This window comes from Heteronotia binoei, chromosome 13 (genome assembly GCF_032191835.1).
Source record: "Heteronotia binoei isolate CCM8104 ecotype False Entrance Well chromosome 13, APGP_CSIRO_Hbin_v1, whole genome shotgun sequence".
Lineage (NCBI taxonomy): Eukaryota > Metazoa > Chordata > Lepidosauria > Squamata > Gekkonidae > Heteronotia > Heteronotia binoei.
Window position 1 is genome coordinate 64949024 of NC_083235.1, and position 72089 is coordinate 65021112.

The following is a 72089-nucleotide window of genomic DNA, read 5'->3' on the forward strand; positions in this document are numbered from 1 at the left end:
GTATATGAACCGAGTCAGGCCACTGATCTCTTGCATAACAAAGTCTCCAAATAATAACCTGATAGAGTTGTCAAGCCCAGGATTCCTTGCAATCTTGGTTTGTGACATGCTAATTCGATTTAATATTTAAAACTCTGAGGCAATGGGGCAGGGTGGAGCAGCTCGTCTTCTCTCTCTGCTTTCTTTCTAGTCCATTGGCCTTCCCACCTCTTCAGCTTATTACACAAAACAAGCTTTTAGTTCTGCCTGTCAGCAGACTACAGAGGGGTCTGGTCTGCGCTAGGAATTCTCACCCTGCTTCTGCTTCAGCTGGGAAGAAGTTGAAAATTGTCATTTGGTCTCAGGAGCTGATAGCTGCTGCCTTTGGCTTGCTAGGGAAGTGCATTTCCCATGGGCTACTGCATCCCCAGAAAAGTAGTCGAGAAAACCAGATGAAGATTGGGTTAGTTTCTGTTCTTTTTTGCAGTGGTCCCCAACCTTCTTGGAACTGGAGACCAGCACCAGGGGCAGCCCGCCCACTGTGGCCCCAGGGCCGGCAGGGTGGGGGCACCGAATTCAGCTCCACCCCCTCCCCTGTGGCACTGTGCAACCTCACCGCCCCCGTGCCATGCAGCCTCGCCACCCGTCCCCCCTTGCGGCAACTCCTCCCCCTCCATTGTTACAATTTTAAGGGAAAGGGGCAGTGAAGCGCCACCTTCCCCGGCTCTTTAAAGGCTGACACCCCTTCCCCCCTTGGGAAACCACAGCAGCAGCAGCGGTGGGCAACTCACTGAAGAAGAGGCGCTGCCCTGCCTCGGCAGCGCTACTTCTTCAGCGGGTTGCCCACCGCTACTGCGGCAGTTTCCCCAGCTGGTCGACAGGGGGAAGAGGGGGGTTGGCCTTTAAAGAGTCCGGGGAAGGTGGTGCTTCACCACCCCTTTCCTGGCCTTAAAACTGTAACAGCGGAGGATGCAGACTGTGTAGCGCCGTGGAGGGGGTGTCGGTGCGGGTGCTAGCAGAGAGAGCTGTGTGATGTGCCCGACACTGAGCTCCAGGAAAGAAATCAGCCAGACACCTGCAGCTAGTGCCAAAGTAGTGTATTTACAGTATATACAACTCGTGCTCACTAGTGCAGTCCAATACATTGATCACAGGAACAAAATGCTTCGCCAGCAAGTCCACTCTCAAAGAGAGACCTGTGCATTACAGACACAGTCCACTTATAGTTCAGTCAGCCAATCCTGGCAGTCCACTCTCATGCTGACTCAGCAGGTTCCTTCTCTTGTCTTCAGCCGGCTCAAACCAGCCTGTTGATAAGGTCACTGTGACCTAGCATGCCAGCTAGATCACCAGCTGTCATTACAGAGCTGTCAAAGCTGGGTTAAGATAGATTCCTTAACTAACAGGGGGGGGGGGGGGCGGCCAGGCTTTGCGAACGGGCTGTTGCCCGGTTGCGAACAGGCTTCGTGGCTGTCAGGATCTCAATGTGCAGGCAGGCAGGAGTCCAAAGCCAGTCAAAGTCTAGGAAGTCAAGCAGGAGCCAAGTCATCAGTGCAGAATCACAAACCAGCGGGGGCATTGGTCAGGCCGAAGGGCATCACGAGATACTCATACTGGCCATAGCAGGTCCCGAAAACCATCTTCCATTCATCTCCTGCAAGGATCTGCACCAAGTTGTACGCACCGTGGAGGTCCAGCTTGGTATACACCTGGACCGCCTTAAGGTGATCCAGTAGTTCTGCAATCAGTGGCAAAGGGTAGCAGTCCCGGACAGTGATTTTGTTCAGGGCCCGGTAGTCATTGCAGGGCCGGAGCTCGCCGCCTTTCTTCTTGACAAAGAGAACAGGGGTGGACAGCGGGGACGTGGATGGCTGGATGAAACCCCGTTCCAGGTTTTTGGCGAGGAAGTCCCACAGGACTGCTAGCTTCGGTTCGGACTTGGAGTAGAGCCGCCCCATGGGCAGGGGTGCCCCTGGTACAAAACTGATGGGGCAGTCATAAGGCCAGTGTGGGGGGAGCTGGTCAGCCCCCTTTTCCTCTTTTTTTTTTTTCAACTAGGCAGGTTTTATTGAATATTTCATAATTCCATTTCATAATTCATATTGAACATTTCATAATTCCATTTACAGACAATTCAAAAAAAAACAAATCTGATCCCGCCACATCATCCCCCTCCACCCCCCACCCCCACCCCCAAGGAGCATCTAGGTAATATCTAAAACAGTTCTTATTTCTTTATCTAATTCATTTATCCATTGATATAACTTATTCCAAGTCTTTCTTGATTCTTGCAAATTGCCTCCTCTTAATCTAACAGTAAGGTTATCCATTTCTGCAGCCTCTAGCATTCTCTGTACAAATTCATTTCTGGTTGGTATTTGGGAGTTTTTCCAATATTTAGCGTAAAGAATTCTGGCGGTAGTGATTATATGTAGTAGAAGTTTTTTATCGGGTTTAGTTAGGTTCCCCTTACATACATTTAGTAGGTACAACTCAGGTGTATGACAAATGTTAATTTTTAATATTTTCTGTGTCCAGGTATTTACTAAAGCCCAATATTTTTTGGCTATTTCACAGTTCCACCAGATGTGATATAGAGATCCCTTCACCTTTTTACATTTCCAGCAAGCGTTAGAATAATTGGGATATATCTTACTTAGTCTTTCTGGTGTTAAATACCACCTATATGCCATCTTATAAATATTTTCTTTAAAGAGGGCCGATCTTGTCAACTTTAAGTTTTGAGTCCAGATTTTCTCCCAATATTCCAATTCAACACTATACCCAAAGTCTCGTAGCCACTTGATCCAACTTTCCTTTACGACTTCTCCCATTAATTTAATTTCTAATAGCCATTTATATAATTTAGAGATAAGCTTTTGTCTGCCCTCTATTATGTTGTCAAATTCCATATTTGTTTTAATAAAACCCTTTTCTTTATCTCGCCCAAATTTAGATTTAGTTTGATTTTCGAGCCACCAGTCCAGTTTAACATTTTCATTCAAAATCAGATTACAGTCCGCATCTAATAAATTTCTGTAATTGGAACTGACACCCCAGTCGTATAAATTTGGATGACAAGAGGCCTCTATTGGGGATAGCCATAAGGGTGTCCTAGGATAAATCATACTTTTAAGCTCCAACCAGACTTTATATAGTGATTTCCTGATTTCGTGTCTATGAAATATATTCTCTCTGGTGGGAGGGGAGTACCACAAATAATGATGCCAGCCTCTGCTTAGTCCAATGCCCTCTAATATCAACAATCTCTTATTTTCTAATGTAAACCAATCTACTATCCATATCAGGCAGCATGCCTTATAATATAAATTCCAATCGGGCAGAGCACACCCTCCCCTGGAGACGCTATCTTGCAGTATTTTTAGTTTTATTCTGGGCTTTTTATTTTGCCATATATATGCAGTGATGAGCTTATTCAGTTGGACGAAGAAGGATTGGGATAGAATAATCGGTATTGTTTGGAACAGGTATAGGACTTTTGGCAAGATGTTCATTTTAATCGTGGCTATTCTACCAAGCAATGAGATCTGTAGGTCTTTCCATCTATTTAAATCCGTTCTGATTTCTGTAAGAATCTTATCATAGTTATCCCTTTGGAGAGTTTTTAAGTCGTTAGAAAAGTGGATCCCCAGATATTTAATTTTCTTCTCATAACTAAATCCTGATTTCTTTTCCAACAATTCTATCTCTTCTTTGGTCATATTCTGTGCCAGGAATTTCGATTTCTGAAAATTAACTTTGAAGCCAGAGATTTTCCCGTATTCTTCCAAAACTTTCATCAGGTAATCAATTGAAGTCACTGGGTCTTCAAGTGTAAGGAGTAAATCATCTGCGTACGCCCGAACCTTGTATCTTTCTCCCTTGACATTGGCCCCTTGCACTCCATCTTCCTCTCTTTTTTTTGTTAGTAATAATTCCAGGGTAAGTATAAATAGTAAGGGGGACAGTGGGCATCCCTGCCTTGTCCCCCGTTCTATTTTGATCAGATCTGACAAGTTTCCATTGATATTGACTCTAGCACTTTGGTTGGAATAGATAGCTCGAATTAATTTGATAAAATTCAGACCACAACCGATGGTCTGGGCAGACTTTACGATAAAATTCCAATTAACATTGTCGAACGCTTTTTCAGCGTCGAGTGCAATTCCGGCAAACTGCTTCCCTGGGTGTAATCGGTAATATTCTAGTATGTCTATAAAAAATCTTGTGTTTTGCCGTATTGTTCTGTCAGGGACAAATCCCGTTTGATCTTCATTAATAACTGTGTGAACAATCTTCTTCAGCCTGTTAGCCAGGATTGTTGCGAAAATCTTATAGTCTGAATTCAGAAGTGAAATCGGTCTATAGTTACGTATATCCATAGGGTCCAAGTCTCTCTTATAAATTAATGATATCAAAGCCTCATTCCATGAGGGGGGAAGTTTGGCAGAATCCTGTATCTCCTCTATCAAGTATTTATAAGGAACGAGTAGAATCTCTTCAAAAGCTTTGAAAGCTTCAATGGGTAAGCCATCTGGCCCAGGGGCTTTTTTAGGTTTCTGCGTTTTCAATGCCTCAGTTATTTCATGCATTGTGATGTTACTTTCCAGGTCCTTACAATGATCTTCTGAGATACTCTTGGTTCGAAGCTTACTAATAAACTCTTCCTGGGTCTGAGGTGCGATCTCTTGGCTTTTATATAGGTTCTGATAAAATCTTTGAACAATTCCATTTATTTGAGATTTTTCAGTTATTTCTTCATTGTCTTCATTTCTAAGCACTCTTATGGCCTTCTTCTCTCTTTCTTTTCTTAGTTTGTATGCCAGCCATCTACTCGGTTTGTTGGCGTTCTCAAAGTAGTTTTGTCTGGCCCATGTTATTTTCTTCTCGAGTTCATCCATTAATAGCAAATTTATTTCATGTTGAGTCTTGTATATTTTAACTAATACTTCTTTAGAGCTTTTATTTTTTTGTTGTTTTTCCAAATTCCCCAATTCAGCCACTAAATCATTGTACGCTTTCATCCGTTCTTTTTTCCTTTTGGTTGTATAGCTGATCGCGATCCCTCTAAAGAAGGCCTTGAACGTGTCCCGAACTATTTGTACTGAGGTGTCCTTTTTTAAGTTGCAATCAAAAAACATCTTAATATCCTTTTTTGCTTTCTCTAAGAATGCTTCTTCTTTTAGGATTTGTGTATTAAGAGTCCAACGAGGCTTACTTGCTGAATCTTTCAAGATAATCTGTATAGGGTTATGGTCGGCATAGGATCTGGGATTGATGTTAGCTTCAATAACCGACCATCCTAGAGACGCAGACAGCCAACACATGTCTAGCCTGGACCAACTATTATGTACATGGGAAAAGTATGTAAAGTCAGTTGTTTGGGGATTTTTCATCCTCCATACATCAATCAGGTTGTACTCATCAGCAAGCTTAAAAAAGGATTTCGGAAGTTGAGTTCGGGTTTTTTTCCCCTTGGTATTCACATATTTCTTATCTTTGTCGATATCTAATATGGCGTTGTAGTCGCCCACAATACACAGATTCTGTAAATTACAGTTTATTAGTTTTTCATGGAGCTTAGCAAAGAATTGTTCTTGATTGTTGTTCGGGGCATAAATGTTAACCAAGATTATTTTTCGCCCATTTAGTTCCAATTCGATCATTATAATTCTACCAATTTCATCTTTAAATAACAATTTAGCTGGTATTGATTCTTTCACATAAATGGCTACGCCTCTTTTCTTCTTTGAGTCACATGAGTAATAGAGTTGGCCTAATTTTTTGTTCTGGAGATATTTTGTATCGCCATCTTTTATATGAGTTTCTTGTAAGCATATTATTTGAGCTCCGGTCTTCTGTAATTGTAAGAACAGTCTTTTTCTCTTCTTTGGTTCATTAAGGCCATTTATATTAACTGAAAAAATCTGGACTCCGGGTTTTGTCGTCATTTCGCCGCTGAATAGTCATCTACCGGTTTTTTCTGTCTTTTTTGGGTTTGTGATCTTGTCTTTATTCTTTCTTTTTTCTTCTCCCGCTGATCTCTTCCTTCCTGTCCTTTGTGCTCCTCTTCTTCTTCTTCTCTATCTTCCGTTGAGTCTGAGTCTTGGCATTGTCCTTCTATCTGTTTCCTCCAGAAGTCTTCCGCTTTTTCAACTGATGTTATGTTATATCTGTTGGATTGATACGTAAAGAAGAGTCCTTCTGGAATTAACCATTTGTATTGTATTGAGTGCTTCATAAGCCAACTAGTCAGTTTTTTATATCCAAATCTTCTTTTTCTTATGGACCAAGGGATATCTCTTAAAACTTTAATTTCTTTTTCTTCCCAAGTCAGGGGTTTTCTTTTGATTGAACTCAAAATGTTTTCACATATCGCAGTACGGATGAATTTAACTTGGATTTCTCTAGGAATGTTTAATTTCCTGGTGTACGCCGAAGACACTCTTCTGGCCCACTCAATTTCTGATGTACCTTGCTTCAAGAGTTCTTGTTCTTCTTCTGAGTTTAACAGATCGACAATCTTATTCTCTACATTCTCATCTTTTTCCTCCGGAAAGTTTTGGAATCTAAGAATATACGCAGATTTTTCCATTTCGAGTCTGGCAACCCTGTTTTCTAACTCGGACATACTGGCCTTATTTTCCTGTATATCTGCAGAGGTGATTTCTTCTTGATCTTGAAGATCCCTAACTTTAGCTGAGAGTTCATGCATTTGTTGGGTATTAACTAGTAGCTGTTTCTGAAATTCCACAACCTGCTCATTAGTTTTCTTGATTTCGGTTAACAATTGTGTCTTAACTTCTTCCAACGCTTCTTGATTCTGTTTGAATCCAGCCGTCATTATATTTTGGAGCTTTTCTATTGAATCTTGATTACCTATAGATGTTCCTACTTTACTCCCCCCAGGGGGAGTGGCTTGACCCAGTTTTTTAATTTTAGTTTCCATTTCTAGTCTCTCCCTCCTAATAGCTTTCCCAGTATCCTACTTTAGGCACAAATCTAAACAAAGCACCCAAGACCTCTAGATTAGTGTGGACTCTGTACTCTGCACACCTAATCTATAACCTACTAGGTTCTAGACGTCTGAGCTTGCCCTGGCACCATATACAGTAATCATTCCTCAAACTCAATTTCAAGCAGCTCAGTCAAGACAAATTGATATCAATGATATCAATCTCGGCAACAGTGATCAATAATCAATAATCAATAATCAGTAGAAATCAGTCTGAACATAAATCAATAAATCAATGAATCAATTAATTGGTTAATCAGGTTATTAATAAGTCAGTAAATTAATTTAGTCTAATTTAGTCTAATTAACCAACTACCAACCCCTAATCATTCAACCAATCAGTTCCTACAGCCTTATTGCTCAATATACACTCAGTATAGAATTTCCTTAAATAAACAGATTATATATTCTACAATGTATATCTTAATATAATAACCAGTAGCCAATAATCACCAATAGTCTAATTTTACAGTCCCTTTTCTTCTTTCTTCTTTCTTCTTTCTCCCTTGTCTTTCTTTCTTTCTTCTTTTACAAATCTTCTTTTCTTCTAATCTTCTTAAATCTTCCTCTTGTGTGAGTTGTCTTTAACCACTCTTCAGGGAAGAAGCAGCCGCTAAATACAGCTAAGAACTGTCTCTTCCCCCTTTACACCTTCTAAACTCTCCAGCGGGCCTTTTCCACAGGTTCTAGCCGTTTCTCTTACTTTCACGGACCATTAATCCAATTTTTTGTATTCCACTGTCTGCTGTGCCCTACCAAGTTTCTTCTTACACAGTTCTCTCTCTGCCGTCCGTCGCCATCTTAACTCTAAGAAAATGCCAGGAGGGGGGTTTCTCTACCATTCCAGTTTGTCGCACCAGAAGCCCAGTTGTCAGCCCACTTGTCAGCTTACAGTCTTCCTATTCTTTTGTTTTACAGTTTCTGACAGGCTTGAAAATATTATGAATGAGGTTCTGCTCTTGGCTTCATTTGTTAATCCCCCCTTCTTTTCTTAAAGTCCCTACCAAGCCCCGCGGCTTCCCAAGAAATGGCGAATCAAGAAGTTTTCTCCGAAACTTTCTGTTTCACTTCTCAAACATCCTCACAGTCCCCCGAGACAACCACCTTCGTTTCCAGCCCCCTCTTATCTGCTCAAACTTCTTTGCCAAAGTTATTAAAAAGTCTAGAACAAATAAGGGGGGTCCCCAGATCTCTCCCTTCTGTATCAAACGTACCAAGCCTCGCTGTCTCAGCCTCGGCGGCCGTCCGCTAGTGACACCCGGCTCTCTCACGCTTAGCAAGCCACGTCTCGGCTTTTCGCCTTCCGCTCGGACTCACCGCTGCACTTGAAGATTTTAAAATCCAGTTCAACGAAAAGGCTTAAGTTCCTGCTTCTTCAATATCTGCTTCGTTTATCCAGTTAGGCAAGAAAAAAAAAGTTGGAGTTCAAAGCCCTGTCTGCTCCTTCCCGGCGGCCCAGTTTGACGCACCGGCGTTGGAAGGTTCCTGTCAGCGGGAAAGGCTGAGCTCTCGGGGGAAGCCTCCGCTTCCCCCCAGATTCTCTGCCAGCTCCTCGGACTGAGAAGCGTCCCCAGACGCTTCTATTAGGGGGTATACAACAAGGTATCCCCCAGGGAGCCTACCAAAACAGAGTGTTCAACGGAGCTCCGTGAACAAACCCTGCTTCACAGCGCCATCTTGCCGGTCCTTCCAGCCCCCTTTTCCTCAAAGACATTGGCAAAATCTGTGTAGGCCGGGGGAAGCAGAGGACCAGCAACCAAGGAAGCAGCAGCCAGAGTGGCTGACCGGGCCTAGTGAGGACAAGGGTCCTTGAAGCTCCCTGCCCAGTCCACGAGGGGGTTGTGCTTGATGAGCCAAGGGAGTCCCAGAAAGAGGGGAAAGCGGAGCATGCGAGCAACATCAAATTGTACTTGCTCATGATGGTGTTGGATCTGGAGTGTGACCTGGTGGGTCTCCTGGGTCACCGGACCGGAGCAGAGGAGGTGCCCGTCGATGGCTTCGACCTGGGTCAGGGTGTCTTTGTCCTGCACCGGGATCTGGTGTTGCTTCACAAAGGCCATGTCGACAAAGCAGCGGGTAGCCCCGGAGTTGACTATGGCTTAGACGAACAGTCAGTGCCGGTCCGGCAAGCTGAGTGTGACCAGTACGAGGAACGGGCCTTGACAGGTAACGTAGGGTTCAGGGGACCCAGCTAGGTGCCCCAAGTTGGGGGGGTCCACTCAGACTTGGGGCTGGTCTTTTACTGGCGGCGGTGGCACAGTATTGGGCTGGGTGCACTTGGCGGGGCAGCCAGAGGAGAAGTGCCCCGCCCCTCCACAGTACAGATAGAGATGCTGTGAGCAGCCATGAAGCCCCGAATTGTATGGGCTTGGGGTCGTCAGTCTCGGGACTGGTGTGCATCGGGGTTCTCACTGTCGCTAGGTGGCGGGGTAGCTGAGAGGCGCTGCTTCACACTTGGTGGCAACTTTCCAAGCTGCCATCGATGCAGAAATACAGCGTGATTAGGCCTTGCAGCGTGCCCAGTCGGTCTACTCGTGCCAGCTCATCAAGGACTTTGTCAGCCAGCCCCTCCGCATACTGGTCCATGAGGGCAGATTCATTCCAGGACAGATCTTGGGCCAGAAGCTTGAACTCGGTGGAGTACTGGGAAACTGAGTCCGTACCCTGCTTCAGGGTCCGGATCTTCTAATTGGCAGTGGCTACTTGCTGGGAGTTAGCAAAAGCTAATGATCCAAGAAGACCTGGTAGTCAACCAGCAGGGGCGATGGGGCTAGAAGCAAGGGGGTAACCCATTTAGCTGCCTGCCCCTTTAAGAGGCTAAGAATGAAGCATACCTTGGTCTTTTCGTTGGGGAAGTCTCTGGCACGTAATTCAATATACAATTTGCACTGTGCCAGGAATGCAGGAAACTCCTCCACCTTCCCAGTGAACTTCTCTGGGGGAAGCACCAGGCACTTGAGTGGGGCAGCGACAGTGGCTTGCTGCTGCTGTTGCAGGTGAGCCACCATTTGAGTGAGGTGCTGTACCTGAGTGAGCAAGGCTGCTAGCTGCCCACTTGCCTCCTCATCGATCTTGTGGAGTGACTGTGTGTGATGGAAGCAATCTGTCACTTTCTCAGGGTGCAGGCAGGCAGGAGTTCAAAGCCAGTCCAAGGTCAAAGTCTAGGAAGTCAAGCAGGAGCCAAGTCATCAATGCAGAATCACAAACCGGAATCAGAAGTCAATGTCCAAAAGCCAAAAGGTCAGGGTTCCAAGGAAATCAAGCAGGTCAGGATCAGAAATCAGGAAGGAGCGTGGATGCAAGCCAGAGAATAGACTTGTTGCTTCCACAAGGTTACCAGGTCCTGGGTGGGAGCTATATGGGAGTCTCAGTCAGCCTGCTCCCTGGGTGGCAGTGACTCTGCTAGAACTCAGGGCTGAGAGATCTGAAGCATCGGCGTGCCTCATGTCTTCGCTCTGAAAGTTCTTTCCGGAACCTGCTTCGAACTCTTGAGATGGGAGGAGAGCTTGGAGGAGATTGATTGTCAACAGCTGACACTGGTGCCTGGAGAGTGATCGATGGGCTATCTGCTGTTTGTTCAGCTGAGGAACTGGCTGGCAACTCTTCCAGGTCTGTTAACCCTTCCAGCTCCTCATCAGGGCTCATGACAGTGGCCTTATAGCAGTCTGCGGCTCAGGGGTTGGGGACTTCTGCTTTATTGCATACTTCTCTATAGATGGCTTTAAAGGGGGAATCAGGCACATTCAAAGAAGACAGGTCCACCATGGTAACAATAAGGAACCTCCATGTTCAGAGTCAGTAAACATCTGAATGCCAGTGTTTGGAGATAGTATTGGGGAAGGTCTTGCCCTCCACACTAGTATTCTACTTGTAGGGAACTTTTAAAGGATAGTGGAACATTCAGAAATATGATCACAGCATGCACTCTCAAGCAGTATTATCCACTTTACTACCTCAGGATTGTATCCCCTTAAAATGCTACATGGGTAGGCCAGACCATTTGGGCTAGTAGGTAGGGTTGGCAGCTCTGAGTTGGGTAATACCTGGAGATTTGGGGGATGGAACCTGAGGAGGGTGGGTTTTGAGGAAGGGAGAGACTTCAATGGGGTATAACACCACAGAGTTCATCTTTCAAAGCAGCCATTTTCTCTAGGCGAACTGCCCTCTATCACCTGGAGATTAGTTGTAATCCCAAGAGGTGTCCAGCCACCACCTGAAGCTTGGCAATCTTAATAGCAGGGGAAATGACTGGCAGGGCAGGCGCTTTAGTAGCTTCATCTCCTTTCACTGCCTCATCCAAAAGACTCAAAGACCTGGCCATCTTAACATAGTCCAGGTTTCCGTCTCAATCAAGAGTACATTCAAGATGTCAGCAAAGAAGTGTCTTCTCTCTAACTGGCACAGGATAATAGCAGCAGAGCATTCAGCTTCTTCTTGCCCATTCTTTTCTCCTGCATGCTGTAGGACAAAATTATGAGTGTGTGGAGGCAATCCATGAAGAGGAGTAACTGCACTTTGCCTGTCACTGCCTGAGAACATTTAAAATAATAGGAATGATCTTCAGGTGATGACCTGGCAGCCTTGGCAGCTAAACCAACACCAGTGTCTTAAGCTGCTCTAGAATCGATTGGCCTTTGTAGGACAGGCTTCATCTCTGACTGTGTGTGGCTCATGGGTCCCTGCAGGGGCTACAAGCCCTGTTCGGTTTCTTCTCTTCCGCACACCTGCATGGTTGAGCTAGGAATCTTTTGTGAAATAGGTGTGAGGAAGAGCAGCTTGACAATTTGTCAGTTTCAAATGTGCACTTTCCAGTTTTGTCTGCATTTTATCTCTGCCTGGCTGATAATGTTTGCTGCTCCCTCATGTGGCGCATTAGAAAGCAACCCCCCTGCGTCTGTTACTTTCTGCACAGCTGGGCAATTTGATGCAGAGCATGTCAGAAAGGAAGAGCATCCTTGCTTGTCTGTTAATGGTTCCCTTGCTCCTCCAGACCTGAGAGAGCTGCCTTCAAATTTGCTACCCTAAGTACGCTGCAACTTCTTCGGATTTAGAAAGGCTCCTCGAACCCAGAGAAAGTACCTTGAACCAAGATGAAAGGTGGGTGGGACGTAAACATCTTAATTAATAAAGAAGCTGTCCTGTTTAATGAATTTGGGCACCTATATTGCCACAGACAGTACTGGGCTGGGCCATCACACTTTCAGTCTGTGTGCTTTTAAACAGTTTAAAGGCATTGGTTATTTATTGTATGCGTGCGTATTCTCCGGAAATGCATAGAAAGTGCAGAATGTAGCACTAGGCACACAAACCAACCGCCTGAGAAACTTAGGGGTTTTTATCCAAAGCAAATCTCGCGTCCTTATAGCTTTGCAGTTGTAACCTCGTGCTGAGAGTTTGTTTTTCTTTTCCTGTTGCAGAGATATACACTTGAGCATGACCAAAGGTACAAACCAAAGGACTCCTCCTGGACCTTTTCCTTTCACCCCTACCTTTGGATGAGCTAGCCATTGAATCCACACCTGGCTTGGGGGTTTATTTATACTGTGAGGTTTGGGGGGGTGTTTTTTTACTGCTATTACACCCTTTGGCTCTTTGGGGGAGAAACGTGGGGTACCAGTATTTGAATAAATTTCAGTGTGAGGATACTAACTGCTGAAATCACTGAAGCAAGAGGAGTATGCTTTCCAGTGTTTGGGGCCATGAGTTCAGTTCCCTCCATAGCTCATTACTGTTCTCCAGGGCTTTTTTTTTTTTTAAGCCGGAACTCCTTTGCATTTTAGGCCACACCTCCCTGATGTAGCCAACCCTTCAAGAGCTTACAGTAGGCCCTGTAAGAAGAGGCCTGTAAGCTCTTGGAGGATTGGCTACATCAGGGGTGTGTGGTCTAATATGCAAAAGAGTTCCTGCTACAAAAAAAAACAAAACCCTGCCCTTCACCATGACCAGTGGAATCAGAGTGCATTGTGTGAAGTATGGGGAAATACAAGGGAAATATTCGCATTTGAATCATTTTAGAAAGGTTGTAAAATTCTGTTTCGGCTGAAGCAGAATGTTGTTTCCCTGGGCGCAGAATTTTAACTTTTGTAATGTCAGCTATGGGCAGCCCTTTCTGATGACGATGACCACAATGACAGTATGTTATGCATCGCAGGGGCTGAAAGGGTGGGTGCTGGTGTACTAGTTCATATGACTAGCTTTTGATGGTTACACTTTTCGGCAGAGAGGGAGCCACAACCCCATCACTGTTCCGGCATCGCATGAACAAAGCCACTATCCTGCTCCAGGGAACGCACATCTTCACGGACATTTAAATGTATAATTCAAAGTTCTAAAAAACCCACTAGGTTAAAGGCCCTAATTATACTCTCGAGACGGCACTAGGCATAATATTTGCAATGAATAGAATTATTGAAGGGACTTAACCTCATCTTGTGGCTAAGTGAGTTTTTTAACCTTGCCACTCATTTTCCCAAAGAAGCCTGGGAGAATAGATTTAAACTGCATGCACAGGGGAAGTATAACAGCTGAGCACTATCCTGACTCCCTCATTTCTAATTTCAGAATTATCTTCCTACCATCCTGCGGCCTCCATTTGCAAATGTGCCCTGGAGAGCTAGCCTGGTTAAATTATGAAATAAACTCAGCCGTGTGGCAACATGCCTCTGCTCCTCCTGCAGAATTACCACACCATGCCCCCCAAGGCAGGCAGTTAACTATCCGCTGATGTCTATAAAATGCTAAAGACACTCTTGCTTCTCTTTGGTGAATTAGCAAGGGACAACAAGATGGCACAGCCCTGAAGCAACTACTCTAAGAAGTCCGTGTGCAGTGACCAGTGCTCCCTCTAAGCTGAGCTAGTGTGAGCTAGCTCACAGATTTTTAGCCTCCAGCTCACACATTTTTGTCTTCGCTCAGGAAGGATGACCCCAGAGCATAACAATGTATGCAGTAGCTCACAATTTTAATGCCAGTAGCTCACAAAGCAGAATGTTTGCTCACAAGACTCTGCAGCTTAGAGGGAACATTGGCAGTGACTACCCTGGAACATTTCTTGCAGATGTAGAATTGCCAGATCTGTGTTGGGAAATACCTAGAGACTTTGGGGGTGGATCTGGGAGTGGACAGGGTTTGGGGAAGGGCCTCAGCGTGCAGTGCCATGGAGCCCACCCTTCAAAGTAGCCATTTTCTCCAGGGGAGCTGATCTCTGCCAGCTGGAGATCCATTGTAAAAGCTAGAGATCTGCAAGCCCCACCTGGAGGCTGGCAACCCTATGGAGAAGTTTTGACTCCTGCCAGAACTTGGGACCTAGTTGCAGCATCCTTTGGACAAAGCTTGCTCTGCTCCTCGAGTAGCCAGCCAGAGATGCTTCCAGCCAGAGATGGAGCCTTCAGCTTGTCTCATCAGTCTGCCATGAAGGCAAAATATATACTGGGTCAAAAGAGAGAGAATGATGGTGTAAAGAAGGGCCAAAATCAATGAAAATAAACTGTGATCACAAAGCACTAATAAAGTACAATAGCACTTATGGGTAAATAACAAACAAAGCAGTCTGTCAAGCATGCGGGTTCAATGACGAGTCGAAGTTGATACAAAGACTGCGTTTATTGATAGACAGATACTTTGGTAACAGGTTCTTGAGAGTAATGCTGACCATACATTGATACAATACTTTTAAGGCCTACTTCAAAGGGATTCCAAGGGATGGGGTTGCGGGGTAGCATTCACACATAAACTATCATAACTGTCGACATTCCCAGTGTTATCAGGACTACGTAGTCAAAAAGTCAATTACCCCATACCATACCAAACCTTTAATGGCATAATAGATTCAGATAAAAATACACAGAATATAAAAATTTAAACATTGGAGATAAAATCAAGATAAAACCGAGCTTACAGATGCATTCAAACATGGTCAGAATTAAATTTAAGGATGTCAGCCAGAAATTTTGCCACAGCCTCACTAACCACCCCCTCAGTATCACTCAATAAATAATAACAGGGTGGCAGAATAGACAAATCTGGAGAAAAAGAAAGCTTGCCAAATAAATCTTTATGGAGGTTATGGTATAAAGAACAATCAAGCAATATATGCTGGATTGAGTCAGGGGTATTTGCTCCACAGGAGCAAAGTCTGTCGGCTAAAGGGACTCGCTGATATCTCCCTTGTAAAACTTTGGAGGGAAACGCGTTTAGTCTAGCCAACATAAATGCCCTGCGATGACTTGGAGTGGTTAGGTCTGATAGATAATTGGGCATTTTGCCACAAAAAGCATAAAGACCTAAGGAAGCTGGAGAGCAAATATAAGGGTCAGTTGGCCGTAATTTCGTATCCTCCGATTCCCATAGTCTCAGTTTAATACATCTGAAGATATATGACTCATCAGCAGTAGAAAAATCATCTACCTCTAACCCCAATTGATTGAGTTTAGACAGAAGCACTGCTGTCCAGGATGAAATATATGGGTCTCTTTTCATACAATCAAGAAGGCTGTTGGGATCTGTTCTAAAATGAATTTTGAGCCAGAATTTAAACACTACAATCCAGGCTTTTGTCTCCACCAAAGACTGACCCACTTCAGAGCAGAGAGCAAAGTAGGACACACATTTTGGCAAACCAAGAATTTGTCTAAAGAATGAGGCTTGAATGCCCTCCACTTTCCTGGTAAAAGCTGAGATCCAGATAGGGATACCATAGAGGATTTGGGCAAGCGTTTTGGCTTTGAACACTTTAATAGCTGCTGGAACTAATTGGTTGCCCCTTGCAAAGAAAAACTGTTTAATTTGAGCAGCTGAACATTTAGCCAAGTTGACGGTGTTGTTACGATGTGAAACCCAGCTTAACTTGTGGTTAAAAGTGATCCCCAAGTATTTAAAAATTTTTGTTTGCTCGATTGTTGAATTGCCAATAAACCATCTCTGTGGGCGCCAGCAGTTTGAAAAGACAACTACTTTAGATTTGGTGTAATTGATAGTAAGTGAATTACAATTACAGTAGTCATAAAAGGCATTCAAATACCTTTGCAGGCCCACTCTTGTACAAGAGAGGATGGTAGTGTCATCGGCATAAAGTAATAAGGGGACCGCTCGGCCTGCAAGTTTAGGCGGATGACCGTTGACAGGGTTCAAAAATTGTGCCAGGTCAGTTAAAAATAGATTAAAAAGATGCGGGGCCAGCACACAACCTTGTTTAACCCCCTTTAACCCTGGGATTTTACTAGTCAAGTCACCGCTAGAAGAAAATTTCACTTGGCAAAAGGTATTAGAATGAAGTTTCCTCAAGAGAAACAGCAGACGAGGGTCCATTCCCAGGTGACCTAGCTTGATCCATAGTTGGGCTCTATCTATTGAATCAAAAGCACCCTTCAAATCGATGAAGGCAGCGTATAATTTTTTTGACCCGGTATGCATATATTTTTCAGCAAGGAAGGCCAGAGTGCAGCAGTGATCCATAATAGATTTGCCTTTGGAGAAACCAATCTGTTCAGGACCTATGATGTTGCCTAGGCGCATCCAGTCAGTTAATCGGAGTTCTAAATGTTTTGCATACAGTTTGCCCACTATAGATAATAAACTAATGGGGTGGAAATTTTCTGGTAACTCCAACCCCCCCCCCCCCCCTTTTTGTATATTGGAATAATTATAGAGTCAAGCCAAGAGTCAGGGATGGAGCCATGCAGATCGATAAAAGAGAACAATTTTGCAAGGGGCAAGAGCCACCAATCGGCAAACTTTGTGAATACCTCAGCGGGAAGGCCATCAGGGCCAGGTGCTTTACCCACTTTTAAATCCTTCAGTAACTCACTGATTTCCTCTAGAGTTACTGGAGGCCAGACCGGCATATCAATAACTGAGAGGTTTGCTAAGATAGGAGGGGATACACATGGGGCAGCAAAAATGTTAGAGAAGTAATCAACCCATGTTTGCTCAGAGATATTTGGGTCAGTAACAGAATTGTTTTTTAGATTACCTGAAATGATTCTCCAGAAAGCCTTATTATCGTTAGATTTTATCGAGTGGTAAAGTTGGTCCCATTTATTCTGAAAGAAAACTTTCTTTTTGGATGTAGTAAGTTCCAGGTAGGCTGTCTTGTAAGCAATGTAGGCCTTAATTTTTGATTGGTCTTTGGATTGACAAGCCTCTTTAAAATGAGCTCTCAGTTCTTGTTTCCAAGCTAAACAATCTGTATCAAACCAGCTGGAGAAACTAGACCTAGACAAGATCACAGGTTTAGCTTTGGCACTACAATAATCAATTAATAATGAGAATCCAGAAAGGATTGAATCATCTGAATTGGAATTTATGATTGAATCCCTTAATCTGCTTAGCGCTTCAGAGCCAAAGAGGGAAGAAAACTCCCTTTCTAGGGCCGGGGACCACTTGATTTTTTTTAGAACATTCTCAGGGGCCTTCACGGATTGGGAAGGTGATACCATATTAACCTCCAGATCCAATCTTAGGGATAGAGTTAGGGGCAGGTGGTCACTTTCTGTGCACAGATCGATGTAAAAGTTATCGATAGATGACAGAAGGTTGGGTGAACCCACACAAAAATCTATCACACTGCAACCCCTTGTGGAAAAAAAAGTAAAGTCAGTTGCAGCCGGAAATTTGGAGAGACCATTAAATATTATAACATTGTGCGCTATGCAGAATTCAATTAATCTAAGACCCGCCTTGTTGGTTAAAGTATCTTTAGAACAACGGGGTAAACATAATTGTAGTGGAAGGGATTCAACAGCTTCAAAGCCAAAATGAGAGATCCATTTCTGATTGTTACTGCCTATACGAGCATTAAAATCACCAAAAATCATGAGCTGAGCAGTATGGAATTTCCTAGACAAAGACATCACGTAGTCCTTGCTTTCCCAGATGTCTCTCACTCCCTTTTCGGAATGTATAGGAAGGTGCTGATTACTTGGTTTCAATTATCACTACTTCTGATTACAAGCCATAAAGCAAGAAGGGGGAAGGGAAAGAATAACAAACTGACAAAGTTGGGTCCTCCATGATATTTCACAGACCAGGTTAGGCAGGACCATAAAGCAATGAATTAACAATGGAATTTCACCATGCTTGACACAGTCCTCTTGAATAATCTCACAAATATAACAGAGCTTCAGTAATAAAGTCCATACAAAGTTTCAACAGCATAAAGGCAATGCATTCATATGAGGAATCCACCAAATAGACACATGTATTCTGGATATAAGCTGTGTTTTGGAATAATTGTTGAGCTGTTGCCTGCTGTATTGTGAACTGAAGCCTCGCCAGGAGGTTTTCATTGCATTGGGTGAAATACAGGGACCATGTGGAATTCCAACAGAGTATACGATTACCTTATGCAAATTTTGAAGTGTGGAAGCTCAAGCGGAATCACCTCTGAGGAAGGAAAGCTTTTATTCCGATGGCTTATATATCCAAAATACATGTATCTATTTGGTGGATTCCTTATATGAATGCATTGCCTGCAAGTCTAGTTATGAGACTGAAATGGCCTTGATTGCCCTGGTGGATGACCTGCTCCAAGAACTGCACAAAGGAAATGGTAATTCTCCTGGATCTTCCAGCAGTTTCCAGTACCATTTATCCTGGTACCTTCTGGACTGTCTTTTGGGGCTAGGAGGCACCATTTTGCAGTTTTGGTCCTGTCCTTGACGGTAGGTTTCAGAGTGTGGTATTGGGGGACTGTCAGTGGTACTGGAGGTCTTCCATCTTGTAACCTATGCTTTTTAACATCTATATGAAGCTGTTGGAAGAGGTCATCCAGAGATTTGGGCTGAGTTGCCACCAATATGCAGATGACACTCAGCTTGGTGTAGTGGTTAAGTGCACGGACTCTTATCTGGGAGAACTGGGTTTGAGTCCCCACTCCTCCACTTCCTGGAATGGCCTTGGGTCAGCCATAGCTATCGCAGGAGTTGTCCTTGAAAAGGCAGCTGCTGTGAGCCCTTTCAGCCCCACCCACCTCACAGGTTGTATGTTGTGGGAGGAGAAGACATAGGAGATAGTAAGCCGCTCTGAGTCTCTGATTCAGGGAGAAGGGCAGGGTATAAATCTGCAATTCTTCTTCTTCTTCTTCTTCTTCTTCTTCTTCTTCTTCTTCTTCTTCTTCTTCTTCTTCTTCTTCTCTATCTTGTTCTTCCAAGATATCCCAAGGAGATGCTAGAAACTGAACAGGTGCCTGGAAGCAATTTGAGGATGGATGAGGGCTAACAAACTGAAACTTAATCCAAACAAAACAGAGGTGCTGGGGGGGAGGGGGAGGTCTGACCCAGAGCTGGGACATCTCCTGTTCTGGAGGGGGTTGCACTTCCCCTAAAGGTGCAAACTTGTAGCTTGGGGGTACTGCTAGACTTGAGTCTCTGTGCTGCTGACTGCCCCAGTTTGTTTTTTCTTTAAAATTTCTCTGATTGCTGTTATGGAATATTCTAACAATGCAATGAATCCAAATAGCATGATTTAAAAAAAAAGAAAAAGCAATCTTTCTACACTTTTCCTAGAGGTTGTCCTTAACTGCATCTCCTGTTCTGAAACTGAGCCATGTTATGTAGTTGCAATTAGACAGAGAAAACACATGGGCTTGTTTTGCTTGCCATGGCTTTGGTACAAATTCCCATGGAAAGTGTAATTGCAACAAGCACCTGCTTTCAAGGAGCATTAAATCACTGAAATGTAATCAGATGACTATTTCTTGAGAAGGACAGGAATGCAGCCAAAGCCATTTCATTTACAAATCCAATGAGATAGTCAGGGGTATTAGCTTTGCAGCATGTGTTCAGTTCCAGTCGTTAACCCCAAAGAAATAAGAGCTCAGTTGCACAGGAGTCCAGTCTCTCACAGAAATTTTGGACAAGTAGTCAAACTAGCAGGTTGGACAGTTAATTGTTGGGGGGAAAAAATCCAGGTATTCCTTTTAGAATACGGAAATATGAGGCTGGAATAAATATTAAAGTGATAGACTTCTACCCAAAGGACCAAGCTACCACTCTCTATATCCATCAGCCCACTATAACACCCTATATAATAAGGAAGAAAATGGCAATTATTGTACCTCTCAGAAACCATTATGCAGATCTTGGGCAGTGATTGCTCTTTCTGCCATAGCTCTGGCAGAGTTATTCCCTTAAGATTCAGATCCTGGCTGTGAAAAAATTATCAAAATAAAAACAACACTTTAACCCCCACAGTAAACAAAGGTCATCTAATTATCTTTGGTAAGCTTCCTATTAAAATAGGAAGGAAGCAACAATAATAATTTCTCTGGATTGAGGTTAAAAATCTGTTCTTTGGGAGTACAACTCATCAAGGATCTCTTAAAATACTAAAAAAAAAACCAACTTGGCAATATGTGCCTGCTGATATTTTAGAGTTCAGGAAACATGGGTGGAATTCGACAGCCCATTGCAAAACAAGCAAATGGCTTTTCAGTGGAGGAGAATCTATTTTTATAAAGGGGAAGAAACTCACAGAGCCCCAGTCTTCTTACTATTGCATAAATAAAACAAAAAAGATTAAGCTATTTATTTGGTCTAGTATTGCCTGAGCTCACACACCTGTGCAATAGCTTAAGCGGCAAAGTTGCAAATGAAAATATTGAGCGGGGGTGGGGGGGGGCCTCTAGCTTCAAACCAGAAGCAGCTACTTTTGATTTGTAGTTGCCATTGCTGGGAACAGGCAGAGCCTCCTCTGTAGACAGAGGCAGTCCAAAAGCAAAAGATGCCATTGGTGCAAAGCAAGTTCCAAGATCAACAAGAAACTTGATACTCACTAGGAGAGCCAGTTTGGTGTAGTGGTGAAGTGTGCGCCCTCTTATCTGGGAGAACCGGGTTTGATTCCCCACTCCTTCACTTGCACCTGCTGGCATGGCCTTGGGTCAGCCATAGCTCTGGTAGAGGTTGTCCTTGAAAGGGCAGCTGCTGGGAGAGCCCTCTCCAGCCCCACCCACCTCACAGGGTGTCTGTTGTGGGGGAGGAAGGGAAAGGAGATTGTGAGCCGCTCTGAGACTCTTCGGAGTGGAGGGCGGGATATAAATCCAATATCTTCATCTACCTCACAGGGTGTCTGTTGTGGGGGAGGAAGGGAAAGGAGATTGTGAGCCGCTCTGAGACTCTTTGGAGTGGAGGGCGGGATATAAATCCAATATCTTCATCTACCTCACAGGGTGCCTGTTGTGGGGGAGGAAGATAAAGGAGATTGTGAGCCGCTCTGAGACTCTTTGGAGTGGAGGGCGGGATATAAATCCAATATCTTCATCTACCTCACAGGGTGCCTGTTGCGGGGGAGGAAGGGAAAGGAGATTGTGAGCCGCTCTGAGACTCTTCGGAGTGGAGGGCGGGATATAAATCCAACATCTTCATCTACCTCACAGGGTGCCTGTTGCGGGGGAGGAAGGGAAAGGAGATTGTGAGCCGCTCTGAGACTCTTCGGAGTGGAGGGCGGGATATAAATCCAATATCTTCATCTACCTCACAGGGTGTCTGTTGTGGGGGAGGAAGATAAAGGAGATTGTGAGCCGCTCTGAGACTCTTTGGAGTGGAGGGCGGGATATAAATCCAATATCTTCTTCTATTTTCCATCATCACCATATGCTTTCAAGCAGCAGGTGAGCTAACAGTGCTGAACTGATTCCCACAGTCAGGAGGGTAAACAACATTCATTTTTCTCAGGAGATAAAATTGAGTCAATATGGAGGTTTGAAGCAAATGCTACTTCCCAATTTCATTTCTTTTCAAAGAGGTGAACTCATGGATACAAAAAGCTGCCATATACCAAGACGTACCATCATCGGTCCATCAAGGTCAGCATTGTCCACAGTGATGGGTAGTGGCTGCCCAGGGCTCTCAGGTGGAGATTTTTTACATCATCTGTGACCTGATCATTTTACCTGGAGACGATGGGGAGGGAACCTGTGGCCGGCATGCAAAGTTGATGAGGAAGAGAGATAGGAAGAGGCGAGGAAACACTGCTAGAAACAAAAGAGGTTTGATCCATACATCCTCCGAGGAGCCTTTTTTCCAGCTTAAAATGTTATTCTTCCAATGGAAGAACCACTTAAACTGGAGGAAGATTTCTTAGGACTTCAAACTTTATTTACTAGAGTGTTAGGACAGGTAGGCACCACTCCAACAACACAAATGGATTACAGAAACCATTGGTTTCATCCAGTGAAGCTTTTCTTATGTTTTTAATAGTATGCAAACTCCCATCCTTACACATTACAGAAAGAATTGTTGTTCTACCATACTGCATAAATTAATTGGGCTTCTCTTCTGTTTATAAAATTACCCCCCCCTTCTGTTTAAGAGTCTTCCCCCCCCTCCTCATTTTCCCAGGTGTTGAGCTGAATCTGGACCTTGGTATACACAGGCTAGATCCCAAGTATTGAACTACCCCCCAACTCATGTGTTTGTTCCATGCTTGAAATGAGACACCTTTGTACTTTATGACCCTGATACATGGAGACCTATTTGGGTAACAGCTCCCCCAGGTGGGGGCAGGGGATCCCCCGGATTGGAGGCCCTCCCCCCGCTTCAGGGTTGTCAGAAAGCGAGGGGAGGGGAGAGAAATGTTTGCTTGGGAACTCTATTATTCCCTATAGAGATCTATTCCCATAGAAAATCATGGAGAATTGATCCACGTGTATCTGGGGCTCTGGGGGGGCTTTTGGGGGGGGCAGAGGCACCAAATTTTCAGTATAACATCTAGTGTCTGTCCCCAAAGTACTCACCAAGTTTCAAAAAGATTGGACCAGGGGGTGCAATTCTGTGAGCCCCGAAAGAAGGTGCCCCTATCCTTCATTATTTCCTATGGAAGGAAGGCATTGAAAAGGTGTGCCGTCCCTTTAAATGTGATGGCCAGAACTCCCTTTGGAGTTCAATTATGCTTGTCACAGCCTTAATCTTGGCTCCACCCCCAAAGTCCCCAGATATTTCTTGAATTGGACTTGGCAACCCTAATGTGACGTGCATTACAGTACTCAAGCCTGGATGTAATCAGAGCATGGATCACTGTGGACAGATCATACTTTTTGAGGAATGCCAAAGCTGAGAAAAGGCAATACATGCCACGGAGGAGAACTGGGCCTCCAAATGTAGGCCAGGATCTAGCACAGGGGTGGCCAAACTGTGGCTCAGGAGCCACCTATGGCTCTTTCACACATATTGCATGGCTCTCAGAGCCCCCCACCACCCCATATGCCAGCTTGGAGAAGGTATTTCTTTCTTTAAATCACCCCTCCATGCCAAGCCAGACAGCGGCTTGGAGAATGCATTTAACGTGCTTTGTTTCCACCTTCCTTCCTGCCTTCCTGCTTTCCTTCTCACCTTCCTTCCATCATGCAGCTCTCAAACATCCGACAATCATGTCTTGTGGCTCACAAACATCTGATGTTCATGTCTTGCGGCTCTCAAACTTCTGACATTTATTCTATGTGGATCTTACGTTAAGCAAGTTTGGCCGCCCCTGATCTAACAGTACCCCCAAGCTTTAAAACTGTTTGGGGGAGGGGGTCCAGCACCTTCCAGGATAGGCTTCTCAGTCCTAGAGCAGATTTGCCGTTGATCAACAGCACTTTAGTCTGTCTGGATTCAGTTTATTGGCCCTCAACCATCCCATCACTGTATCTGCATACCTGCCCAGGATTTCCGCAGACCCACCTGACTCAGTTGCTAAAGAGAAGTAGAGCTGGGTGGTATCTGCATATTGGTGGTATGTTACTCCCAGTTCCCTGATGATCTCTCCCAGCTGTTTCATGTAGATGTTAAACAGCATGGGGGGCATGACAGAACCCTGCAGGACCCTATAGTTAGGGTTGCCAATCCCCAGGTGGGGGCAGGGGATCCCCCGGTTTGGAGGCCTTCCCCCCGCTTCAGGGTCGTCAGAAAGCGGGGGGAGGGGAAGGAAATGTCCGCTGGGAACTCTATTATTCCCTATGGAGATTTATCTATTATTCCCTATGGAGATTTATTCCCATAGAAAATCACGTAGAATTGATCTGCGGGTATCTGGGGCTCTGGGGGGGGGCTGTTTTTTGGGGTAGAGGCACCAAATTTTCAGTATCTCATCTAGTGCCTCTCCCCAAAATACCTCCCAAGTTTCAAAACGATTGGACCAGGGGGTCCAATTCTATGAGCCCCAAAAGAAGGTGCCTCTATCCTTCATTATTTCCTATGGAAGGAAGGAATTGAAAAGGTGTGCCGTCCCTTTAAATGTGATAGCCAGAACTCCCTTGGGAGTTCAATTATGCTTGTCACAGCCTTGATCTTGGCTCCACCCCTAATTTCTGCTTGCTCCACCCCCAAAGTCCCCAGATATTTCTTGAATTGGACTTGGCAACCCTACCTATAGTATAAATGTCATGGGTCACCCAGCACCACCTTCTGAAATCTGCCAGAAATGTAAGACCAGTGAAATATGGTACCCCCAACTCCAAACTCAAGCAGTCTTTCCACAAGGATACCAGAAAAGGGGTGAACAGCATCTGCTAGGCATGCAGAAGGTCCCAGTTTCAATCCCCAACATCTCCAGATGAAAGGATCAGGTACTAGGTGATATATAGACTTCTGCCTGAGACTCTGGAAAGCCACTGCCAGTCTGAGTAGCAATATTGCTCTTGGTGGACCAAGGGCCTGGTTCTGTATAAGGCAGTTTCAGGTATATGGCAGCTTCATGTGTTTCTTTGTCCATACATATCATGTTAAATGGTACCAAACCTCATATCGAGGTCCTGGAGAATCAACAGGGATTCATTTCCCCATCACTTTCCTGGTGAAGATCATCCATCATGGCATCCAAGACCACTTTTGTCCATTATTTGGATTAATTGGGTACTCAAAATAATATAACTGAACACTAAGGAAGTGAATGTTTTTATTGGTTTGCCAGATTTAAATTACTACTGTATTTTTGCTGGTTTATTTTACCGTCTTGTTCCTCTTCATTGTATTCTATAACTTTTTTAGGGCTATAAAGTTACTTGCTGGTTAAGTCTTTGCTTCCATCTTACTGTTTGCATCTCAGAGATGTATTGTGCCAACTTGCAACCCATGTATACAATACGTTGAAATGATCCTTTTTGCCAAAGATCTTGTGTTCTGGTTCTCCATATATAGGATGCATCCACACATGACAGGCCTGATACCAGGACCAATGCACATTATAATACATCATGAAGGGTGCAGTCACACGTACCATTAGTGACGACACAGCTCCGTCTGGCTGACAAATTAAATGTGTTCGTTCAGACATCCACATCTGGCAATCAAGCGTCATTGAGGGTCATCCAGGCTTGCTACGCCTGAATGGTGCATTAATTTGACAGCACAGAAAGTCCGGCCCTTTTTCAAAACAGCGGCACAATATCGGCTTTTTGTTGTTTGGACAGCTCACGTGCAATACTGCCTCCCACCTTTTAAAAAAAAAAAAAAAAGCCCCAGCAGACATGCGCATTGCCAGATCATCCGGGAATCTGAGGTGACGCTTCTGCTTCTCCAATCAACACAGGATTGGAGGGGGGGGGGAAACGTTATCCCACTATTCAGAACAGGAAAAAAATCTTTTTTTTTCAATGTGGAGGATTTCAAGATATCATTGTCGCTGCCAATTTCTAGGAAAGTTATTCCTGGCAGTTCCTTGGTTTGGATCGGCAACATTAATTCCGGAAACTTTTCCCCTTCCCCCCTACCTCTGAAGCAATGTTTGATTTCCCAGCTCCAAACAATTGGGTGCATGTTCAATGGACCCCCCCCCCCCCCCCCCGTCCCAGAAATAACCATCTGATTACGCATGCTCCAAGAAAAGAGCGTGATAGTATTGGATGTCTGATCGCTCAACAACAGAATGAATTGCATTCTTGGATGCTCGTCTGAACTGCCCTGCATCGAATCAATATTCAGCAGTTCAGATTTGAACGCTACACACCCACTTTTAATGGTATGTGTGACCGCACCCGAAGATTGCCTATTAGCAGCACTAGGAGAACACGAAATAACTACAGTAACAGCCAAAGGTAAGCCACAACTTTGACCTTTTGTGCTGTAGTACAACTGCTTGGTACCATATGCAGGGTGGTGGTTGAAAAATGTTTTAAATTTTAAAAAAAAAAACCCCACTGTTATATCATACAGTTGATCCCTTTGCTCATGTTCAGAAGTTTGACCCTTTAGTTGATCTGTAGTCTAGCCCTAAAGATCAGACTTAAGATGTCAGGGGAAAATGGGAAGAGAATAACAAAGGTGAATCAGCAAGATCTATAAGAAAAGAACTGATTTTTAAAAATTTTTCCAAACCTCCCAGTGTGTCCTGTTTACCAGGAACAAGCTGCAGAACCTGTACAAGAGGATATTTAGGTAGTGGGTGGCTAAGTAGGCCTCACATTTGTCCATGTACTCATCTACTCGCCCACTACACAAATGGCATAAGAACATTTTATTTGCCTTGCTGGATCAGACCATCGTCCATTTAGTCCAACATTCTGTTCCAGCAGCAGCCAAAAAGATGGTCCTCAGAGCCTCACAAGCAGAACACAGTGGTGACAGCATTCCTCTTGTTTTCTCCAAACATCTGGCATTCAGATATATGTGCTGGATTCAGACAGCCAATTTGGATCTACATAAGCACTTTCCCCAGGCAGATCAAAAAGTCAAGATCAGACAGGCACAGCCCCTGCCCGTTTCTCCTTCACACTCACCCCATTCTCTGATGTCTCTGAGACGCATCAAATAGTTACCAGTTGAGAAGTGGAAGCAAAGTCTTCTGTTGCACTCTTCCCATTTTTCCTGGCGTCTGACTGCTGAGGCATGCAAGCAAGGCAGATTGGCAGTGTGAATCCACCAATCCACTCCAGCCACTCACCAGTATTCTTTTTTTAAAAAAAATCACTACCACAGAGCAAATGAGAGCATACACACATATGCTCATGGTCACTAAAAATGTAGGGGGAGGGCCAAAAGGGAATGGCCTGCAACAACCATGTGAATGCACTAATGTGTCCCCCATGCAATATATGAGTGGCTTGCACAGCAGTGTCTGATCGCGATTTGTCTGCTCCATTTTGGGGCGACACTATTTGTGACTCCTCATGAGTGCAGAGCTACCAGTCTGAATGCAGCCATACTTTCTCTAATAGTTATCATGGATGTCATCTTGTATCACAAGATCTCCCCTTGATGTCCACATACTATACCATTCTGGATTTCTATTGGGGCATACACCATGATATGTTACAAAGTACCGTATTTTTTGGACCATAAGACGTACTTCCCCCCCCCAAAAAAAGTGGGGGGAAGTGTGTGCGTCTTATGGAGCGAAGGTACCTTCCTGGGGGGGGGGGCGATCCGTTGCCTCCGCCTCTGATCCCGGCGCTTCCCCCGCGCCTGCCTGCCTGGCTCCAGCTTCTTCCAGCAAGCGCTGGGATCGCTCCACGCTGCCCCTACCGCAAACCCAGCGCTTCGCGAGCGCCGGCTGCAGAGAGGGCAGCGTGCTTCCTCCATGCCTGTCTGCCTGGCTCCAGCTCTGATGCTTACAGCAAGCGCCAGGATCGCTCCCTCTGCCCTCCGATCCCAGCGCTTGCTTTAAACATCAGAGCTGGAGCCAGGCAGACAGGCATGGAGGAAGCACGCTGCCCCCTCCACAGCCGGCACTCGTGAAGCGCTGGGTTTGCGGAGGGGGCGGGTGCTTCCTCCGTGCCTGTCTGCCTGGCTCCAGCTCTGATGCTTAAAGCAAGCGCCAGGATCGCTCCCTCCGCCCTCCGATCCCAGCGCTTGTTTTAAGCATCAGAGCTGGAGCCAGGCAGACAGGCACAGAGGAAGCACGCTGCCCCCTCCACAGCCGGCACTCGCGAAGCGCTGGGTTTGCGGAGGGGACGGGTGCTTCCTCCGTGCCTGTCTGGCTGGCTCCAGCTCTGATGCTTAAAGCAAGCGCTGGGATCGGAGGGCAGAGGGAGCGATCCTGGCGCTTTCTGTAAGCGTCAGAGCTGGAGCCAGGCAGGCGCGGGGGAAGCACACTGCCCACTCTGCAGCCGGCACTCGCGAAGCGCTGGGTTTGTGGTGGGGGCAGCGTGGAGTGATCCCAGCGCTTGCTGGAAGAAGCTGGAGCCAGGCAGGCAGGTGTGGGGGAAGCGCCAGGATCGGAGGCGGAGGCAGTGGATCGCCCCCCAGGAGGAAGGTGCGTCCTATGGTTCGGAGCGCCTTATAGTCCGAAAAATGGTACATAAAAAATCCACAGTGGGAAGGAAGTTAAATGTTGGCTGCCCACCATCACAGATAATGATGTTATCCCACTTCTGCTCTTTCTTCAAGCCATTATTAATTATACCAAGTGAAAAAACTAAATGATTCCTTTCTGGTACCAATAAAAGTCTCTCCGTTGCTGTTCACACCATGGCTGATAAAATGTATATCCTGCTGCAACGGACTGCACTTTTTAAAACCTTAAAACTGCTGTACAAACAGCTGAAGGACTAGGAAAGAATAATTCTTCACAGCAAAAAGAAAGCCTTGAGTGACAGGCTGCTCCAAGCAATCTGATTTGTTGGCTTCAGCTGAGCGAAATGCTGAGGAGGAGTTTAACACAGACAGCATAAGAGAAGCCATGTTGGATCAGGCCAACGGCCCATCAAGTCCAACCCTCTGTGTCACACAGTGGCAAAAAAATGTTATATACACATATACACTGTGGCTAATAGCCACTGATGGACCTGTGCTCCATATTTTTATCTAAACCCCTCTTGAAGGTGGCTATACTTGTGGCCGCCACCACCTCCTGTGGCAGTGAATTCCACATGTTAATCACCCTTTGGGTGAAGAAGTACTTCCTTTTATCCGTTTTAACCTGTCTGCTCAGCAATTTCATCGAATGCCCACGAGTTCTTGTATTGTGAGAAAGGGAGAAAAGTACTTCTTTCTCTACTTTCTCCATTCCATGCATTATCTTGTAAACCTCTATCATGTCACCCCGCAGTCGACGTTTCTCCAAGCTAAAGAGTCCCAAGCGTTTCAACCTTTCTTCATAGGGAAAGTGCTCCAGCCCTTTAATCATTCTAGTTGCCCTTCTCTGCACCTTCTCTAATGCTATAATATCCTTTTTGAGGTGCGGCGACCAGAACTGCACACAGTACTCCAAATGAGACCGCACCATCGATTTATACAGGGGCATTATGATACTGGCTGATTTGTTTTCAATTCCCTTCCTAATAATTCCCAGCATGGCGTTGGCCTTTTTTATTGCAAACGCACACTGTCTTGACACTTTCAGTGAGTTATCTATCATGACCCCAAGATCTCTCTCTTGGTCAGTCTCTGCCAGTTCACACCCCATCAACTTGTATTTGTAGCTGGGATTCTTAGCTCCAATGTGCATTACTTTGCACTTGGCCACATTGAACCACATCTGCCACGTTGACGCCCACTCACCCAGCCTCAACAGATCCCTTTGGAGTTCCTCACAATCCTCTCTGGTTCTCACCACCCTGAACAATTTAGTGTCATCCGCAAATTTGGCCACTTCACTGCTCACTCCCAACTCTAAATCATTTATGAACAAGTTAAAGAGCATGGGACCCAGTACCGAGCCCTGCGGCACCCCACTGCTTACCGTCATCCACTGCGAAGACTGCCCATTTATACTCACTCTCTGCTTCCTATTACTCAGCCAGTTTTTGATCCACAAGAGGACCTGTCCTTTTACTCCATGATTCTCAAGCTTTCTAAGAAGCCTTTGATGAGGAACTTTATCAAAAGCTTTCTGGAAGTCAAGGTAAACAACATCTATCGGGTCTCCTTTGTCCACATGTTTGTTCACCCCCTCAAAGAAATGCAACAGGTTAGTGAGGCAAGATCTTCCCTTGCAGAACCCATGCTGAGTCTTCCTCAATAACCCGTGTTCATCAATGTGCCTACTCATTCTGTCCTTGATAATGGTTTCTACCAACTTTCCCGGTATTGAAGTCAGACTGACTGGCCTGTAATTGTCAGTTCTGTAAGCAGAACTGGTTGGCAAGGACAAGTGGGTAGTTAGAGGGAAACCTGCATTCAGGCCAAGGAGAGCAGACAGATCTTCTAGAGTGAGAAGGAATTTCCCTACCCAGTCTAAACAGGGTGATAGCTCTAAAGAATACAAAAATCCTTGGTCTGGTATAGTTAGAAACTGCCTGTAGAGACCTTAGGAGTGAGTTAAAAACCCAAGATGAGCATTGGTGTTTGAAAAGAAGGGGTTTGGGTACTGGAAAGAGTGTAACAGCCTTCTAGAAACCGAAAGAGTTAGAGTATACTCAAAGAAAGTGTGCTGAAATGTTTGGGGAAAACACTGGAACAAGTGTGCTGAAGTGTTTGGGGAAAACACTGGAACAATCATGTGGCCTGGGGGCCAAATCAGGCCCCTGGAGGGATCCTATCAGGTCCCCAAGCAACTGGCTGTCATCTGCTTCCTTCTCCTTATCTCTTGATTCCTTCTGCATAACAGTTTGCTTTGCAAGGCTTGCTCAATCGCACAGGAGCTACAGAGCAAAGCCTCTATTTTCTCCATTAGCTGAGGCTCCTCCCTTGGGGAAGGCAGAACCTGTTTTTTCAGGCTGTCTCAATCACACAGCAGAGCTGCTGAGCTAAACCTCTCTTCCTTCTATTGGCTGAGGCTCCTCTTTCCCCTGTCCCCTAGGGAAGGAAGGAAAGAGCCAGAGCTTCCTTTGCCCAGTTCCCTGGGTTCCATGAGAGAAATACAAAGAAAGCACCTTTAGGACCAATGAGTACTAACGTTTTAAACATGTTTTAAGTTTTCTTTACAAAAATATTTACTTGTGGTTGTCAGTGTCCATTATAAAGTTTATATCTCTGCTAACTAATAGGTACGCACATGGCCTTGCCTGACATGACCCAGAAGAAGAAGAAGAAGAAGATGATATTGGATTTATATCCCACCCTCCACTCCGAAGAGTCTCAGAGCGGCTCACAATCTCCTTTACCTTCCTCCCCCACAACAGACACCCTGTGAGGTAGATGAAGATATTGGATTTATATCCCGCCCTCCACTCCGAAGAGTCTCAGAGCGGCTCACAATCTCCTTTCCCTTCCTCCCCCACAACAGACACCCTGTGAGGTGGGTGGGGCTGGAGAGGGCTCTCACAGCAGCTGCCCTTTCAAGGACAACCTCTGCCAGAGCTATGGCTGACCCAAGGCCATGCCAGCAGGTGCAAGTGGAGGAGTGGGGAATCAAACCCGGTTCTCCCAGATAAGAGTCCGCACACTTAACCACTACACCAAATATGGCCCGGCCCAACAAGGTCTAATTTATGTCAGATCCAGTGCTCATAACAAATGAGTTTTACACCCCTACTCTAAACATAAAGATTTAAGTCACTGTGGAAAATCTCATTATCCTGCAAAATAAGAACTAAAGTCTATGCATTTATTGATTTTACCTCAGTGTTATCTATATTGAGTTACCTCAGAAATTTAAACCCTGATTTCACTTAGCCTTTCCCCTCTATGTTGAATAAAATATTTTCTTAATTTGGAATTTAAAATTTCTTGAGTGCCTTTTTAAGTTGTATAATTAAAGGGGGCTTCCATTCCTTCCCTCAGGTTCCTGGACCGAGCAAACAGCCAAAATATCATGCTCCGACATGGTAGAACAGCCAAAAAAAATTGGGAAAGAAGAAAAAAATAACTAGGATGGCTCAGTCACAGAAGGTAAAGAAAAACAGAGAGAAAATCCTGCCTCTGTGGGGGAGGATTGGATGGGGGCGTCATACCTGCACTGCTCATTTTAAGAGAAGGCATTGTTTACTGTAAAAGTTCAGTGGGGTCTTGGCTTTGTGTTCAGAAGGTTCCCAGGTTCAATCCTTGGCCTCTCTGGTTAGAAGGATCAAGCAAGAGGTAATGTGAAAGTCTTTGGCCTGAGAGCTGCTGCCAGTGCAGAGCAAACAGTGCTGATGTTAGTAGAACAATGATCTGATTCAGTACAGTGCAGCTTCATGTGTTCACAAAAGTCCATTAAAAGTAGTAGTTAAGCTATCAGTAGCGTAGCAGTGAATAGCAATGTACCACAAAAACATGCATGCCAATTAGCTGCTAAGTTTAGGTAAACTAGGTTGTTGTAAAAGAAAATAATGGTATGCAAAATTCCTTACTAAAGGCTCACGTACATCTTTTCTTGCTTTACCTATCATGCAAGATCTGGCCACAAATGCCAAAATTTAGTGCAGGGGTAGCAAGAACTTTAAAACACAGCTCTATGATGTGGCCTCATTTGGTATTCTGCATGCAATTCTGGTCACTTTTTCTGGAAAAAGAGGTGCCGGAACTCTCAAAAGGGAAATGTAGGAGAAACACATGGGTGCCCCTCATGAACTCTGAAACATCTTTTAAGAATGTTGTTTCTACAAAGAGGTTCCAGAACTCCGTTCCACCATGTTCCCCCAGAAAAAAAAGCCCTGGTTATCTCAAAAAGGATGTTGCAGAGCTGGAAAAAGTACATAAGATGGCAACCAAGATTGATTCAAAGGTTGGAGCACCGTTCCTATTAGGAAAAGCAGAAGAACCTGAGACTTTTCAGTTTAGAAAAGAGATAACCAGGAAAGGACATGATAGTGGTTTATAAACTTATGCACAGAGTAGAAAGAGTGGATAGATAGAGATAACTTTTCCACCCAAAATACTAGAACTGAAGCTATGGGCAGTAGATTCAGGATGAACAAAACAAATACTTCTTTACTCAATGAATGATTATAATGTGAAAGTTGCTGCTAGAGGATATAATGATAGCCACAGGCAAAGATGGCTTTAAAAGAAGCTTAGATAGATTCATAGAGGACAGGTCTATCAGTGACTCCTAGCCATAGTGACTGAAACAAACCAAAAGCAGTAAATCTCTGGATATCAGTGCAAGAAAGCATCAGGGAAATGCCTCAGTCTCTGTGCCTCATTGTTGGTCTGCCAGAGTACGTAACTTGTTGACCACTGGTCTGATCCAGCAGGGCTCTTCTTATGTTCAGCTCTAAAATTCATGCCAGTGAGCTCTGCATGAGGATAGGCAGAGCTTTTTTTTTGTAGAAAAAGCCCAGCAGGAACTCGTTTCCATATCAGGCCACACACCCCTAATACCAATCCAGCTAGAATGGCGTTCCTGTCCATTCCTGCTCAAAAAAAGCCCCTGAGGATAAGGAAGGACCACACAGTACAGCTGAAAATCAAATGCAGTAAGCACTCATGCACTGGAACTGTGATCAGTACAAAAGCACGGAGTGCAGCAGAAGAGTCAACAGAGAAATCTGCTTTGCTACAGCCCAACTTCCTGCCTTGCCAGCTCTCACAGACGGCTCCTGAGACCCACTCAGTTCTCTTTTCCGTTGCATGGCAATGGCAGCCACTCAGGGAGGGAGGCAAAAGGAGAGCTCATTAAATGGCGAGCTTCCTTCCGCAGATACGATAGATCACTTCTGCTTCATGGCATCAGACCTGTGCTTCCCCACTTCCCCCATCCCACACTCCTTCTGAAGGCAAAGACTGAGCACTGTTGGATGCTGCATGTTTCATGCATTGCACATGTGGAGACCAAGGCACAGGTACATCAGCTGCTGTGCTCTCTTGAACAAAGGAGCATTGTTGTTTTGCAATGAGCAGGAGCTGTGGTGAGCAAGGTGTGCTTTAATGCAGCGACAAGGAGCTTGGGAGTAACAAACCCAGAAAGCTCAGGCAAAAACAACAAGGAGGCACCAAATCCCCCAGGTTACCATCCAACAATTTCATTTGTAAGGTAATGCTTCCTGGTCCTTGGCATGATGATTGGATTGAGGTCTTACTCAAACTGAAATGCTGCCCTCAGGTAAGGAATGAAATAAGTAAACCCACCTGCTGATTCTCATCAGTTTTTTTAAAACTTTGACTGTCCTATGTGATAATCTATGAACATATATATGAACATATGAAGCTGCCTTATACTGAATCAGACCCTTGCTCCATCCAAGTCAGTATAGTCTTCTCAGATTGGCAGCGGCTCTCCAGGGTCTCAAGCTGAGGTTTTTCACACCTATTTGCCTGGACCCTTTTTTGGAGATGCCAGGGATTGAACCTGGGGCCTTCTGCTTCCCAAGCAGATGCTCTACCACTGAGCCACTGTCCCTCCCCTGACCAGCAGTGGCTCTCCAGGGTCTCAAGCTGAGGTTTTTCACACCTATTTGCCTGGACCCTTTTTTGGAGATGCCAGGGATTGAACCTGGGACCTTCTGCTTGCCAAGCAGATGCTCTGCCACTGAGCCACCGTCCCTCCCCTGACCAGCAGTGGCTCTCCAGGGTCTCAAGCTGAGGCTTTTCACACCTATTTGCCTGGACCCTTTTTTGGAGATGCTGGGGATTGAACCTGGGACCTTCTGCTTCCCAAGCAGATGCTCTACCACTGAGCCACCATCCCTCCCCTAATATGAACATATGAAGCTGCCTTATACTGAATCAGACCTTTGGTCCATGAAAGTCAGTATTGTCTTCTCAGACTGGCAGCGGCTCTCCAGGGTCTCAAGCTGAGGTTTTTCACACCTATTTGCCTGGACCCTTTTTTGGAGATGCCAGGGATTGAACCTGGGACCTTCTGCTTCCCAAGCAGATGCTCTACCACTGAGCCACCATCCCTCCCCTAATATGAACATATGAAGCTGCCTTCTACTGAATCAGACCCTGGGTCCATCAAAGTCAGTATTGTCTTCTCAGACTGGCAGCGGCTCTCCAGGGTCTCAAGCTGAGGTTTTTCACGCCTATTTGCCTGGACCCTTTTTTGGAGATGCCAGGGATTGAACCTGGGACCTTCTGCTTCCCAAGCAGATGCTCTACCACTGAGCCACCGTCCCTCCCCACCCACGCGTGCATAGCACAATCTCCCACTGTGACTACCTCTGATGCTTCAGAGGAATCTTACCCAAAAAAAAGTGGACACAACCGAGATATCAGTATTAAAGTGCACATAAAATTATACTAATATATCCTGCTTGTTCTAAAATGGAATAAAATCATCCATGGAGGAGGAGGAGAGTTGGTTTTTATACCCCACTCTTCACTACCCAAAGGAGTCTCTGAGGAGCTTACGAGTCAAGAGGCACCTTGTGTGTTAGGTAGGGCTGAGTAGGGTTGCCAGGTCTGGGTTGGAAAATACCTGGACATTTTGGGGGTGGATCCGGGAGAGGGTGCGGTTTGGGGAGGGGCCTCAGCATGGGAACATATCATAGAGTCCACCCTTCAAAGCAGCCATTTTCTCCACAGGTTGAATTATCACTCTCACACACAAAGTGTGTAAACGAACATTTAGTGCACAATTTATAATGAGTCCATACAGCAAAGTAATAGAACAACGCTCCCCCAGACTGTTTTCTAAAGTCACATCTTAGAGGCACCGCCTTCAGCCGCTTCTCGCAGTTCGGAATCTGGGTGGAGACAGGGGCGTCATTCTGCACAACTTCTCACAACGAGATCCAAAGACCGTATTTCCTGGATTTCCTACGGTTTTGTTGGTTTTACCCTTCGTCGGTCTTCTCTCAGTGCTGTTTTAACTGGAGCTGTTATCAAAATAATCATTAATATCTCGACACTAACCACCACAATCTCCTCCCACTCTTACAGTGATGCACTTACCGACAGTACAATGAATTCAATCACAGATCACCACGTACATGCTCAAGTCACTGCTACTGGCTCTCAGGCATTAAAACTCTCTCCACTGCTTATACCGCTTAAGCTTTTTTAAAGAGACATACCACAAGAGTTGATAAGGAGTTCAATGTATTCCACCATCATTTAACAATACACATATATAATCACTATAAAATACAGAGTACATACTCTGTACAGAGTATTTTATAATGATTATATGCGTGTGTGTGTGTGGCCTTCATGCCCTGCATAAGCATTTGCTCCTTTATTCATTTTGCTTTTCTAAGTGAAGCCATTTACAGTCTAGTACCATCGCAATCTCATCAAAGCAATATGATAAAACCATTGAAGCCCGAAGAAATATTTGGTGATTTGATCATGACAATGATGTTTCACTTACTTATAGTCTGCCTTTCTCACTAAGACGCAAGTCAGATTATAGGATATAAGTCAATGCCCTCATTGAATGTGACTTCTTATAAGCAATGCAATTGGAATAGGGCTACCGAAATTTGAAACAAAACAAAAAGCATTTTGTTAAACAATGCAGAAAATCAAAGATTTCAGGTTTTCACAGCTGGTAACATGATAAGGGTTTGTAGAATCTTTCGGGATCAAGTGCCGTGTTCTACTGGAGAAAGCTTTCCTTCCAGACATTTCGTTCTCAGCTGCGGAGAACATCCTCAGTGGCGTTGCAGCCGGAGCAGGCGCTCAGAGCTTCTTGGCTGCTGTGCATTGAGACTCAATGCACAATGCACAGCACAACTCAATGCACAGCAGCCAAGAAGGTCTGAGCACCTGCTCCGGCTGCAACGCCATTGAGGATGTTCTCCGCAGCTGAGAACGAAACGTCTGGAAGGAAAACTTTCTTCAGTAGAACACGGCACTTGATCCCGAAAGATTCTACAAACCCTTATAATGCAGAAAATAGTATTACATAAGTAGAAGACAATTGATAATGCATATAGTGAACAGGGCCAGCCCTAGACTGTTTGGTACCCTAGGCAAGGATAACATCTTGGGCCCCCACCTGCACTGGTAACGTCACTGAGTCACATGGGAGGGTGCCCAATTTGGCACCCCCAGAAGGTCAGCACCCTTGACAATCACCTAGTTTGCCTACTGGCTGGCCAGCCCTGACAGTGAATACATGATACATACTAGAGTAGGATTTCTTACGTTCAAAGGCCAGCACTCTAACCACTATAGTAAACTGTCTGCTGATTTGCAAAGGTGTTTTAGAGTCAGCTGCAAAACCGTATTGGCATATCTTTCTGGCGATTGATGGTTTGGAATCTAAATGCAACAACAGACTCAGCTGCTTGCATTAGCTGTAGCGCTAGTCACTGATAGTACCTTGGACTAGAATTAACTTGGCAGCAAGAAGCTAAAGGGTTCAACTTCTGTGTCAGATCTGGAATTAGTTAAAGCTGATTTGAAGAACCGTCCTTTCTGTTGATCTCAAACGCCATAATTACTCACTGAGAAATCACCTGCAGTGATTTCTCACAGTGAATCACCTGCATAATATTCCACTGTGTCAGGCATTTTTGTTGTAGTAATCACTGGTAATAAAATATTGTGCTGCTTTGCTGTTGAGACTTTACCAGTAATCTCAAATATATTGGATTCTCCACACACATTCTTACAGGGAGTAGATGTCCTCCTCCAGTATGTTCATAAGATAACACGTGACACACATTTCCTGTTTTCCAGGAAATATTGACTGGAGCATTAGAGACAAACCTTAATTAGTGCAAACATCCAGGACTACATGCATGTCAGCAGGGCTTTTTTTGAGCAGGAACGCAGTTCCGGCTGGCTTGGTGCCAGGGGTGTGGCATAACATGCAAATGAGGTCTTGCTGAGCTTTTTCTACAAGCCCTATGTGAAATAATGGTTATGTCAGACGGTGTGGTCTAATACGCAAATAAGTTCCTGCTGGGCTTTTTCTACAAAGAAAGTCCTGCATGTCGGTATGTAGAAATAATTCCCCCTTTTTCTGTTAGAGCAAGGAGTCATATGAATCAGGCCTATGTGCATAAAACTCAAAGGATACTTACGTCACATATGACTCTGGGCTGCATCCAACAAGGTTTTCTGTTGGTGAAAAGGGGAGGATGAAGTTCTCTTTGACCATCCGAAAAGTGATGCAGACGAGCACTAGACCTGCATGAACAAAAGCCATGTGTGACAGAGGATGTGCTAAGGAGGGTAATGAGGTGAGACTGAGGGCGTTTTCGCACTGACCTTACGCCGGAGCGACGTCCCTCTTCACCGCACAGCGTCTGCGCGGATTTCGCACTAATTGCTCCGCAGAACCCGGAAGAGCCGCAAAGTCCCGTGGCTTTTGCGTCGCAAATGTAAACCGCCAAAAACCAGTTTACATTTGTGACGCAAAAGCCGCGGGACTTTGCGGCTCTTCCAGGTTCTGCGGAGCAATTAGTGCGAAATCCGTGCAGATGCTGCGCGGTGAAGAGGGACGTCGCTCCGGCGTAAGGTCAGTGCGAAAACGCCCTGAATGAAAAGGCTGATTGGATACCATCTTTTATGTTCAGAATGGAGCAGGGAGCACACCACATGAAGGAGATCCTTCATGTGAATCAGATATCTCTGACATATCAGAACACGCTGCAACTTGGGCAAAAAAAGAAAAAAGCCACTGAAACAGTGACAAAACTGATCTATTTTCTGGGGATGTTTGGGAGACTAGAAACAGGAGGACTGGCATAAAACCAATGTACATGTTCCTACCATTGCTGGTTATCTTATAACTGAAGGAAACAAAGTAGACTCCTAGTTATAGTTCAGGCACACAAAGTAAAGCCAAGTGGTTATCAGAACAGCAATAATGGCACTGTTCACTTTGTTAAGGAGGTCAACATCGTGGTGTCTGAACATTTCTACTCCACCACAGATGTGTTTTCCATGTTATTTGTGCTAATGTTCCCACCAGTCTGCTCCCTTGTTTATTGTGGCCCCCCCCCCTTGCTTTGTTAGCTATCCCTTGTGGCTTGCACATCACAAACAGATTTCAAAGCTCCCATCTCCTATTGATGTAACTTCAATGCAAGCCAAGATTAAAAGCCAAGATTCCCAGAACCAGCTGCTGATTAAATAGTGATAGTTTTTCTAGGGAATATTAACCGAAGTATTAGAGGCAAAACTTCATTAATGCAAACCCCTAGAAAGGCAAGACAATATCATGGTGGGCAAAACCAGCCTTTGAGTGAGCAAGACTCAGCCATGTCCAGTATTGGAATTTATTCACCTATATCTGGGCCATGAGTATTGTTTTGGAGTTGGTGGGACATATGCATTGTAATGATCATTGCAATTTAGGATCACAACCTGGTAAGTATCACAGGAGATGGGAGTTTACAGAAGACTTGTGCTGCATGAGAAGAAGAGGACCTGGTAAGTAAAGCCTGAGAACATCTAGAGAATACAGAGTTTGTTTAGTGATTAAGTATTACACTTATTTTTCGCTGGCATGCCCCTTGTTCTACTGAACACTGAATTTATGTTATCATGCACATTCTCAAAGAAAATTAGGGCAATCTCCATGAAATCCTTTTCCTTATATATTGAAGCTGGGTGTGTTTCCCGTTTTCTTTCTCTGTTTCAGTTGGCTGGTTGCTTCCTCAGTTCAGAGGCAGATATGGGCCAAATTATAACAACAATAACAATAATATCTACAAATATATTTGGTGATATAATTGATACCTTAGCTATCCAGCCAATATCTAAAATTTAAAAATACAGACTCCTAAATTGTTTTAGGGTGAGTATTTTTGTTTTGTTGTTTTTTGCTGTTAAGTCACAGCTGACTTATGGTGACCCCATAGGACTTTCAAGGCAAGAGACATTAATAGGTTTGCCATTGTCAACCTCTTTTGTAGTGATCCTGACATCCCTTGGTTGTCTCCCATATAAATAATAACCAGAGCCCAACTTGCTTTGTTTCCGAGATCTGGTGAGATTGGGAAGGTTGAGTAATAGGCAATTGTCATGATCCTAGGCCTAGTGTGGCCTACAGGCTCCAAGGAAGCCTGTATTGGAGTAGTAACCAGGCCTACATTTCCCAGGATCCCTTCTGTCCCTTTGATTAGGTGGGCAGAAGTTTAAGAGAGAAAACTTGCCCAGTGAAGAACAGAGGGGTGGGACCTGGGAGAAAAACAATAGCTAGAGAGGGAGAGGCTGCAGTCGGGAGGGTTCACTCTGGAAAAGGCTGGGCTTGAAAGAAGGCTGCAGTCATAAGGGTTCCCTCATCCAAAGAGTGGTGAGTCAGTTGGAATTAGAAGAAGGGAATTTATAGTTTAGGGCTTCCGAGCTCCTGCCGGGGGCAGGAGATTCCCTGCCCTTGAGGGCCCCAACCCACCAGCAGAGAGCAGGCCACTGGGGGATCCCCACCCCTAAAGAGCCCTGCCGACACACACCATCCCCGGCATGATGATGTCATCCAGAAGTGGCGTCATCGCACCAGGGATGCTCTAGGACTTATACTAAAACTCTATAGTGTAAGCCAAAATGCCCTCAAAACGAGGTTGGGGAATTGACAGGTGGGCACCCGGCTTAAAAAGGATCTTGAATCTATGTATGCAGGATATACGTCCAGAAATTGTCGCTTAAAATTTCCAAGGACACTAATTAAGTAAAAACAATTAAAAATTTATTGTAGAAAAATATAGAACACATATACAAGATAATAAACTCATAAAACATACATACAGTCCTAAGAAAAATAGAGAGAGATGCAGAGACAACACAAGGATGGACAAACAGGGTGATAATTACCAATTGTAGTCTTCAAGGAAGGCTCCAATGGCGACGAATGAGGACTATGGGTAGGGGACCCTCAACTGATCAGGAATCAGGGATTTATCTAGACAGCGGAACTGAGGTACTGCTAGATGCACACCTGTGGGGAGCTGGGTCACAGGTTATAAGGACTACCTTGAGCCCTTAGGGGATGGGAGGTACAGGGGTGGATGACAGTGGTCACCTGGTACATGACCTCAGAAAAAGGGGAGGCTCTGCAATGACCATAAGGGCTGGACTTATGCAGTAGCCAATAGCCAGTTAATTGGCAGTCCCTGATTGGATGCTCATAGCTAGCCAATGAGCAGACTTCGCCTTAGTTACCTGATTGGCCTTCCAGGTAACAATGGGCCAAGGGGGAGGCTTCAGGATGACCATTAAAGAAAAGAATGGGAAAAACTATTAAGGTGGGGGGTACTTAAGTCTATCAAACTTATCTAAAAAGGTGACAATAGATGGCCAAATTGCTACCTAGATAACACTCAGTCTATACAAAGAAACTTGGCTCTGGGTGAAGATGTTCTTCCTCCTCTTCGATCTTCTATAGGCACCAGTCTTTGTCTTGAGTTCCGTTGGACAAAGGCTTAGGCGGTCTAACAGGATCCACACCTAAGATAAGCTTGATGGTCTTATGCATAAGTGACATCTGTTGAGTACATGAGCCTCCCGCTTTGCTGTTATGGAGTCTGGCACTGCAGGAAGATAGCTACTGGTGGTGTTAGCCTCCCAAGATGGATTCCATGGTTAAGGCTGGAAACCACTTGCCTGGACAGTTCCTGGCAGCGCAACTTCTTTCTCTACAACGGCCGAGATGGGGATCGCACGGAGCGACTGGAAACCATCTGTTCTCCTGGTTAGCACTCCTCAAGAGACACGGAGTGCTGCTACAACGTTGTGGCTGTTAGTACTCATAAGTCCCTTCCAGTTTGGTAGACAAAACCCACGTTCTCCTGGCAGATGTGTGTGAGTGGAGTCTCCAGGCACCCTGGCAACCAAACGGGTGACTACGATGTTCTGGAAATAGGGGTATTATTCTCACAAAAGTACCATAGAGTTTTTAGCATGAGTCCTAGAGTGTCCCTAGCACGATGTCCCTGCCGCAATGACATAATTTCCAGGTGACGTCATTGTACCCTATGCGCTTTGAACAAGTCCCCTGCCACAGCAGCGGAGGGACTTGGCAACCCTAGTATAGTTAGAGAGCAAGTTTGGTGTAGCGGTTAAGTGTGCGGACTCTTATCTGGGAGAACCGGGTTTGATTCCCCACTCCTCCACTTGCACCTGCTGGAATGGCCTTGGGTCAGCCATAGCTCTGGCAGAGGTTGTCCTTGAAAGGGCAGCTGCTGTGAGAGCCCTCTCAGCCCCACCCACCTCACAGGGTGTCTGTTGTGGGGGAGGAAGGTAAAGGAGATTGTGAGCCGCTCTGAGACTCTTTGGAGTGGAGGGCGGGATATAAATCCAATATCTTCTTCTTCTTCTTCTTCTAGTCATGTCAGGGCTTTTCTTTTCTTTGCACCACCTTTACGGGGGGGAGGGGGGCGTGTTTCACTTTCACTGTTGCACTAATCATTAAAACCACTTGTTTTAAGCACTTACAATAAACTTATTATTGTTATACTGCCTGGGTCCTCATCTCTTTGATCATGAATAGAAGGTGTTTGTTAAGAAGGGGTTGGGTGGGTGCTCTGGGCCCTCCCAGGTTGACCCGTATCAGAGTGGTGACAGCCAGTAGAGCCCCTCCCTGGTCGCCTGCTTGTGACAGCAATAAATAATACCCAATAATAATTGGGTGTTAGCTGGATCTTTCCAGCCTAACTTTCACTATGTCTCACAAATGGAAAAGAACATTATGGAGAGGTAGATTTGTGGCATGAAGGCTATTTCCAAGCTGTCAGTTTTGACCAAAAAGCCCATTTGGGATGTATAAGAATCCCAGAAATATCTGATTTTACCAGACCTACTGAATCTGGTCCAGAATGCAGCTATTTCCAGAGACTGCCGAAATCTCTAGAACAGCACCAGTAAAAAACCAAGCGGTCATCTTTCTGTTTTGTGTACGGAGCCTCATTGGTGGGATTAAGCCTACAGACATGGGACATGGCACTAGGAGTGTAAAGAGAAAGAAAGGTTGAAGGAAAAGAGGAAGAATTAATTGAACGTAGATGTGACCCTGGAGCACTGGGGTAATGAATAGTGCTAATAGTGATGTAGCGGTGGGAAGGTTATTAAAATAATGGGAGCAGAGGATTAGAGGGTACAAAATGTAATTACTTGGCTGAAAGAATAGGAGTGATTTCCAACACTGGTTAAGGCATTAGCCCAAATGATTGCAACAGGGCTGGCCAACAGGATTCTCAAGCAGATAATGAGACTCTGCTAAGGTGATGGTTTTGTGAATCAGCCAGCTCCCATGGCCCGATTTCTTCCGGTTCTCATGTTATTAAATAGTTGAGAATCACTGAACTGAAACTCCCCCAAATCCAAAATATATTTCTGAAGAAACATTATTTGCCCCTTATTTTGGTGCTGAATTATCAAATGCTGCAGATTGTGCCCTCCACATACACACCAGTGGTCACTAAGTGAATGTGCTCCAATCATACATGGCTTCCCTCCGCACCCCATTTCTGCTTTGACAACGGAGAAGAGAGCACAAAAGCACCCCTTTTTCTGGCAGCCTACAGGCCTCTCTAACTCTGCGCTGGGCACTCGGACATTGCAGCCACATCTCCCACGAGGAGGAACCAGAGGGCAGTTAAACATAGTACCCAATCAGTAAGTGAGTCACCAAGCAGAAACTTTTCACATCACTGCATCTTGTCGTGTCCATGTAGCGTGGTTGTCAACAAAACTTTAATTTAATTGTGCAGACAAGCAAGGGGTGGAAAACAACAGTTTCAGCAAATCAACGTAATTTGCAGGGAAATTGGTGAGTTCCTGACAGGAAATGTAATGAGGGCACGGAAGTTTTAATAGCTTAAAACTTCCTGGCTTCTCAGGTCTGGGCTCTCTGGGGCCATCATCGCAGTCATTCATGCCACTAATTCGGGAACTGACAGGGATGTTTGACAACAGCACAGTTTGATACCTTCTGGTTTGCCACAAGGGGTATACCTGCCAAGCTGCTAGCAGGATGAGCAGTTGCCAAACTAAGCCCAAGCAATATCCTTTCTGCTTACAGTTCCCCCAATGTTATGTATTGAGACTGGACCTTGGCCTTAGGGTCAATCAGGGACTTGGCTGAGCTTGAGGTTCCATAACAACAGCCACCTGGATTCTGGAAGGAGACCAGTCAGGGGTCGTTAGGCACCTATAGGAACCTATAGTTGTGTGTGATTGGTTTTGGGGTAGGGTTATTTGCATTCATATAAGCAGAGCTTTTGGCCCTACAAGTCAGTCCAGTTTCTATCTTGGCTCTGCTGAATCACTGAATAAAGAGCTGAATTCGCTATCGCGTGAGCGTCCTCACCCAGTACGTTATACCCATCCCGAGCACTTTAATAATACGAGCTTCCTAATAATATGAACTACAAACTGAACTTCTTTGGCACAGCACTGCACAGGTTCACTCACAGCAGTGCTGTTCACAGGTGCAGCTTCTTCAGCAGTGACGTCTCGTCTCACTGCAGAGCCCAGAAGAGGGCCCTCGGGAAGCCACACTTCCTTTAGCACCAGGAGTGTCTCTCAGCTTCCCTCGACAGCATGACTTTGGAAACGGCTGCCGTGGGATCTGACTCCGAGGTTAATGTCGCTGTTGCCAACACTGATGTCTTTACTTCTGTTTGGAAGAGCGGGCGGGGTGGGGGTGGGGGGCAACCAAGCATGTTATACAATTGAGTTACAGCAAGGTGTTATATCCCCAGGGGCTAAAGCAGATTAATTCCTTTCTTTGGTGATTTTGTAGCTAGGCCATCAATTTCCTACGCTGGATAAATTTTCTCCTTAGTTCTACTTCCTCCTTTGCAGATCCTGCAGTATTTGGCTTTTGCGCCGTTAAATAGAGGTTTTGCTCCATTGCAATGAGCAAGTGAGGGGGGGGGGACCTGTCCGTCATCACCCACATTCCTTTCCTTTTCAATCTGCAAAGGCAATTAAAATTTAACTGGAAGCCTCTGCACTGCAGTACAGTGGAGGGGGGGGAGGGGAGAAAGAGAGAAGGGATCCATCTTTTTACTAAGACATTTGCTCCATAATTCACTTGCTGAGCCCAGAGGTGAAAACATTCTCCATTTCTGAGATGAGGCACTTAGCAAATCTCTCCAAGGATGGTGGATGGCACAGCTGAAATTCTAGATCTGATGGGCCAGCTCCTTGCCCTAAAAGCTCTAACATTCTGTCAGCTCTCACCCAAAAGTCATTACAAAGTAGCCAACAGAGCACAGGGGACTGGGGACTGGCTGGCGTACGAGGCTATCTTGAACAGTCAAGGTCCATTTCCACTTCTGTTGTTATGCAAGGGGCTTAAAACAGGCCAAGGGAAGTGACAAGGATCACTCAATGACTGGCTAGTTTCTGGAATATGCAGAAGAAACTGGAACTGGTTCAGTGCATATTTACACAGAATTTTCCTATGTGGAGTTCGGGATTTGGATGGGTATGCAGTCACCAAGCTAATGTTTTCCTTCAAAAAATTACCGTATTTTTCGGACCATAAGACACACTCCCCCCCCCCAAAAAAGTGGGGGTAAAGTGCGTGTGTCTTATGGAGTGAATACTGAAAAAAAAGGAGACGAGGCAGGGGGGGAGGGGGCCTGCAGCCTTGGGAGACAAGCGCCGGGATCGCTCCCTCCGCCCCCACCGCAAACCCAGACTCACCAGACCATAAACGCCCCCACTTCGCTGTCACCGGCAGGACACGTGGCTGGCTCCCTCCGCGCCTGCGTGCCTGGCTCCCTCCGCCTCACCGCAAACCCAGCACTTCGCATGCGCCTGCATGCCTGGCTCCAGCTCGAAGGCTGTAATGGTGCCCACATCCCGCGGAAGACGAAGGAGAGTCTTATGGTCCGGTGCGTCCAATAGTCTGAAAAATATGGTAAGTTTGGGGCTTCTGAATTTTCAGCTTTACTCCCTTAAGTTTCACACTAAGATCATTTTTTGTCACTGGCGGGACATGTCATTCACATATCCCCAAGTTCTTTATCTCCACCAAGAAGAAGATATTTGCACTTAGTGAATGAATGACTTGCGTTTGTTGCCTGAATAAGATTTGTCATGTATCCATTTCTGGGGTAACAGCGATTTATACTAAAAAGCCAACAGAAGCAATTCTTCCATCTGCCTATTTAATGGAAGCATTGTAGTGATGGCGAGCACGAGTATCGTTTGTTCATGAGAACAAACGATACTTGTGCTTGCCATCCCTACAATGCGCAAAATCATGATTTTTAAATTGTGATGAATCGCTCATCATTGGTTAAGCGCATGTATGCTTGGAGACCTGGCTGAAAATAAGAAGCCTCCAGAGGGACTCATCATACATATAAATGCCATGCTGACCACCAGATCCATAACTGGAGGGGAGGTATGTCAGTGAACACAGATGAGTGCCATTGTGAGGTTAGTCATAAATGGAGATAAGGGAAATGAAAGCCCTACAGCTGAAGAAGGAGGTGAGGTCAGGTAGGGTGGGATCACGCTGGGAATTGGGTGCGGCAGTACCCCAGCTTTGAAAAAGCCGGTGATCCTTGATGTGGCAATCACACAGCCCCTAGGGAGAGGCACGGGCCACACACATGCAAGAAGAGCATTCAGACTGCTCTTGTATGTGTGGGGCAGGTGAATTGCACACCCCAGCCATTCAGACAGCTGGGGAACACACCCTGCATGTGTTTTAGAGATTTGCTACCGTGAAGTTACGGGTAGCAATTTAATCCAGTCTCAGACCAGATGAGTCACTTTGGAGGCTTCTTATTTTCAGCCAGGTCTCCAAGCATACATGCGCTTAACCAACTGCAGCTAGTGCAAAATGCAGCAGCCAGGCTGCTATTGGGACTGCCTCAGTGGGAACATGTGCAGTCTGGGATGCAGGAGTTGCACTGGCTGCCAATTGTTTACCAGGTTCGTTACAAGGTGCTGGTCATTACCTTTAAACCCCTATATGGTCGAGGACCTGCCTACCTTAGGGACCGCGTCTCTCCATATGTTCCCCAGAGAACACTGCGATCAAGCTCAAAAAATCTTCTCGAAATCCCTTGGCCAAAAGAAACCAAATTAAAAACTACCAGAGAACAGGCGTTCTCAACAAAGACCCCCCAATGGTGGAATCAACTGCCGGAAGAGGTGCGGGCCCTACAGGATCTTAACCAGTTCCATAGGGCCTGCAAAACTGCCCTCTTCCAGCTAGCTTTTTAAGACGGAACTCCTGATAATATCAATAACACCGAGCCATCTTATACATAATTTGATTGTACCATAATGTTATACTGTTTTATTGGTTTTACTGTTTAAATTATTAATTATATTCTCTCGGCTTGACTTCGCGAACGAAGATTTAAGAAGGGTGCAGTAGTCCACGTCTGCTGCAGGCTCGCTGGTGGCTGACAAGACCAATGCGGGACAGGCAGATCCGGCCACAGTGGCTGCAGGGAAAAGTCTGATTTGGGGTTGGTGCTGTAGCAGTGCGATTCTTCCTCAATCTCCTTTTGTCCTCAAGACCAGCTATGCGTGCGTTCTCAAAGGAAGAGACAGCCTGGTGGATGGTGTGTCTCCATGCTTTGCGATCTGAGGCTAGGTCAGACCACTGGTGATGGTTGATGCGACAGGTATACTGTTTTATTGTATCATGGTTTTACCATGTCTTGTTAGCCGCCCTGAGCCTGCCTAGGCGGGGAGGGCGGAGTATTAAAAAAGTATATTATCCTAAGACAAGGTAAGTATGGATGGGACTAAGGGGGCAGATGTGTATGTGTGATCGTGCATATTAAATCCAGAAGGGGTGTGCGGCTATGTCAGGCCAAATCTCTCATGATCTCACCCAAAGAGTCACCTCAATTTGTTGTTTTGCATAAATAAAACTACTGAACTGTATCTATACATAAGGGTAAGAGTAGTCAGATGTGGTGTTTGAATTCGTCATATTTAAGTATGGGTCTACAGTATGTTTCATCTTTTTTGGAACCTAAAAACGACATATGAATCAAAACGTGCATCTTTTTGCCTTCTGAATTACATTCATGTTTCTTATACATTGACCTGAGCAGAGCGGAGGCCGGATTTACCAAACATTTCAGATTCTAGGAGAGAAATGTAATAAGATCTATGGCCTTCATGAGCAAATGGATGAGGAGAAAAAAAATCTGTCTGCAAACTCTTGAGAACCAGCTCTGAGAATAAGCTGCAGAGTCTTACAAGGACATAAGCACCACCAACCCCTTTATTTCTTTATCAAAGAATTTTTCACCCCAGCTCAATTCAATTAAAGCTGACAGCTTGTTTACAGTGGCAGGGCAAGGAAGTACTCAGTACAAGAGGACAAAAAAGAAGAAAATACAACGGTTCAGAGGGCTAGAGGAAACTTTACTTTGAAGGAAATCCACCAGTTTAGCACCTGGTCTTGCATTCCTGGGGAGGGAAAGTGGCATGTGATCTAGCCTGATCTTCTCAGATCTTGGAAGTTAAGCAGGGTCAGTACTTCTATGGGAGACCACCAAGGAAGACACTGTAAAGGAAGTCACTGGCAAATCATCTCTGTTTCTCACTTGCCTTGAAGGCCCCTTCCTGGGGTCACCATAAGTGAGTTGACACTTGATAGCACTTACATACATATTGCATTCCTGGCTCTACCCACACTGCTATAAAGCTATCTGGGATTTTCAGATTCTCTCACATCTTTATAAAATTCAGAAGGGGGTACCTCTACTTGGGATGGCATTGCTAGCCATTTCTCTTGGTGATAAAGGGGGGGAAATGATGGCAGCCCTACCAGCTAGTGCGTAAAGCTGGCTACAGAGAGGAGCTATGTCTCAGTGGGAAGGAGGAGATGGCAAGCTGAAGTCAGAGAAGCAGATTAAGGTAGGTTGATGGTTGGCTGAGAAGGAGAGAGGGTTGCCAACTCCAAGTTGAGAAATTCCTGGATATTTAAGGAGTGGAGCCTGTAGAGGGTGGGGTTTGAGGAGGAGTGGGAATTCAAATAGGTGCAATGCTATAGACTCCATCCTCAAAACTAGCTATTTCCTCCTGGGGAGCCATTGTTGCCCATCTCCAGGTGAGGCCTGAAGATCACTCAGAACTACATCTGGTCTCCAGAGGGGCAAATAGTTCCCCTGGAGAAAATGGTACACTCTGGGCGTTTTCGCACTGACCTTCAAGTGGCGTGACCACCCTCTTCACACCGGAGGATCTGCCCGGATTTCGCACAAGAAGCGCCGGTGCACCCAAAAGAGCCGGCTACTTCCGTCGCGAAACCCGCTCAAACGTTTTCCTGCTTCTTGGCGGTTTCCGTTTGAGCGGGTTTCGCGACGGAAGTAGCCGGCTCTTTTGGGTGCGCCGGCGCTTCTTGTGCGAAATCCGGGCAGATCCTCCGGTGTGAAGAGGGTGGTCGCGCTACTTGAAGGTCAGTGCGAAAACGCCCTCTGAGTCATTATACCCTGGCTGAGGTCACACACACACCCATGACAGCCAGTGTGATATGGCAGTTGGCACTTCTGAGCAGGATCTGCCAGACCCAGTTTCTTTCTGTGGAAGCAGACTGGATGATTTCAGACCAGTCACAGACTTTCAGCCTAACCTGCCTCACAGGGTGGTTGTGCAGATCAAAAGGAGAAGAGGAAAATTATCTAAGCTGCTTTGGTCCTTACTGTGGAGAAAGACACTTTTCCTAGGTAGAGGCTGCAGAGAGGAAGGAGAAAATGGAAAGCAACTACCCCCATCTCTTTTACCTCTCATCCCTTCTTTCTCAATCTATCCCCTTCTCTGATAAACTACCCCACATTTCCCCATTTTCTCCATTTCCCTTTCCAACAGCTGCCTCCTCCTATCTTTCCTTTCCCTCTCCAACCCCTCTCCTACCAAGGCTATGACACTCACCCACAGCCAATTTCTAGCATCCATTGTATTTCTCTTTACAATGGGCCTTATCACTAGTACTACAATAATTACATGTAGGGTTTTGAAAAGGCTGGAGATTGCCTAAGGTAGCCAGTGAAATTTTATCCCTCATAACCTATTCAGTATATGTTTCCCCAAATTTTTTTACAACAAAATCCATATAAAGAAAACTTCACATTAGACTTAGCATTTTGAGCAGTATATGTTTCCCCAAATTTTTCCCAAAAAACAGTATATGTTTCCCCAAATTTTTTTACAACAAAATCCATATAAAGAAAACTTTTTTAAAAATACTTCCATGTGATGTGAGATTTGAATCTGGGGATTTCTTGTCAGGAATCAGTATGTCCTACACTGAGTTATATAGGATAGCATAATCCTGTAGTCCTTGAACTGTGCAGCCTTTTCAAGGACAAACCTATAGTGATATTCAATGTACATGCATTTTGCTATAAAAGACCTGCAATGGTAACAGCTCTTTTAATTTGGGCTATAGGTACCCTTCTTCATCTGAGCTGCTCTGGCTGCTACTGAGCTCTCTCACACAAATAAAGGAATTGGGTCGCTGCTCAAAATGCTAAGTCTAATGTGAAGTACTTTTTGAGTGCGTTAAGGGAAAGCAAAGAATCCAAGATGGGAAATGAGATTCGCTAGCTAATCCCTTTCTGAACAACAGGTGCCAAAAGTTCCTTTTTGATAAACCATCTTGTCATTTCAAATACCTTACAGTCTGAAATTCTGAAATATGGCAGTATGTTAAGTCGCAAAGGATAATGGGTTTTTTTTTTTCCAGGGGAAAAGGGGTGGGGAGAGAGAAGGGTTCTCTCCCTCTTCCTTGGTAGCCAATAAAATATTTACAAAGATGAGGTGCAAAATTCCTTTCTGACTTCAAAGACATTTCTCCTGGCTGCCTCTCCTTGATTCCTGGAATATCCCCTCAGAAAGTCCTGAACCCAGCCAGCTGGCAACCCACACTGCAAAATGCTCACTTCTCCCCTCAACACTCACTTCCAGATTGCAGCAGACACTTGTTCAGGCTGGGAATGGTGTGTTTGGCATGGGTAGTACAGCCTGTTTCAAAGTGGAGCCTCAGAATATCTGAGAGATAACAATGCATCAGAAGGGTTTGCAGACAATAAAGGAGATATTTCTTTTCTGTCAATGGAGCATTCCTGTGGTTGGGAGTGCTTTCTCCCTGTTGCCCAGACTGAGAGGAAGTTGTATGAAATGAAGCCACTTCCTAATCTTTCTGCAGTAAAAATGGCTTGAATGTCAACACAGCAAGATTGCCTCTCCTGTTGTCATGTGAGAGAGCTGCTCTTTTCATAAGAACATAAGAGAAGCCATGTTGGATCAGGCCAACGGCCCATCCAGTCCAACACTGTGTCACACAGTGGCAAAAAATTTTATATATACACACACACTGTGGCTAATAGCCACTCATGGACCTGTGCTCCATATTTTTATCTAAACCCCTCTTGAAGGTGGCTATACTTGTGGCCGCCACCACCTCCTGTGGCAGTGAATTCCACATGTTAATCACCCTTTGGGATTTCATGGATTGTCCTGCTGAGAAACATAGTTTTGTTAAGTGGTCTCAGTATCCCAAGTTATGAGTCAGATTCCAAGGATGAAACTCTATGATTGATGTAGAATACCATGAATTTTGAAGCGTGAATATTTTTGAAGCCTTAAATATAGAGATGCATTTTATTTCCCTATTACTCTTTTGTGGTATAGAAACATGATAATGTCTAGAAAACCCGCATCATTTCTCAATTGTATTGAGAACTGTACAAATTGTCTCAATTGTACTGAGAACTGTACAAATTGTATTGAGAACTGTAAGGGCTGTACAATCCTGTTGATAAAGCAAGGAAAACTGGCTTTGTGTTCATTGTGCATACACACACACACAAACCTGCCTTATACTGAATTAGACCATCAGTCAATCATGGTTAGCCTTGTCTACTCCAACAGGCTGTGGCTCTCCAGGGTCTCAGGCAGAGGTCCTTTACATCATCTACTGCCTGGTCCTTTCAAATGGAAATACCAGGGATTGAAAGTAGGACCTTCTTCATGGAAAGCAGATGCTCTAACTACTCCCTGCTGCATATCAACCAAGAGAGTACAGCTCTCAGTGATTATTGTGTTACCTATGCTGTAATATTACATAGCATCTGGACTTCTCAAATACCCAAATATTTACTACAGAAATTGTAGCTCTTTTGCTCAGTGATAAGGATCCTAAAATCACTCTAGCAATCACAAAATTTGTCTCAGTTCTTTTAGCCCTTGCATTAAACAAAAAGGGAATACATGTCTTCTGTTGCTTAAGATTTCTGAATCTAAAGGGCACCTGTGCTGTCCCTTTTTCTTGACATCATGAGGGGGAATGGTTGGAGGTTTTCTTGCATGGCCAAGCTCCTGACCTTATTCCCGCAATTCCTCAGCATTTTTCCTTATTTCTTCAGAGCATGCTCCATTTCCTTCAGGGCTGTGCATATGTAAAGCAGTTATTTAAAAGCATCATGGGGGAATACATTACAGGCTTACTCTGGCAGTGATCCTTATTACCAGGTACTGTTATAATACATACTAATTGCATATGTGAGGGTGTGCAGTTCCATTATCTATTGGCAGCAGCATTAGGCAGGCTTATATTAACATTTCATTATGAAAGTATGTCTCTGCAAGGTAGGCTCTGAGTGTCAGCGATACTTCTGCATCTGGGGCAATGGCCTCCAGTGAGTCTATCCTGACCTGGGCTTGCCCGACAGGAAAGCAGGAGTGCCTGTCGAACCGGTGACCCCTCGTTGTGTGTGGCCATGCATACGAGCAGTCTAAGTTTTCCGCATAGACCGCTTGAATGTCAGAGATGACAGTCTCTATAATGTGGAGCCGCTACAATATGGAAACTGCACTGGGTTGATCACACTCATCCCAATTTTTTTTGTCGAAGACACAGTCTTCAGGTCGGGACCCCAACCATCCAATATGGTAAAGAAAAGTTCTTGAGCATAAACAAAGGAAGGAGGAAGAGGGGGGTGGGTGGGAATGGAACTGGTGAATTTCCTTTTCCCACAGTATCATTTTTTCATTTGCAGCAGTTCCAGTGGTGGGGAGTAGGAGAAGCTTTCAATGCGTTTGATCTGCTTGCGAACCCAACAGACTACTGCAATGAAAGCTACCACTACCACGATCTGAAAATTAAGATTACAACAATGGGGTGCAGCATAACATTAAGAATACCCCCGGTCGTGGGGCTTCAACCGAGAAATACTTCCCATCAAGAATGTTTTGCATCAGAAATGATGTCGGCTGAGATTTTTGCTATATGGGCTCCATTGTGCAAAACAGAGCGCGGCCTCCTCCCCTGCTTCTTTCACTTCCTGTAATGCTTGACTTAAGAGGGGGTGAGTGAGCAAGCTGTGAATGAGCTCTAAACTGAGACCAAGGGAGACGGGAGAAATAGACTGATACAATGCAGGGGACAAAGACATTTCCTGTTTTGTCCATATTGGGGTGGAAAAATTAAAGTCACAGCCATGTATGGTGGAAATATTGCAAAAACATCGATTGATCTTGGGGAACATGGGCTGCACATAAAGAGAATTTATAATAGCATAATTACAACTCATCCTCAGGCACACGCACACTTGTCCCACATACACCAAAGCTGACTGGGACTTGTTCATGCAGTCATATTGGCATTGTCCTGAAACCGTTATTCCTGTGTTCAGGCAGGGGTGGTGTTCCTCAAATGCATTGTCTTCGCATATAAATCCTAACTTTTCCTTGTGTCTACACCCCTGGATATTAACAGTTTTCCAGCCAGAAGAGTTATCTCTAGCCCATCTGTTACTATCTCGGGCTAGAGTACTGTTTCTGAGTTTATCTAGAGACCAAGAGGGACAACCGGATATGCAATAAAAATGTCGCTGGCATCCACAGTGGTAATTAACAGAGTCAGCTGCTGCAGAGTCCTGTCAAAAACATTTTTTTCTAAAGACTACCAGCTTTCTAATTGTGTTTCTCTCCGGGTCATGTGCACTTTTAGGAGGTGTCGAATTTCTCAGGGAATGTGACTATCCATGGTTTGCCTAATTACACCCATGGCCGTCGCTGAGTCAAGGGCTTGCGCTTGGGTACAAGTGATTGCCCAAGAAACATTTTCCTGGAGGGAAAGAAGGTTGTCCGCTAAGAGGTGAAAGTCTCCTTCCATTATTTGTTCCCAAGTAATTAACATTGAGCTAACAGTATGTTGTATGCCAGCCAAAGAATGCAAGGATTGTGTGATAGGTTCTCCCAGCAGCAGATCGTGACAATTTATTAGACAACACTTCCAGATTGGCTGCATCTAGGACTGCCATGCCTGCTCCAATGGGTGCTACCCAGTCTGCAAAACTCCGTTTTGACTTCTTGGGTTTTGTTTTTAACTGTAACATATCCATCCATTTTTCCACACCCATCTCACCTGACTTAATGTAAGGAGCGCACTGCTTAAGACGGAGTGAGGTATCTAGTCCTTTTAGGTCAATTTTGACTTCTTTGGCTGACATTTGTGGCCTGATTAAGACCGTCTCCTGCCAATTACGTTTCAGAACATGGGATCCCACCACTGGATATTGGCGATTCGTAAGGGATTTTACTTCATTTATCAATGGATCAAAGGCTAGGGTTGCCAGGTCACTTAGCACCAATAAATAATTTCCTTCAGTATGGATGGTATTAATGACAAAAGTGCCCAGCATACTAAACCTTAAATCTCTTGTTGCCTTTTTGCATTCTGTGTTGTTTAGATTAACAATCCAATCAAGGGGTCCCTGCTTTGGCATTGATTTGCTTTCTACGGCCCAATTTAGTGGGTTCCATTCCACCAAGGTAAATGGGTGCTTCTCTCCATTTGGGTCTGTCAGCATGATAGGAAGTTCAGTAGTATGGGGGAGGAAATGGTCTGTTCCAATTGACACAATGATTTTTAGCGGGTCACCGATGTTCCAAACAGCAGCTGATACGATGGCTGTCGAACAGGGTGCTATCTGTGTTCTAAAGGATGCCGTGCTTGGAGCCTTGGAAAGCTTGAGCCTAAGTCAACAAACCACAGGGATCGCTAGTTCCATCATTAACTTAGGCTGATGACAGAATTGCTCAATCTTTCCAGATATCTTAAAAATACAATTTACAATCATTTCTGAAGGACAGTCATACAAGGCTTTGGTCATTCTTAGGTCTGTGTAATCCTTTAGCGTTTAAAACCATAAGCGTGTAAAACCATTAGCGTGTAAAACCGTAAGTGTTTCCGGTCTCCAAGCTAAATAACATGTCATAGCCTCTCCGGGATCCTGTTTTCCATCACATTTATACACCTTAGTGTACTTTCCGTGCCAAGTTACAGAGCACAGGGGATTTCCTGGGGATACTAAGTGGCCGTAACAGTCCCAAATTTGCAGTTGTGTCCCATATTGTTCTGCATTTGCTAAGGGTGCGCCCATCCCTACTGCAAGCAGCACAAAATAAAATATACTCACCATCATTTTTCAGAGATCTGCTCAACCGGGGCACAACCTGAGAAAAAAGTTACTATGTTTTCTCCAGTCTCGCTCTTCCCACAGCCTTATCTTATGTCTCGCTCTTCCCACAGCATTTTTCCCCCCTTTGCTGGCTTGGGAGGGTGGGGGCATCTTCCGAAAGGGTCATGAAAGTGTCAGCTAGGCAAACTTGGTGGGACTGCACTTGTGCGCTTAAGGAGACCTGTTTTACTTTTATTTCCGCCATACATCTTCTCGTGGCTATAAGGGCAGCAGGATCACTAGGAGCGGTTGCCTCTGATGGCTTCCCTTTCCACTCCTTCAACTGAGAACAATGGAAATACTTGAGCTTTGGCTGTGCTCCCCTTGTAGGGATGGCTACTTGGTAGACAGCAGGGATTACCCTCTGAGTGATCTTTACTGGCCCCTGCCATCTCGCAGCCAGAGAGTGCTCTTGTTGGAACAGTTTGCAGTACATCACCTGTTGTCCCACTTCCCATTGCTGGGGATTTCGGACCCAACCCAACCTCTTGTCCACCCTCTGTTGGGCAACTCCCAGCTGGCAGGCTACTTGACGATGAACCTTGCTTAGCTCACCGATCAATGTGCGCACCCATTGATCTGTGACCAAAGCAGGCTCTAGTTCAGAAGGGATCTGGGTGTTTATCCAGAATGCCTCTGGCAGCAGCATTTTCCGTCCCGTCATAACCATGTGTGGGGAGAAACCATGTACTGCCTTTGTTCCTCTAAGGGCCATGAAGATCATAGACAACTTCTCATCCCAGTTCTTCCCAGTGGATCGCACCATTTTTCTGAGAGCTTCCTTTAATGTGCAATTTGTTCTTTCTATGGCCCCAGATGACTGTGGATGTGCAGCAATGTGAAATCTCTGTTTTATACCCAGAGCCTTACATAGTTCTCTGGTAACTTCCCCAACAAAATGTGAGCCCAGATCTGAGTCAATTACACGTGTGATGCTGAATCTGCTAAAGATGTTGTTGAACAGAATTTTGGCCGTGGTTGCCGCAGTGTTGTTGCGGCAGGGAAATGCCTTGACCCATTTGCTAAATGGATCTATTACAGGCAGGCAGTACTTGTACCCTCGGGGAGTGCTAGGAAGAGGGCCAATGAAATCGATCTGGATCCGAGCCTACAGTCCTTCGATCCTTTGATGCTGAATGGGGGCTTTTGTACTGGCCGGGTCTGCACATACCATAGCACAGGAGAGGCAATTATTAACCCATTGTTCTACGTCCTTGCGCATGCCCGGCCACCATCCCGTTTCCCTTACTCTTTCTAGGGTGGAATCTTTGCCCTTGTTCGTGGACAAATTGGATCAAATCTCCCTGTGTTTCAGTAGGGACTACCCAATGAGGATTCCCTTCACTGTCTATGGCCCAATACACTCCTTCCTTTTTCTCTATCACATACTGGCCAGTGGGATCCTTCCCTGCCCCAGCTAGCTGCGTTATCATGGGGTCTCCGTTCTGAAGGATGGCCAGGTCCAGGTATGGGAAAAATTGGGAAGCTTGCCTTCTAGTGATAACTGCACAAACTGGGAAGAATTCTTCCACTACCTCTGTGTCCAGGTTTGCATAGGCGGCTGCCTTTGCTAACTCGTCTACTCTGTTGTTCCATTGACTGGTAGGGGATGAGTCCCTCTAGTGTCCCTTGACATGGGTAATCCAGGTTGGCCAGTCCTGGCTAGAACACGCTCGGCTACACTGTGCCATTTGTCTGGGTGTGGTGTCAGTTTCCCCCCTGAATTCATTCCATCGTTTTCAAGCCATCCGGGGAGACACATGGTGGCAGCTTTGGCCACCCACTCTGAGTCTGTATATATTGCCAAGGAGATCTCTACCGGCTCAAAGAAAAGAACCCTCCGGAGAGCCTCTGTTTCTGCTGCTTGGCTGGAGTGAGGACGTGCAGAGCCGGAAAGCTCATACCCATCTGAGGTTCTGATCGCTCCAAATCCTGTCATGGTAAAAGGCCCTCAATTGTTTTTGCAATTCTGGCTTCGGCCTCAGGAGGGTATTTATACTACTTCTGCGGTAGGGGATCCCTTCCTTCACTTAGTAAACAAGCATTTTTGACCAAGCCACACTCCACTTTGTCCTTAGTCCATACATTGGGAAACTCGATAGTTCATGGGTTTGAGGTGAGAGGCGCCAATGGGAGCGGTGCCTTAAGGGCGGCGCATCTATGCACGGCATTAATGAGAGGAGGACCGTCCTCCAGCTGCCACAGCAGTCCATTAGCTAGATCCACAGTGAGCTTGTTTATTCTGAGCAAAGGCATTCCCAGAATACCAGGCTCTTCCTCTTCCTCACAAGCTTGTATTCTTGTATGCAGTACTTCAACACTGATGGGAATGTTCTCCCAGAGCTGGGAAGCATGGGAACCTCCAGCGAAGCCTGAAAGGGTCACAGGCACATTGACGGGGTCTCCGGCTACTTCAGGCTCTGGGTGAAGCACATTTAAGGCAGTGCCTGTGTCTACTAGGAGATCTGCGGTTTTAATATTCCCCAGGGCCCCTATACCCGCTCGTACCATCAGTCTTCCCCAGTCATCAGGCTTAAAACGTGCCACGACTCCAGTGGGAAGACTATGGGACCCTGGGCACCCCTATTTATACTGGCTTAAATCAGGGTAAAGCTGCTGAGGAGGGAAAGAAGTGGTAATGGCGGCCACCGGAGCATTTGCATGGGTCCACTGCATACCGAGCTTCTTTTCCCATTCCTGTACAGCTGCCAGGAGAACGTGGGTGGGCTTCTTATCATACAAGCTCATGTCTTCCCCTATATCCTTGTGCCATCTCCATGCATCCTTCCTGATGCTAGAGGTGTCCCCGGTGTGCCCCTTCTCCTGGAAGCCTGTATTTCCTCCTGGTTGTGGCAGGGAGGGAGGGGGAGGCAGGGACACTGCTGGAGCTGCTGGGGGTTGCTGAGGTGCATACACTCCTTGGGGAGGAGGTGCTGGTGCCGAACGGACATGAGGATTATAGGGGTTTGGCTGCTGCTGCATGTATTGACTCTGCATTGGCAACGGTCCATACCCTCTGTTCGAGCTGGGGTGGCTACACTGGTTCGCTTGAAGGGGAGGGGGAGCTGTTATGTGCGGGATGGTCGGTCCTGCTTTGTGGTTTTGCCTAAAGTCCTAGTAACCTCTATTTCTCCTTGGTCCTTATTCCATTCTGCTTGGGCTGGATGTACTCTACTCCTATCATGCCTTGGCTTAGAGTGTGGCCCGTTGTTGGCATATGTTATAGCCTGTATGAGTTCAGCCTGCTTAGTCTCCTGTATCCTGTGGGAGGGTTTGCAGCTGGTTTTGGGTGCACGTTCCCTCATTAAGTCTCCCCTGTCCTACCTGTGTGTTCACTATCTTAGTGTGAATTGGCCTTAAGGGCACTCCTGCTTCCTCTCCATCTTCCCCAGGGGTAGACTGGGGGGGCCTCATAACTCCTGGGTTTCCAATCAGGATTGAAAGGGGAGGTTGCTTGGGCGTCTTGGGGGATCATGTCTTCTGACATTAGCTCCATTATACCCTTAGATGACATGTGTTTAGGTTTTATAACTGCAATGAAGGCCACTTGCCTTTTGAGTTTTTCCTCCAGTTCCTTCTTCTCAGCTTTGCGCTTATCATGGTTGACCTCGTCATAGACATAAATTTTTTTCTGAGCTATGTGTTTTGCCAGCCTCTCTGTATCCTCTAATTCCCCCTGCAGTTCTCCCATGCATTCCATAGCCTTGTTATGCTGCATAGACAGCTCTTCATACTTCTGTTGGTGAGCCAGGAGGGTCAAGTTAAGGACTCTCTGCTCCATCTGGTTGTTAATTTCGGCACCTCGGAGTTGCTCCAGCTCCTGTATTAGGGCTGCCCTTTAATCGTCAAAATCTGCTTCTAGATCCCTCAGGCTGGCATCTAGCTGTGCTCCTAGCTCCACATTTAGATCCTGTATCTGGCATTGTGCAGCCTCTAGTTGAGCATTTAACTGGACCTGAGTGACTCCATCTCTAAATTCTTTATGGTTAATTCACTGGCCTTCCTCTCTATTTCAGCCGCATGCTTTTCCTGCATTGTGGCTCTCTGTCCTTTCTCTCCTTCAGCCCTGTCATCTCCTTATCGTTCTCCTCCCTTAGCACAGTCATCTCCTTCTCTATCTTGGTGAGCCTGGAACTTAGTTCCTCATTCCGGGCAAGTATGCCGGCGATAAAGGAGGTGGCATCCTGGAGTGCAATACACATTCCCCAGGCAGCCAACTCTTGTCTCTTTGACTGTCCAATCCTGTTTTCCTCACAAGACTTCTGGAAAGCTTCCCTGAAAGTCTGAAGAGGGTCAGGACTCTCAAAGGACCCGGCCTCCCAAGTGTTCTTTCCTTGCCTTGCCATCCACTTTCCAAACTTATCCAGTTCTTGTTTCTGACTCATCTCTCCACACTTCAGTCTTGATCACTATATTCCAATCTGCTCTACCCAACTTAAGTGATCCAGTAAACTACTCTACAAAGTCTCACCCTCCGCTCTTTTCTGGCCCAGTGCCAGCTTCTGTGCGAGGGAGACAGTTCCAACAAAGCTTCACACTGCCTTTTCACTCTACGTGCTTTCAGCAGGGATTTTCACCAAGCTTCCAATTTTCGCTCTAGACAATACCCTTTTCTTCTTACTTTTAAGGGAGGGTCCACCTTTTTCCGATCTCGTGTCGGTTCCAAGGGGGGAGAGAAAGCAAGAGGGGGGGGGGTCTGAGAACTACTCTAAACTACACCTTTCCGACTTGCGTGCCAGCTCAGGTGTGTGCTGGGAAGGGGGGGGGGGGAGAATCCCAGGGAGCAGTCTAGCAACACTCTAACCTTATGTCAAACTACAATCACACCGTTCCGACTTGCGCATCAGCTCGGGTGCATGCTATGCAATTCCTAAGCACTACTCAGAGAGTTTGGAAGGTTTTTCAACTGGGAGGGGTACCAGTCTCCAAAGTCCAGGAAAAATGTCTAACCCTAACACACCAAAAAGAGGGCAAGGTGCTCGCTCTGGCCCCCTTGCCTCTGTGAAAGCTACCCTAGGAGGACTTAATGCTATACTTCTTGCAAGATTTTCTTTCTTCTCTTTTTCCTTTTAAAACCGTGGGCAGGGGAAAGGGGCTATAGTGCTTCTCTTACAGTATTTTATATATGCCTACGTGTGTTGGTGCAGGTTTTCCTAACCAGAAACCCTAGCCTGTTTTCACCCACAAAATAGCCATGTTCAGAAGGCCTCGGGACGGCCAGGTACTAGGGGATCTTTAGCCACTTGCATTCGAACTATACTCAAGGATTGGGGTGAACCACAATCCTTGTGGAATAGTCGGGGTGTCTTGCTAAAGATCCTTGTGAGAGGTGAGAGGGGAAGCCAACCCAAAAAAGATCTGCTCAACTAGAGCCACTCAGTCTCACATATTCACAATGTTTTAATATCAAGCTTTATGGCCAAATTCTGGAGATATTCTGCTGAAAACCCTCCCTCTACGTTCTGAGCACTGAAAGACACGTGTGCACTCAAGTAATCCAGACGTTCATGAAATGCCCAAGTTCGATCACCAATTTGTTACAGGCAATGCTTTTAAGTCTCTTATTTTTAATGGGGAAATTAGCTAAGAGACTTGGTAGAGCGAATTAGGAGTAAAGATCTTTGCTTTCAATAATACGGTTAAGGTTTTCAGCCAAGAATAGACCACAACTTCGTATCTTTTATAGTGTTTACTTAGAATATATATATATATCAAAAGGATGTATATGCACAAATAGAGGTTATCAATAGAGGAATTCAAGGATTGTTGAAGCGGGTGATATTCACCTGATCCAGAAGAGGAAATGTCCGTCCAAAGGAAAAATACATGGAGAGGAGCACGAATGACCAGTGTAATGCGTTCTATAGGCCCAATTACAGGAGTAACGGGTGGTACAGACTGCAAATGGCGCCCTACAGAATGCACACCGAAGTGGGGTTCTGATCCACACTTTATAGGGGTATAAGGATGGGGGTTGGTAGTTACAAAAGGGTCTTTAGATGTCTCTTGTATTGCTATGTTAGGAAACCTCGCACATTCTGCTAGGATGATAAATTTAGAGGAAATGCATAGTTTGTTACTGGGCTTTGTCTGACACTCAGAAAGGGATCAAAGACTTGAAAGGTAGGATCAATCAAGTTATGCATGATATTGGATTTTAGCAAGGCAGAGACTGGAGGAAGAGACATTTGGCACTTCCAGAATATCAGAACTACTTACCTGTAGTTCCCATGTCATTATGCATCCCATTTGGGCAGGGACGCTTGAGGGGAAATGGGTGAGATTGTGCCAACCAAACCAGGCTCTCTACTGGGTCCACTCTACCTATTCTAGATGGAGTGTTGCCTTGGCCTGTCTTTCGGTCAGACTCCATTTTGTTCACCAAGAATAGGAGACCCTCTGCACTGGGGTACTCCGTTTATATCAGGCAGCGCTTCTCAGTAACACTCCTACAACTTGGGTGTTGGCTTCTTTCTTAAAGCCTGCCCCCCACTTAAGCAAAATAACTGCATTTCTTACAACAGGAAAATAAACTTTTGCACACAGGATATGGTACTCCGCACCCCCAAAACTCCTTTCCGTTTTCAAATAAAGGCCCAGTAGTTAGTATCCCAGAAGTACTGTTTTCTTGTTGAAGCTTGCTCAGCTGCAGTCCCTCAGAAGCAGGCCTCAAGTGTGAAAGAAACTCCTCAAGACCTCCCTTCTCACCATCTGAGAGAAGAAATCAGAGAGTTCAAAGATAGATGGTCAGGGGACTAACTTCCTCCACAGGAAGTTATTCCAATAAAGGAAGGGCCCGCCCACATCAGATAAAAACTTCAACGGAGGCCTTTCAGCAATTAAATACTTAGAAAGAAAATGACTAGGCCTCATGCTCCACATTCTACCAAGTCTCTCCTCCCCCTAGTCCTTAGGAACACACCTCCCAATATGCAAATTGAGTTGCTTCATTGCTCCACTCTGCAGCCTATCTTCCCAAAGTTTACACTCCTCTGCCACCTCCTGTTAGGACTGCTATACTCAGGTGTTGTTTAGAGAAAAATAGGTGGTGGAGCTCATTAGTATAACACATTAGCATATCCCACCCCACTCCCCAGCCAAAAGCAACCCAATGCAGGAAAGGAGAGTCCTGGGTGAGTGAGGCCTGCTTGGACTGGCTAGAGATCCAGCCAGGCTAAGCAGGCCTCACTTGCCTGGGGCTCTCCTGCCCCCCCACTCAAAAGGCCAGCAAACCACCTGCTACCCAAAATCACATAAGAAGTGGAGAAAGGGTGGCACAGGCTTCTCCAAGGGTTAATGAGAGCTGCTGGAGCCCACTGGTGGCTGGCTGGCTGCCCACTCTCCTAATCCAGGGATTGTTATGCAGCTGCACCTACTATTCAATGGACGAGGTAGGCAGGGAGGAGGAGGGGGAGCCCTCAGAAAGGTTCAGGAGCTGCGTTAATCCACTGCATTGATCCTAGGGTTGCCAAGTCCAATTAAAGAAAAATCTGGGGACTTTGGGGGCGGAGCCAGGAGACTTTGGGGGTGGAGCCAGGAGACACTGGGGGTGGAGCCAGGAACAAGGGTGTGACAAGCATAATTGAACTCCAAGGGAGTTCTGGCCATCACATTTAAAGGGGCAGCACACCTTTTCAAATGCCTTTCTTCCATAGGAAATAATTAAGGATAGGGGCACCATCTTTTGGGGCTCATAGAATTGGACCCTCTGGTCCAATCGTTTTGAAACTTGGGGGGTATTTTGGGGAGGGGCACTAGATGCTATACTAAAAATCTGGTGCCTCTACCTCAAAAAATAGCCCCCCCAGGGCCCCCAATACCCACGGATCAATTCCCTATTATTCCCTATGGGAATCATTCTCCATAGGGAATAATAGAGTGCCCAGTAGACATTTCCCTCCCCCCCACACACTTTCTAAAGGGAGGGAGGGCCTCCATACCAGGGAATCCCCTGCCCCCTCCCTCTCTCTCACACACACACACAAATACTTACTTGGTCTTCTTCCGGAGAACTGTGCCTGCTGAGAAAACGAAAGCAAAGAAGGGAGGGGCTGTTCTCCGAAGCCCTTCCTGTTTCCTCCTTCCTGCCCAGCCTTAAAGGGACAGGGATTTTACAAACTGCTCAGGAGCTCTATAGGTATGTTCTCCCCCCCTCCACCCCCCCACCCCACCCCACCCCCCTGCTTCTCAATTTTTGAAGACCGGGAGATTAAGCTGGGAACCCAGAAGTCTCCCGCTAAAGCGGGGGGATTGGGAACCCTAATTGATCCACTACACATGGAGCAGAACCACCTCGTAGCCCAGTAGCAGGACTGTCCCCTCCTGGGGCCTGAGCCATGCCCCAGCTGTCCTGTTGGCTGCTTCAGAGGTCTGCCATGAAATGCAGAGTTCTGCCTCGTACTCCAGAGAGCTGAGCCTTGGCCATCACACCAGCCAGTAAAAAGGCTATGTCCTCCACAAGGGAAAATGATTGGCCATCCACATCAATCATCTTGCTGCTGACAAGGTGAATGCCTGCTTCCTGGGTCCTCCACATTTGACTCTTGAAGGGTGACCTGATGATGTCCCACCCACAGCAGCCCAAGCGCAGGGAGTCTTTCTTGGAGATGCCTCCTGATCTCCCTCCGCTTCTCCCTCCTGAAAGGGAGTAGCCCTCTTCTTCCTCCCATTGGCCGCCACTCCTTCCTCTAGCAGCAACATAGCTGGGTTCCACCTTTGCAGATGCCTGTAGAGGACAGGGAGGACAAGTGTTGGGGTGGGTTTGTACCCTTCTGGACATGAGTGTGGCCAGTGCCAGCCCGAGGGTGCATAGTGCCCTAGGCAGACATCCTGCCTGCCGCCCCCCCCCCCGCTTCCTCTGCCCTCGCAGTGCCGCAACGTGGCACCACGCTCCACAACACCACCCTGCATGACAAGGCTCAGCTCCCCCCCACCACATGCCTTCCCTCCCTCTCCAGTGCTGCAGTGCAGCCGCACTCTGTCCCCCCCCCTCAGAATGCACTGAGGCTGGGCCCTACCGGCTTCAGTGTGGCCGGCACAACACCTGATGCTTTGAAGCTTATGCAGGAGAAGGCTTCTCCGCCCTCCTTCCTGGAACTGGAAGTGAGGGGGAGCGAAGCCTTCTCCCGCACAGGCTTCAAAGCATCAGATGGCACGCCAGCTGCATCAAAGTTGGTAGGGCCCAGCCTCGGCGCGGCACATTCTGAGGGGGGGCACAGAGCATGGCTGCATTGCAGCGCCGGGGAGGGAGGGAAGGCAGGCGGCAGGGGGGGCTGCGGTGGGGGGAGGCAGGTAGGCAAACTCGGCAGTTGTCGTGGGCACTAGGAGGGGGGAGCACAATTTGGTGCCCCCTCCTCCCGGCACCCTAGGCAACTGCCTTATTTGCCTAGTGAGCGAGGCAGCGAGTGTGGCATGCCTGGCACTCTGCCACATAGGGGTCTCTGGTGAGGGCATGAAAATCCTGTTGCCCCAGGATTAGAAAAGGTAGGTTAAAAAATCTGCAATAGCTTTCAAACAGCAGACAGTATTAGAAATCCTTTCCCCTGAATCCCTGTCTGCTGTGCAGCCTTTTTACCTGAAAAGTAGGTCAGTTAAATATCTGGTTCCTCATGCAATAATATATAATGCAGAGCAAGATTCATAAACAAGCTGTGACCATCTTGCTCCCAGCCATTATGCCTACAAATATTTTTTATCACTCCCTGCCCTTGCCTACCTTTGATCTCACAGAGGTTTATACATCATAACATTCCTGCTGTCTGCCATAAGATCCTGGTAAATAAGGAAGGGAGGGAGGAAGATTGTTCCTTGAGCATTTAAATACTGTAGGCACATCTGCTCTCAAGAGACAACCTGGAACACAAAACCATAGGTTCACAAGAATTCATGAAAGGGAAGTCTAGAAGCAATGGCAAGCAACGGAAGGAGGCTTCAGTAATTCTTTTTTTTTTTCCTTCTCTGAGCTGTATGACTCAGGCTAGTCTGATCTTGTCACATCTCGAAAACTAAGCAAGGTCAAGACAACATTTGTTAGCATTTGGATGGGAGACCACCATGTAAGTCCAGGACCACTGTGCAGAGTCGGGCAATGATGGAAAATCACCTCTGAATGCCTCTTGTCTTGGAAATTCTACAGGGTCACCATAAGTCAGCTGCAACTTAATGGCGCTTTCTACCAGAGGCGTCACTAGGGTGGGTTGCACCCTGGGGTGTAACTGATTCAAGTCACCCCCCCCATTGGGCATCACCCCTTTTGGAGGGCTGCGTCACCCCCTCCGCACACAACCCCGCCCACTTCACATGGCCCCTCCCTCATCCACCCTCTGGTCACATGACCAACCCCCGTAATCCAAGATACCAGTTTTGCAGCATTTACGTTTCCCCCACTCACCCACACGCTTTTAGCTGAGCCGGCGGCAGCGCGGCCCCGGTTTCAGAATCCCGGCCAGCCCACACACAGCAGCAGCGTTCTAGTCCCAGGGCCAGCCCCTTCCTGTTGGGGGGGGGGGTCATGGGTCAGTGCCTGGGGCCAATGAGAATGCTCTGGGGGACGGCCGATGGCCCCCTTGGCCCCGCCCTAGTGACGCCGCTGCTTTCTACCATTTTTAATTAGAAGAGAAGAGGCCAGGCAGGCAAGGGTGTCTCTGTGCCAACACTGTCCCCAGGATATGTCCTAGGAAAAACTGGCAGCCAGGGGTCATTTTGTAGAATAAGAGGTGCCAGAGCTCATTAGCAAAACTCATTTGCATATGTCACACACCTTTGACGTCGCCGGAAGGTGTGCCAAATTATATCAGCTCAGCATTTATCTTAAAATGCTTCTTGAGTTATAATTGTGATAATAAAACCTTATTCCTGTCATACTTCTTCAGTTACTTTCGCCTATGTTGTCACAGTGGCACGATGAAGATTTCCATCCGTTTGCTTTATACGTTTTGGTTATCTTCCCATTTTTGTGGGGGGAAATATTAGAAAGTTTGTCAAATCTTAGATTTCAGCAAAATTCTCACGGAGGGTTTGAACAATGGAGCCCAGAAGCAAGGGGAGGGGGGTTGGGGGGGGTAAGAAAGAGCACAATAAAATTTAGAGGTTCTGGAGTTCCTCTCCTATGAGCTCCTGCCCAAAATGAGGCCTGCTGGTGGCATTTGCATCAAATATTGTAGAATCACTGATCAGTAGACTTAGTGGCAAAGTCTGAAACTGAAGTTTTAGGTGGCCAGAACCATGACCAACCCACCTCAAAGCCATAATCACCCCAAAGAGATTCACATTGGGTTTGGGTTGGTCCATTCTGAAACTGGCACGGACTGAGTTCCTTTGAAGGCTCCAGGCCCTGAGGCCCAATGACAATAATAAAACCGGTCTGTGCCTGGTCAGAGCCTGGATGGAAGACTTCCTGGGAAACTCTGCACACGCCTGTCGAGAGTGCCTCGTGCCATGATGTGTATTCTTCACTGCTGTGACCTGTAGTTACCTTATTAGGTTCAGCTTGCATGCTACCTGCCTGTAGGGTTGCCAAGTCCAATTGAAGAAATACCTGGGGACTTTGGGGGTGGAGCTAGGAGACTTTGGGGGTGGAGCCAAGATCAAGGCTGTGACAAGCATAATTGAACTCCAAAGGGAGTTCTGGCCATCACATTTAAAGGGACAGCACACCTTTTCAATTCCTTCCTTCCATAGGAAATAATGAAGGATAGGGGCACCTTCTTTTGGGGCTCATAGAATTGGACCCCCTGGTCCAATGGTTTTGAAACATGGGGGGGGGGTATTTTGGGGAGAGGCACTAGATGCTATACTGAAAATCTGGTGCCTCTACCCCAAAAAACAGGCCCCCCCAGAGCCCCAGATACCCGTGGATCAATTCTCCATGATTTTCTATGGGAATAAATCTCCATAGGGAATAGCAGAGTTCCCAGCAGAGTTCCCTCCTCTCCGCCCGTTTTCTGATGACCCTGAAGCGGGGGGAGGGCCTCCAAACCGGGGGATCCCCTGCCCCCACCTGGGGATTGGCAACCCTATCTGCCTGCTTCACACACTGTATCATTCATTATCTCTCTACTCTGTACTAGACTAAGCCAAGGTCGACTTATCTAGTTCGCAGAGAATGCGCCCGCTTGCTTTGAGAACACTGCAACTGCATTGAACTGAGGGGGGAGGGGATGTGATTGGTGGGTTTTGGTGCTTAAACTTTTAATTGTGTAATGGATGGACCCCAGGTATATGTAGGTGGGCTTTGCCTGCCAATGTCAGTTTTAGCAAGGATTCTCTTGCCTGTCGTGTCTTCCTTCAATAAAAACCTTTGATGGAACCAAGACGTGTTGAATGGTGAAGAACTTGCAGTATTTGACAATGTCTCCAAGTTCCGTGATTGAAGATACATCAATACTAAATAAATAAATTCTTTATCAGTTAGTTACATATTGCTTTTCAGGGGATCAGCATATCTGCAAAATCCTGATCTGCTGGAGCTAAATTGCTTTATGCCAAACAAAATGGTTTCCTGGTCTTCTATGACTGTGACAACATTGGCATCTGGTAACAGGCCTGTAGTGCAAAAATAATGGATGTCCGAATATTACCCAGAGAATGGACATTTCCTTCTGAACTCTCCGATCAAGCAGGCGGCAAGGCAGCCTTAGCCTAAGCTGTCTTTTCTCCCCATACACCCCTTTCATTTGCTTACTCTCTTTCAATCTGCAGTGAGGAAAACACGGATTTCTACCAACAGGATTACATGAACCCCCAAAGACTCCCTCCCTCATCTCAACACAACTCAGTCCAAAGATTGTAGAAGAAAAACATGACTTCCTGAGCTCCATGAACCCTTAGAGTGGCCAGAGTCCCTTGGAGTTTTGTTCCCCATTTTCCCCATTCTTGCATGCCCTGCCTTCCCCCTACCGTAGGCAAGACAAGAGAGCAGTTCAAGGGGCCTGGGATGGAAAAGAAGGGACTGAGTACAACAGAAGCTCCAGATCGCAATTGACATCCCAAGACAGTTTAACTTTTCAGGAGAATGTATGGTTTGTTTGTTTGTTTTTAAAAAAATGGACATTAGGAAACATAACATAACGCAGCCACAATGCAATATTTAAAATCTTGGAGTCATGGGTTTTTTTTCTTTAAGAAACTAGCCCTGAAGACTGTCCTGGTAAAATGGTTTTGCTCAACCTGCACAAGCTCCATGCAGAATTGTTTCTTTTAATGGATTACAATTGCTTATTTCATCATAAGCTTTTAATAAAGTTCCTCATCAAAGGCTCCTTAGTAAGCTCGAGAGTCATGGAGTAAAAGGACAGGTCCTCTTGTGGATCAAAAATTGGCTAATTAATAGGAAGCAGAGAGTGAGTATAAATGGGCAGTCTTCGCAGTGGAGGACGGTAAGCAGTGGGGTGCCGCAGGGCTCAGTACTGGGTCCCATGCTCTTTAACTTGTTCATTAATGTTGTTGTTGTTAATGATCTGGAGTTGGGAGTAAGCAGCGAAGTGGCCAAGTTTGCAGAGCTAAATTGTTCAGGGTGGTGAGAACCAGAGAGGATTGTGAGGTACTCCAAAGGGATCTGTTGAGGCTGGGTGAGTGGGCGTCAACGTGGCAGATAAGGTTCAATGTGACCAAGTGCAAAGTAGTGCACATTTGGGCCAAGAATCCCATCTACAAATACAAGTTGATGGGTTGTGAACTGGCAGAGACTGACCATGAGAAAGATCTTGGGGTTGTGGTAGATAACTCACTGAAAATGTCAAGACAGTGTGCGATTGCAATAAAAAAGGCCAACGCCATGCTGGGAATTATTAGGAAGGGAATTGAAAACAAATCCGCCAGTATCATAATGCCCCTGTATAAATCGATGGTGCGGTCTCATTTGGAATACCGTGTACAATTCTGGTCACCGCACCTCAAAAAGGATATTATAGCATTGGAAAAAGTGTGGAAAAGGGCAACTAGAATGATTAAAGGTTTGGAACACTTTCTCTATGAAGAAAGGTTAAAACGCTTGGGACTCTTTAGCTTGGAGAAACGTCAACTGCAGGGTGACATGACAGAGGTTTACAAGATTATCCATGGGATGGAGAAAGTAGAGAAAGAAGTCCTTTTCTCCCTTTCTCACAAAACAACAACTCGTGGCCATTCAATGAAATTGCTGAGCAGTTAGGTTAAAATGGATAAAAGGAAGTCCTTCTTCACCCAAAGGGTGATTAACATATGGAATTCACTGCCACAGGAGGTGGCGGCAGCTACAAGCATAGCCAGCTTTAAGAAGGGATTGGATAAAATATGGAGCAGAGGTCCATCAGTGGCTATTAGCCACAGTATATATATACACACACACATATATTGGCCACTGTGTGACACAGAGTGTTGGACTGGATGGGCCATTGGCCTGATCCAACATGGCTTCTCTTATGTTCTTATAAACTTTGCACATTCTTGATCTGCTCTTGAGAAAATATGGTATTTCACAATTAAAGCTCATAATCATTTTTAAAGCAGGGGGAGGGAAAGTGTGTGGCTTTCAGTGCATCGTGCAGTGACCAGTGATAAGCATTGAATAAAACTGCCTGAGCAATGAAGAAAATTTAGAATTGGGAATAAAACGGGGGGGAGAGGGAGTCCCAAACTTTTAAAATAAATGGTGGAAGGACATATTTTTAATGACTCACAAATAGCTGGACTGAGCTTCAGAGCAAAAATAAGCTAGTTTGTAACCAAACAGGATCCAGCCTAGGAACCGGCTGTCATGTTCTTGCCTGAAACAAACAGTCTGGAGTTGGAAACAGAAGAACCAGAGGAGCCAAATCAAAACTTCATAAGCAAGCTTTGGAACCAAGATGACCAAAAAGAACACGTGGAGCTGCCTTTTAGTGAATCAGACCCACACATGGCAGGCCTAAGGACACTTCTCCGGGAGCAAGCCCCACTGAGCAGACTTCAATGCAATTCTTAGATACCTGCCTAGAGCTGCGATCCCACAGACTAAATAATAAACTTTTAATCTACTTTTAATGCACTTTCCAACTGGATTTCACTGTGTGATCTGGCAAAATCCAATTGGAAAGTGCATTATTTAGATTGTGTGATTGCAGCCCTATTGCTGCCTTGGTCTATCCAAAGAGTAGTGTTGTCTGCTCTAGAGTCTCATGTGGAGGTTGTTCATATCAGTCAGTCCCTTTATTAGCATAAATTAAAATCAAACCAAAGCAGTATTTAAATATACAGAGTACAATGAAAAATCAATCATCTCTCCAGATCTTTAATCTTCTATTCCCTGATTATCATTGCAATCAGAAGGAACCTTGCTACTGAGACGGTAGTATGGGAACACTGATCCAATGAAAGAAGGGAAACAAGCCTCGCTTCTGGGAGGCTATGCCCGTTAAGCAAAAGAGGGCTAATTAGAACATCCTGTATTTGGACATAAAATTCACATTGAAGCAAAACGTGTGCAATCAATTCTGGCTCCCTATTTCTGCATCAGCTACTACCCAATCCTCTTGCCTATAGATGTCAGGGATTGAACCTGGAACCTTCTGAAACTAAAGTAAATGTTCTACCACTAAGCCACAGCCCTTTCTTTTGTGGGTGGGAGGTGGCGGTGGCTCAGTGGTAGAGCATCTGCTTGGGAAGCAGAAGGTCCCAGGTTCAATCCCTGGCATCTCCAACTAAAAGGGTCCAGGCAAATAGGTGTGAAAAACCTCAGCTTGAGACCCTGGAGAGCCGCTGCCAGTCTGAGAAGACAATACTGACTTTGATGGACCAAGGGTCTGATTCAGTAGAAGGCAGCTTCATATGTTCATGGGGAGGGATGGTGGCTCAGTGGTAGAGCATCTGCTTGGGAAGCAGAAGGTCCCAGGTTCAATCCCTGGCATCTCCAACTAAAAGGGTCCAGGCAAATAGGTGTGAAAAACCTCAGCTTGAGACCCTGGAGAGCCGCTGCCAGTCTGAGAAGACAATACTGACTTTGATGGACCAAGGGTCTGATTCAGTAGAAGGCAGCTTCATATGTTCATGGGGAGGGATGGTGGCTCAGTGGTAGAGCATCTGCTTGGGAAGCAGAAGGTCCCAGGTTCAATCCCCGGCATCTCCAAAAAAGGGTCCAGGCAAATAGGTGTGAAAAACCTCAGCTTGAGACCTTGGAGAGCCGCTGCCAGTCTGAGAAGACAATACTGACTTTGATGGACCAAGGGTCTGATTCAGTAGAAGGCAGCTTCATATGTTCATATGTGTGGCAGTGACCAACTTCTCTACAGCTGTGATGCCTTTAATAAGGAACATGTGACCATTCTTTGTGGTTGTGATATTCTAGATTAAGGGAAAACCCATTCGAATACATCTTGATATTTCCAGAATGGGTAACCATGGGCGTACTTGAAAGTAAGCCAAATGAATTTTGCAAAAGGGCCAGTGATCTATTACTGACCATATCCTCTCTCTGTACAAACACAGACAAAGTTCCATTAGTGGATTATCTACATACAAAGATGTTTTCTATTGAATCAGGCAATTACTGTTTGGCCTTCTGTTGTCTGCTGTGAGTGGCAGGGGTTCACTCGCGTCTCAGCAGGGCTCTTTCCCACTACCGCCTAAGATCTGGTGACTGCAGAGGCCAGCCCTTGGACCTATGCCTTCAGACCCTGCAGTCTGCCACAAAGTGAAAGACCTTCTCCTAACTAGGTACTCAATTATGCATTCTGCAGAGAGCACGCCTTGGGAATTCCCACTAGCATCCTGGCCTAATGATGTCACTTGTTGACCCTCTCAATCTGCATCAGCCCGATTGGCGACAAAGATTGCATGGCAAGCCCATAATCAGCTGTTTAATAACTCTGCAAGAGCAAGGCTAAGCCTTCCTTTCTAACCACACGTAGACAGAAACGCAGGATGGATACAGATCATCTGGAAGCACAGCAATCACGGTGCAATGTGACAAATACAGCACATGTTCATCGTTCTCTGACTTTCAGACTAACCATGCACTCCGAAGCAGTGTTACCCTCACCCCAAAAAGTTCACCGATACTGAGACTAACAGAGT